The 72,089-nt window shown below is 36.4% G+C and overlaps 1 protein-coding gene and 3 long non-coding RNA genes across 7 annotated transcripts; 1 reads left to right on the top strand and 3 right to left on the bottom strand.

Moving 5' to 3' along the window:
* Window positions 1-8,413: 8,413 nt before the first annotated feature.
* LOC145168882 (uncharacterized) lies at window positions 8,414-11,745 on the top strand. 2 transcript variants are annotated; one of them, XR_013742145.1, is made up of 4 exons: window positions 8,414-8,532; window positions 11,001-11,102; window positions 11,173-11,276; window positions 11,468-11,745. It is a non-coding gene; the product is annotated as an uncharacterized LOC145168882 (long non-coding RNA). The 2 variants fall into 2 exon arrangements; XR_013742144.1 differs by having other exon boundaries at window positions 11,473-11,745.
* Window positions 11,746-15,406: 3,661 nt separating this feature from the next.
* LOC145168885 (uncharacterized) lies at window positions 15,407-48,240 on the bottom strand. The gene is made up of 3 exons (XM_079087547.1): window positions 47,911-48,240; window positions 46,547-46,634; window positions 15,407-15,576 (listed from the first exon to the last, which is right to left on the bottom strand). The coding sequence occupies exons 1-3, from the start codon at window positions 48,129-48,131 to the stop codon at window positions 15,547-15,549; spliced, it is 339 nt and encodes a 112-aa protein (XP_078943673.1). The 5' UTR covers window positions 48,132-48,240; the 3' UTR covers window positions 15,407-15,546.
* LOC145168883 (uncharacterized) lies at window positions 16,309-17,335 on the bottom strand. Its single transcript, XR_013742146.1, has 3 exons — window positions 17,186-17,335; window positions 16,797-17,037; window positions 16,309-16,661 (listed from the first exon to the last, which is right to left on the bottom strand). It is a non-coding gene; the product is annotated as an uncharacterized LOC145168883 (long non-coding RNA).
* A 16,243-nt stretch (window positions 48,241-64,483) lies between the features above and the next one.
* Window positions 64,484-67,106, bottom strand: LOC145108441 (uncharacterized). 3 transcript variants are annotated; one of them, XR_013708272.1, is made up of 3 exons: window positions 66,299-67,106; window positions 65,160-66,087; window positions 64,484-64,809 (listed from the first exon to the last, which is right to left on the bottom strand). It is a non-coding gene; the product is annotated as an uncharacterized LOC145108441 (long non-coding RNA). The 3 variants fall into 3 exon arrangements; XR_013708273.1 differs by lacking the exon at window positions 64,484-64,809 and having other exon boundaries at window positions 65,090-65,706; window positions 65,841-66,087; XR_013708271.1 differs by lacking the exon at window positions 64,484-64,809 and having other exon boundaries at window positions 65,090-66,087.
* Between the last annotated feature and the right edge of the window lie 4,983 nt (window positions 67,107-72,089).

The raw sequence follows: 72,089 nt of genomic DNA on the forward strand, positions 1-72,089 counted from the left end.
TAAAATTAATGAGACGTTAATACATTGAATACATTACATATATAAATCTTTTCTAATAAATACTTAACATATATATTACCTTACATATTGAATGTGAAATTTTAATTTAATAAAATGGAAAATACAATAAAATGACAAGTGGAAAATAGAAAATTCAAAAATTCTAGAAAATGTCATGTGTCCAAATGAAGGATAAGAGGACATGTGACAAAAAAAATTTTTATTTATTAGGGATGATTTAGAAAACGAGTAACCGTCCACATCATTAGTTTATAAATTTACTTTTTATAAAATAACTTTCCTTATGCCGATTTAGTTTTTTATTGTAGTTTTTCCTATTGCAGCTAAGAAATGTCTATGTCCTAAAATTACAGCTAAAGAATGATCCATACAAATGACTTTGATACATCCTGTCCATTTTAATCCTCTTTTATAACATTGCATTGCATGCATTATTTTTTATTTTATAAAAATCAAATTAGGTATAACCATTAATATATAAACTCATTAATCTTTTAACCACGCTTGACATAAAGCATGAACCGGAAAACCAAAGACATTACCATTTAGGTAAATCTATTAAAAATAATTAAAAAGTACAGTTTAATGACATTAAAATACATATTTTGAAGAGTTTTATGTTATAACTATCTATAAATATTTTGTAGAAATGTTATAATTTTTCTTAAAGGTTTTGTGATCTTTTTAACTTATTATTATTATTATTATTATATGATCATGTTTCATTAAATATTATTTTTTATCGTTATTACTGTTATGTAAATTGTGACATATTTTTAAAACATATACAATATTGTATTTATTTATTTTAATTTTCATGTTGATGATTAAAAATTCAAGTTATTTTAATATTTTGAATCAATAAAATCATCCAATGAATCCTTGATGACTTTTAATGTGTTCAATCAATAAAAAATCATTTGATGCTTAATAATGAAAGCTAAATCATGATAAAAAAAATATAATTATTTTTTGTGTTTTGTCGAGAGTAACGGCTAAATTAGAAAATAATAGCAACTTTTGTACTTTTTTTGTATGTCAGCGCTTTAACTTTTGTAATTGTAGGAAATTAACACATGATAATTTAGTGTTTGATGTTTTTAATCGCACCCAACTTTTTCATTAATCATTAATAATTTTGAAATTTTAATAACTTATCGAGTCATAGAAGCCATTATGTTTCTCAAAACGTAACTTAATATAGAATTTTAGATTAACATCAAACTCATTAGAACGTGTAACACAAAACTTAATCATATTTATATTCTTTTTTACCGAAAAACCTTAACATAATTTGATTTACCCCAAAACAACAATGTATTTTTTTTTAATAAAAAACAATGTAACTTTAATTTTTAACCTCAAACAACATCCCTTTCATATTAACCCATAATTGGTCGATGGATTTCACGTTATTTAAAATATGACATGTTTATAACAAATCATCGTAAGAAAAACAATTTACCACCATGAAATTAAAGTGATAGTCAAAATGCAACAAATCGGCAACCTCCGCAATATGTTATTTGTTGAAATATGACAAGATTTGTCAGATTCAGGACGTGTTATTTGAATATAACATATATTTTGTTAAGCGAAAACATAATTTTATTTTACCAAATATACAAAAACATATTTTGCTTTTAACCTAAAAACATAACGAATTAATCATCGCTGGAAACCTACTCTACGATTCAAACAAGTATATATATATATATATATATATATATATATATATATATATATATATATATATATATATATAAGAGGCATTTTTTGTTGTACCACATTCATTTGAAACCCTATTGACTAGTCATTTTCACTTAATAAAAAATAATCATTCAAAAGTCTTTTAACTTATGATACTTAAATATACTTATAACACCAATTAATTATTATTATTATATATATATATATATATATATATATATATATATATATATATATATATATATATATATATATATATATATATAGTTTGTTTGCATAGATCCATGAATTTCATCATATGTTCTCACCTTGATGTTATAGATGGAGGAAACAAAAAGATGCAGGAAAGAAAATCATCCCATGATTATTTGTTTTCAGGTTTCCATAACATTTACATATAATTTTAGAAATACTCTCAAAGCTAGGCCATATAAAATTAAGTTATTTAAAAATACTTTATAATTTTGATTATGGACAACTCATTTTTGTATTTTTTTTATTATTATTATTTTTGCAGGTAACATGTGGTTTAAGGAGGCTCAAAGTTATGCTTGGTTGTGGTAGGTAAGCCACAACTTTTTCTCGATTGGAGTTTCTATTTTTGAGAGAATGTTAATATGAGATGTTCATATATATCTTGCATGCATGGGTGAATAAGCTTTGATTTCTGATGTAGATACTTCAATTTTTTTAAGATTTTTGTTTTTTATTTTGTAGTTCTTGCAACAAAATTGCTAAAAGCTACAATAAGAAGAAACATAACTTATGTAAGGTCATGTGTCCGTCCTTATAAATTATTCTAAATAAAAGTATCTTTAAAAGTTTACTCCTAGGTTGCTATCAAAATTCCGAGGTTTTTTTATTTTATTTTAATTTCCTATTACCTCGTTTTACTTAAGAAACACGAAATAAAGAAATTGAGTATTATAAGATCCAAAAGGAGTAAAGAAATTAAAGAGGCTGCAATCTAGTGCTCAAGAACCAAGCTATGGACATGTATAGGTTTATTTATAAGTATCTTTTGACAAATTCATGAAATATTTCTGATTGTATCATTGTTGTTATAGTGGAAGAAAAGAGTTAAAATTAATTGAAGTATCTGATGAGTATGCAAATAGAACCAATTTTTTATACTCAAATGTCTTAACTTTCCAATGCATTTGTCGGATGCAAATTGTTACAAATTAAAGAACAATTTACAATTTATTTGTTTCAATGCATTTAATTTGGCATTTCTTAGTTCATATGTTATCTATTTCATTGATTTTTTTTCTATATTTTAGTTGTTGTTAGTTAGGCTTCGTAATTGTAAAGTGGCGTATGTCATATTATCTTAATATATATATTTTTTTAATCTCATTGTATGCCTAGAAGGAAATTATATAAGGAAATTATATGTAATACGATTTGGATTTCTATGAGTAATTTGATTGGGATTTGTTGTTTATGCAAAATTTAGTGAACTTTGTCATTTTAACAAATATCTAAAACTATTTTTTATAATAATTGAATTTTTTCCAAATAAATAATTTTTAACTTAATTAACAACAATAATAATTATAAATTATATAAAGTATAAATTACATTACATTACCCAAGGTTCTAAAAAGCTCGTCATGGCTTCGCCATGGCACGCCATGGCTCCAAGGCTTGTATGTGCCGCCAAGCTTTACCAAAACGCCGACATGACTCATATATGTATATAAAAATAAATAATAGTAGAAAATACATATAAAAATATGAATTATATACAAAATTGCCGCCTTAAGTCACGCCTTACAAACGACGTGGCTCGCCAAGCCTCGGAAAAGCTTGAGGCTTGGCATTGCCGCCAAGTCACACCTTACGTTATTTAGAACCTTGACATTACCTTACATAAAACTATATAAGGTCAAATAAATAATTTCTAAATTAATTATACATAATTTTAAAAATAACACTAAATTGAGAATCGTATTAACTTTTAAGGAAAACAACATAAAAAACCCAATATATTTTTCTTTAATTCTTAAAAATACAACTATATTATTTTTAGTGCACTGAAACTCTTATATTTTCTGAAAGTTTTATTTAAGTTTTTTTGACCTTAGAAAAACTCAATTTATTTTTATATAAGCATTAAAAAAACCACTATATTATTTTTTTAGTGCATCAAAGCCCTTTTATTTATTGAAAATTTTTAATCTAATAGATTATAACCATTAAACTGTTGAGAATCGATTAACTACCATTTTTTGCTATCTACGGTTTACCAAACTTAAAGCCTTAAATTAGATATTTTAAAAAAATATAAAGGTTTTAACGTACAATATATATATATATATATATATATATATATATATATATATATATATATATAGGTTTATTTAAGGATTTTATGAAAATATCTTGAGTTTTTCTAAAGTTTTCCCTTACTTTGATTTACAATAGTCGTGGGTAGCGTCCATTAAATTATATGATTTTAATAGATATTATCATATGGTTCAAAATCATTAGAGTTTTATATTAAAAAAAAATTAGTGTAAAAAGTTATTATTTCATAGTCAATATTGTTAACTATTTTCAATCGTATACTTTGTCTAATTTTAACTATAAAGTTTTATTCTGCGCATTAGGGTATGAATTCGATGAAGAATCTAATTTCACAGAGGACCGCAAGGAAAATTTTTATTAAAGGCGAATTTGTCAAACTAATTAAACACAATTGGGTCATATGTTTCACCGGCAAAACTGGCCAGTTTTCCATTTCGGGCCAAATAATGTGCGCCACCAAAGCTGGGCTACTTCCACATTTTTTGGATTGAATTCTGTTGCGTCCATTATATATCCTTGTACAAATACATAATTAAATTGTGAGCGCCTTTATGCACTTGCAAACGTAAAATCAAATTGAACAAGTTAGTTTGTGTTTTTTTTTTTTTTTTTTAATGGACTCTAACATTTGACGCAATCCACCTTTTTTTTATAATATTATCATAATTAGGTTATAACCCGTGGAAACCACGATTGTTATTTTTATAAGTAATTATATAGACAAAAAATAAAATAAATTATCAACAAAAAAAGTAACATAACTTTGATTGTAAGAAACATTAAATAATATGAAAGTCAAATATACATAATAGTTTAACATAAATTATGAAATACTTCTTTGTAAACTATATTGGAAGTTTTCTAAATCAACAACTTCAATTCTTCTTTGTTTTTTATTCTGGATAAAGCAACGTATAATTGGTCGTATGTGAATACTTGTTTTTGCAAAAACAAACCAACCTTTGAACACTAGAATATGGTAGAAACTTTTTTGGATTTTTTATTACCCAAATATATTTTTCTAATCTTTCTTCTCTATCTATGTTAGTATAGTTATAAGTAACCGTAATTATATAAAACGATAATAATATAGAGAGTTAAATGTTATAAGTAACCGTAATTATAAATTAAAATAACCAATATAATTTTTTTTAATTTATTTAAGTCATAAAAAAAACAAATTAAAAGTATCACCGTTAACATTCATGTTTGAAACATGTGTATTATGTGAAATTCGAGATATCGATGTAGAAATATTTTTGAATTATCTTTTATCGAGATATAATTTTCTAATTTTTCCCATCTTTTTACTATCCATGACGTTTTATAAATTTGCAAAACAATAGTATTTAACTAAAAAGATTAAAATATGAATATGTTGTGTTATGAAGATTTATATCATAATGAATCATTTTTATTATCATTGTAATATAAATATAATATCATTGTAATTAAATTTTGTTAATTTATATAAATTTGGTCATTGTTTGCATAATCATGTTTAAAAGTATTTATATATCTTTTTTAGACGTTATGCGTAATGTTTTTGTAATTGGTTCGCATTTTAATTTCTTTAAGCTCTGTCATTAAAAAGATACTTGTAATTGGTTCGCATTTTAATTTCTTTAAGCTCTGTCATTAAAAAGATACTTGTATGACCGATTTTATAGACCATGTAAATTCTTATATTTATTTGTTTAAGAAATTAATTATATAATATGACATTTAAAAATAAATATAAACAGACCATATAAGTTACCCCACCAATGCACCGATAACTATCAATTAATTTACTATTAATTATAAGTAGTTACCTATTTAAAAATTTCTTTGTTTTTGCCTATATAACATGTGAGTGATAAATCATACTAATTTTTTAAATAAATATTTAGAATGTTTTTTTTGTTAAATAAATATTAAAAGCTTATATTTGGTTCAAACTAAATGAATATCATCTTACATAATCACGTAAAGTAAATATAATAGTATATTTATAAAAATCGACCTAATTAAAGTTGTTAAATAAAAATTAAAAACATAATTATGGTTGAAATTAGAATAATTTAGTAATTAGCGTATAAATGAAAAAAGAATTGTTAAGGTGACTTTGTTTAAAAAGCAACTACAGGCATAACTTAAATATTCAATAAAATAGAGGGACTAAGAAAAAATAATACTAAAACTACAGGGAGTAAATTGTATGTTAGATGTAGGAGTGATTGAAAGCGTGTTATTGAAAAACATAAGCATTCGGGTTTCATTTTTATATAGAAGAATCATACCGGCGAGGAGATCGAACTCCTCAAAGGGTTACGAATAAAAATGGCGTGTCGGTGTCGTTTGTAGAGGGTGTTTGGGAATACTTTTTAAATAACTTTTGCATTTTAATTTTTTTTAAAAGTTAAAAAGATGTTTGGAAGATGCAAAAGTTCTTTTCAAAATAACTTTTTGTAAAGAAGAAAAGAATGAGTTTTCAAAAGTTAAGAAAGTGTAGCTTTTTGTAACTTTTGAACCTTTAAAGCTAAATCACACTCAAAAGTCAAAAATTACTACCCAAACACTTTTTAAAAACAACTTTTGTCTTGTTGTTTCCTCAAGAGCTAAACACAAAAAGAACTTTTACAAAAAGATCTTTTAGGCTTAAAAAGTAGACAAAATTGCAAAAATGGTCCCTGTAGTATGCATTTTTTTGGGGTTTTAGTCCAAACCACGACTTTTTTGGATTGGTGGTCCTTTTGAGGTAGTTTCGTTGCGTTTTTGGTCCCTCGGTAAACTAAAATGATTTTAATACCCTTCTGATTTTTTTTATGTTTTTTCTATTTAATTTAAATAGAAAAGAAAATAAATAATTAAAGTGGACCCACATCTCTCTCTCTCTCTCTTTCTCTCTCTCTCTCTCTCTCTCTCTCTCTCTCTCTGAAACTAAAAAAACACACAAAGACACAATTAAACATCTCTTTCTCTACCCGTATTCATCATCATCATCATCGTTTACACACTGTGAATCAAATGGTGAGTTTACCATTTCTCCCTCGTCTATTGCAACCTGAAAATCGATGATTCACCCATGTGTCATTCATGCTTCATCAATCTCAGTGAACAAATCGAGGTAAAATAAAACCCTAAACCCTTAAATCCGATTTAAGAATTAATGATTCTAATCAAATTTACAATTGATGCTTAACTAATTATGGGGCATTGTTTATCGAAAGTTAGGTGATTTGTTAAAATCGTACCCATAGTTTGTGTTGTGGCGATTTGTTAAAATTTCCGACAATATGGATGGGGTTTTGTGGCTGACGCTTTTCAGGTAAGAGAGGAGAGATAGCGACTGGTACTCTCTGCTCCAATATTGTTCCCTTTCACAAATAGAGATCGAGCTACAGACTATCTCAACCCATATACGAAGATGATGATGCTGTTGTTGTTCCAAATCTAAAACGAGGGTTGGCAAGCTCAAACAAGAAGAACAACCGAAGAAAGAGGATGATAGATCTCGTGGTTGTTCGAGCTGGAGAAGGTCGATCACTGCTTTTTTGTCTTCGCTTTTCAGATCGACCATAGACGTCGTTGTCTTCAGTGGTTTTCAGATCTGGAGGTCACAACCTTTCTTTCCTGCATCTTCTTATTCTCTTTACAAACATAATGCATCTAATTTCTCTAAAGATCTCTCGTGCTCATCACATTTGTATGTGATCGACACCACATTGAATGTGTGTGTGTGTGTTGTTGCTTCTCAATCGAACAAACCCACATACATAAGGGTTTTTGTGCATCATTGATTAAAGCACACACACCTGTTGTTGTTCAAAGTCCATCTACAGGTGAAAGGAAATGGAGTGGAGTTGAATAAAGAGGCGGGCGATAACTCATTGGATTACTGCCTCCGAGATCGGTTGAATACAAAGAGCTGCAACCTTGAACTTTCACCAAGTTTCAAGTGAATCTACGAAAACTATGTTTGGGAGAAGACAATTAATTGAAACTTCAGATTTTAGTTATGGATTTGAAAGGAATGGAACGTTAACTGGTCGAGAGATCGAGAGATCGAGAGAGAGAGAGATCGAGAGAGAAAGAGAGAGAGGTGGGCCCTCTCTTTATTTATTAATTATTAAAATAGATAAATGTATATTAAATTAAAAAAAATGAAAGAAAAATGAAAAATAAATACATGAGGGCATTACAGTCATTTCAGTTTACCGAGGGACCAAAAACGCAACAAAACTACCTCAAAAGGACCACCAATCCAAAAAAGTCGTGGTTTGGACTAAAACCCCAAAAAATACATACCACATGACCATTTTTGCAATTTTGTCTAAAAAGTAATCCGAAACACCGCCGTAATCTAATTTTGCTATATTAATTGGCGGCCCTATCAAATATTGAAACGATGAAGTGGCGACGACGATTAAGAACCGGTAAAGAATTAGGGCTTTTTTTTGAGAAGATGAACAGCTTATGGAGTACAAAAGTTTCGACATGTAGAATGTAAGTATTTATTCCTTGATTTTTCGGCGAAATTGAATCCTGAATTATCTATGGTATCTCTCAAAAAAATCAATTTCCCGTTCCTGTATTTCATTTTTTGGTGAAATTACCGTTTTTTTTTTTTTTTTTAGTATAGGATAGAAATCAGTTCACATCAATTAAGTTATAATTAGGATATTGTGATTAATTTGGAAAATAAGAGGCTTCTATTATGTATTTAAGGGATTTGATATATGATTTTGGGTAAAAACCCGGTTATACATTTGGTAAATGGGTGTTTGTTTAATTTTGGCAATCATGTTCTGATAAACACAATTATTGATGATAAATAAAAAAAAAAAAAGATTGTAACAGTTAAGTATATAATTTTTTTTTTGTGGTGTGTTTAAAAGTCCAAATAGTTGATATAATGCCTTAATTTTCTTGTAGTAAAATGAGGTACTTACGCATAACCCCTTTGTTAAGGGTCATGTTTTTTAGGGCAAACGTATTTGGATGTGCCTAAATTTGTGTTTATCATATTGGAATTAGTTGGAGATTGAATTGAATTTTATAAAATTTAGTATGTTACTTGGAGATAAGCAACTTAGGTTTGGATTAAAAGATGATATTTCAGTTCGGCTATTAAGAGTGAAGTTGCTATTTCAAATGGTGAAACTCAACATAAAGGATGCATATTTTAACCTTGATGGTGAAATTAGGATTGACAGGATCAATATCTTTTATGAAAGTAATATTTGTAGCTGCCATGTGTGGAATATGTTACAAATTTGTATTAGACATAAAATACATTGATATAAGAAATAAAATTGAATGAAAGGGGAAAATTTTCTTTTACTTAAAAAGAAAACATTTTTTTTAGAATTTATAGCAATGTACTTTGAAAGTACATTGCTATAAGTTATAAAACTGTTTTTTTTAATAAATGACAGCAAAATTCAGAAATGGTTGTTGTTTTGTTAAAAGTAACAGAAATTACTTTTACTTTTAGGGTAAATAGTATAAAAAATCACAGAAATTTTATTTTATAAAAAATGGTCCCTGTTTTTTCAAAATTAAAAATTCGTCAAATGCCACTTAATGGTGAGTAAGTATTATGGTTTACAATTACGTAAAGGGTAAAATTATCCAAGTGGTAAATAAACATGTTCTTTACCTGAAATGACAGGTACTTTCAAAATGTGTTAGTCATTTTATATATATTATATGGTCTTTTTCTGAACCGACGCTTAAAGTTGCCCACTTATGGCATACAATGGCATAAAGGGTAAAATTGTCCAACATTAGAAATATGCATATATATATATATATATATATATATATATATATATATATATACAATTTATAGCAATGTAATTTCAAAGTACATTGCTATAAGTTGTAAAGATGTTTTTCTTTTGTAAAGTTGTAAAGCTTTTTCTAAGTAACAAAAATTACAACAATGTACTTTCAAAGTACATTGCTATATTTGTAAAAACACATTTCATTTAAGACCAATATATGAAACATTTCATAAGTCATGTCAATTGCATAAATTGGTAAATAGGTGAAAATATATTTTACAGAAACGGTCCCTGTTTTTTAAAATTTACTGAAATTGTCCATATTAAAAGTAAATAGCTATGTACTTTAATACATATTACAAACACACACACATTGTTACTTTTCTTTTTCACAAATGGTCCTTATTTTTTGCTTAAGTAATAGAAATTACATAAATAGACCATGATAGGAAAGTACATTGACAAAAATCAAAATAATACACCACTCACCCCTGATGTGAAAATATGCAATATTTTGTTTGTTATTAAAGTACACTATCATCAGAATGTAATATACATAAAATGGCATGGTACTTTCAAAGTATGTTTCCATTTAATGTATATTACATGATCTTTTCTACATCCAAACGTAAAAGTAACAACTTATCAGAAATTGTACTTATTAAAGTACATTGTATTCTGTATTTATATATTTAAATTAACAATGATTATATAAACTTAAAAAACCAAGAATATACTACAAAAAGTTAAAAAGATAAACAACAATGTACATTATATTATGTATTTTTGTATTTATATTTTTAAGTTAACCATGATTATAAAAGCTTAAAAACCAACAGTATACAAAAAAATTAAGTAGATGACAGCAATGTACATATAAAGTTTTTATGTACCCAAACACATGTCATGAATATTAAAAAAAATAGTGAGACAATTTAACCTCTATGATTATTGATTCAGAAAAAAAGGAGGATGGAACTCAAAATTTTAATGAGAAATAGCAACGTAATTTAAAGTTTTTATGATTTCAACCTTGTTGTTATGTATATATATAAAACCAATCAACATATGGAACCAAATAAGAGTACCATATATGTTTATAATGCAAGGATAAAAGTAATCAACATAAAAAAACCAAATAGCAAGTACTAACCTGGTGTTTTTTTTTTTTGCTGTTTTTCTTAGTGATTTCGTGGTGATGGAAGGTGAATAAGCAAAGCAGAATCGCAAGATTACAATTAGGAGGAAGATTGTATAAAATTTTGACAGTGAATAGGCGTTTTAGAGGTATAAACAGAAAGCAGTGAAAATTTATTTATTATATATTAACCCGATCGATTGAAATGTGTGAATGCAGATGGCAGTTTGCAGAGATGCAGAAGAATTATCGATTGAAAGCTTTGAAAACGCCGATGAAGAAAATAATTTTAGGGGATCGATATTTATATGTATAATGACAAGGTAAACAAAAATAATCCAAATCAAAATTAAAATTTTCATAATCTGCGTGATTTAACTATCATTCCTATTATGTTGGAGGATTATTTGGTATAAGATAAAGTAATTGGAATATCAATAGCTGATTTTTAGGGATATCATATCTCTATTATTTTTGTATGTATAAAAATAACACGTAAATTCAATGATTTAAGTGCAGGTAAATTTGGAGTATTGAAATTGGTTTGCTGATTAGTAGGAACTGATAATTTCGAGATTTGAGGCAAGGAGTGGGCGGGAAAAGAAGGCATGTCATAGCTGTGGTAGTGACACGTGGAATGAAGGAGGTTTAAGAGGGGGACATGTGGGAGAGGTTTTTATTAAGATGAAGATCTAATCTTTTTATTTTAAAATTATTATAACAATCTTATATATTATCATTCATACAAAACAAGATATACTTATTTTTTATGATTATTTCCTTTACTTATTATTTTTGTTTTCTTCAATAGTCTTTTATATAAGATTTTTATTTTTTAAATTAGTTTTGGATCTTAAGAATTAAAGATAATAACAATTTTTTGCAAAATATATTACATCAAAATATTTTATATCATATTATTTTGCTTAATATTTTTGAATCATATAATTTTCGATCAATAACATATTTAATTAAATAAACATTTTGTTCGTAAAATCTTTTACATCATTATATATTTTGAATCATTTAATTTTGATCCATAAAAGATATAATTAAATATCATAAAATATACGAATCAAAATATTTTTAGATTATAATAAAATGATCATATTGAGATTGAATCATAACTTTTTTGAATCAAAAATATTTTGAATAATTTCATTTTGGATCATATTGTGTTCAACATTTAAAAAAAACAATATAATTTTTTGAAATAAAGTTTAACATGTAAACAACCTTATTTTTAAAAATTTAATTTCAAAAAGTTCATAATATATGATATATAATAAACCTTTAAAATGATTTTTAATTTAGAGAACGAAAATTTTTACTTTTTATTTTTTTTATAGAGTTATAATCATTTAAATAAAACGTTCATATCATAAACAATACTCCCTCCATCCCAAAATTATTGTCTACAGACAAAAAAACACACAGATTAAGGAAACATTAATTATCATTAACTTTATATGATAAAATGACAGTTTTGTCATTACTTTGTATTTAATGTTCTATTAAATTTTTAGTTGGTTAAGTAATAATGAAAGGTATTTTGGTAAAAATGTTATTTATTTTTAGAAGTGGACTATTATTTTGGGACAAACCAAAAAGGAAAAATATGGACTATAATTTTGGGACGGAGGGAATATTATTTTTGAATTTTTTTTACAAACTCACTAAAGTAGTATTACAAAGAACTTTATCATTTTTTTTTAATTTGCAAAAAAGAAATTCATTATATTTTATAAAAACAAATATTTCTTAAAAATAAAATATATACACTTTAAAAACTTATTTAAAAAAAAATCTTTTTACAAAGTCATTAGTCTAGTAAGTAGAAGTATTCTTCAATTTTTTATAATTTTTGAAAAATATTTTTATTTTTTGGATTTTTATAAAAATAAATTTTTTTTCAAATTGTTATAATTGTATTCATTTTGTAGAGAATAATATTTTAAGAACTTTAATTTTTTTAGATTTTTTATTCTAAAAAAAAAAAGTTAAAAACAAAAAACCATTTTTGAAAAAAAAAAAAAAACCCAGCTCTTTGAGGCCGACACGTGCCACACGGGAGAAATATGAGACGACTTGTGCGGACGAGGTTAACGATTATACCCTTTTCCATCTACATTTCTACCCTTACAACATACAAAAATGGTCCTTTGGCTTTTCTGATAGTTACAACAATAGCCCCTCGTTTCTTAAGACTTATTCAATTTTTGTAGATTAAATCTATACCATCCAATTAACTATTAGCGGTTAAGATTTGTACTCGCAATCCTTATTATTTTTTAAATCCTCACTCGATACTATATATATATATATATATATATATATATATATATATATATATATATATAATAGAAATATTTGAGGCCCGTGCTAAGCACGGTCCACGAAAGGTAATTTGGGTTTTTTTTACAGTTGTGTAAAGTATATTGTGCTAATAACCAAAAAGGTAAAACTACAATGCAATAAATTGGTGAATTTTCATGAACTATGCATGAATAAGAAAAAGGAAATGAAAGTACATTGTTATAATCAACAAATACTGAAAGTTGATTGTTATTTCCTTATATGAGTTTTTCGCCTTATGGAAAGCCTATAAATGGCTATTGCGATTAATCATGAAATATCATCTTGATTTCTTTATTTGAGGCTTGAACCACTTATTCATTGGTTGCCCCTTGATCTTTATTGCTAATTTGCTATGTCCATTGTTTCTTGGTTCGACATAACCTAATAAATTAGATGAATTTGTGAGTTTAAAATCTTTTTCGGAAAGCGGTGATATTATGTAAAATGTATGAAGATATACTCAACATTATTTCCATGGCTACAAAAAATTACTATTTAGAGAAGTTGATTTCAAGCAATCTTGATGTCTTGTTTTTCATTCTAAATAAGGTTATTTATTCATAGTTAGAAATCCTACCAAAAGTTTGAAAATATATTTTAAAATGAAAATTCAGAACCCTCATTCTTTGTTTCATGGATCTTGCTTGAATGTAATCTACTAAAAAATGTAATGTAATCTAATTGGGGACCAAAAATGTAATCTACTCAAAAACTTAGTTGTCTGCAAAACCAATAATCATCTATTCCTATTATTATTATGACAAATGGGGTATATCAGTATATGCAAGAGGTCTTCTTTATAAAATTAATGTGATAAAGTTCTCCCATGTCTGCGCTAACTATCTGATTTGCAACAATAGATATAACCTGCTGAAACAATGAAATATACATATGTTTTTTTATTGTATTCCTATGTTATACTTGTTTGTAATAATAGAAATATGATTTTTTTTATGAATACCTTTTTCAAGATAAAGGGGGGAAATAACATGAAGAAATAGAATTTTTTATGAACATATAATTCTTATACGTAACAAAAATGTACTTGAAACTTCATGCTTGCGATTTTAAAATTTGTTTGTGAGAAAGAATTGAGTTGAATGAGCAAGTTATTACATTGCCTGATCATGTTCGGTTGAATATTGATAAAAAATTATAAAATAAAAAAATTGTCATTAATATGAATTAAAACCAGTTATATTGGAATTTATGGAAATGAATTAATAAAAAAATACCTCTTAGCTAAGTAATGAAAATTAACAAAAAAAAAAAATCACACTCTTTCAAAAATTGTCCATTCCATTTTAATTGAATAAAACAATCTCATTCCGTAGGAGGGAACCATTCCATTCATTCCTTGTCTATCATACAAACACCTTGGTTTTCGGAAATATTTCCCAAAAGAAGATAAACATATAGAGAAGAAATAATTCATTTATCTTAGTCACAACTTGTCTTTTCATTTTCGACCTAACATAGTGAATTGTGGCATTTAACGACATCAAGATGTTACATTGAAGAAGAAATTTGACATTATTGTGTTTGTTAGGTTCTTTATACACATGAATAGAAACTTAAGTCTATCCTCTTGAAATTTTAGGCAATTGCATTGCAAAGATCTTTGAAATCTGATGGATTAATCTGAGTTTAAAATATGAGAACGGAATAAGACAACCAACAGCCAACAGCCAACAAGAGGTTATAAACCGAAACCACCTTAAAATCGTAAGTGTAATTCAATGAATCAAATAGCAACTCAAAGTTTTCTCTTGATATTTTTGGCAATTCCATGAATAAACGGCTTTTTAGTGGTTGAAATAAAAATTGCAAACCACAAGTTTTAACTACACTAAAAAGCCGTTTATTCATGGAATTGCCAAAAATGTTCAGAAGGCCTGTGAATCATTCCAATATGTGGACCCATGACAAATCCATGAGAGTTTTCTCTAAAGTTTAAGAGTTGGGCTTTGCCAAATAGCAACTCAAAGTTATATTTATCATGAGTCCACATATTTTTAGCAATTCCATGAATAAACGGCTTTGCCAAATAGCAACTCAAAGTTTTCTCTTGATATTTTTGGTAAAGCCGTGGAAAGAAGTGATAAATAGAAGAATGCTCAAAAGGCCTGTGAATCATTCCAATAATTAAAATAAAAAAAGTTGTTGCCTCTATCTATTAAGTTCTTCAAACAATTTCATGCACTAGTCCTAATCGAGGAAGCCGGTGTACGGGGCTCAAAAACTTTTCCGATAAAATATTTGCACCTGTAAACAATTAAAATTTATCATGGTTAAAGAAGCAATAATGGCTTTAATTGCACATCAAAACATCCCTAAAAGATAAAAGAATGGGCATTTTCTACTTAGAAAATAAAATGAATTGAGAAATAAGAGATACCCACTTAAATCTTGAATTAAATATAACAAATGACTAAGATGATACACTTTGCTTGCTTGGCATTTACATCTGTAATTTTCCATTTAGTATCTAAACAAATTTTAATCTTTTTTTTTTTTACTTTATTCAATAGTTTTGACGGCAATCTCAGTAGCTATGAACAACAATCTTTAACATTTTCAGATTCTTATTAAAGCCCAACTCTTAAACTTTAAAGTTTGAGTTGGAATTTGGTCCATCAACATATTTACACCACTATGTGGACCCATGATAAATATAATAGATTCGGATTTGCGGTTTCTTGAGGCATATCTTCAATCCGAGTGTCCTAACTTTAAGCAAACAGACAATATGATTCTCCATGAACCAACTAATATGAGCATATCCATCAATCAGCGCATTCAACACTAAAAAATTTCTTTCAAACATTTCATCAAACAGGTTATAGGAATCCAACAAAAGCTCCTATATATGTCCAAATCAGAAAGTGACTAACTTCCACATTTGCAATCTTTAATGCTTCCCTTTTGCATATCATTTAATCAATTATCCATGAATTTTTCTTAACAACGATGCATTCATATTATTAATTGCCACATTTAAATGAATATAATGATAAAATGTAAATATTATTACACAAACTTCAAATCAAAGGTTTACCACTTTACCTTCTGCAACAAGATAGTTGTTCTTGAAATTAAGAAGCCCTAACGTTAGAAAAGATAAAAAAAGGAGATGATGATGCAGGTTCAATTAAGAACCTTGAAAAATTCTAATCAACCATGATGCTTGAAATAAAAAGCAATCCCACCTAATTTTCAATTTGAAGAACAATAGACCAGATGCTATGAAACCCCATTGTCGCAACACCTGAAAACCCTCGATGTAATCCAATAAAGATTCTTCATCTTCGGGCCTGAACTGCTCCGCTTTCGAGTATCTCCATTATGCCCTGGAAAAACAAAGCACATTGTCGATGATGATAGACGATGAGGTAGAGAGAAGGCGTATGGAAAACTGAAGAAACAAAGCACGTTGTCGATGATGATAGACTGATGTTTGAATGGAAAGAATATGACATATATACCGTATTTCTGTCTTCAAGAAGCGTATGAGAGGTCGTGACGATTCCGATGCGTCGTTTTCCGGAAGCGGTGGCTAAAACCGTGTCGATTCACCATGATCCCTTAAACTTTAACACGGCGACATTTTCCTTTCTCTAAACCCGTCTCAAACAAGAGTTCATGACAAAATATTGTGGTTTCGGAGGCTGCCAATTTTCTGATGCGGGAGGAGGGAGGCGCATAAATCACCAACCGCTAAAAACTCTGAACAATTAAAGTACTTCGGTTAAATAAAGGGAATCGATAGATGAATGCAAAGGGTATTTGTGTTTCTAGGCATATATGTGAGTCCAAAATAAAGCTGTGTGCATCACTTTGAAGGAAGACGATGTCCCTTAAAAAGCGACGATACCTATAGATTCACATCAAACCCCACCAAATGCACACCATGATGCTGTCGGTGTTCCTGTTAGGGAGGAAGATGAACTTGTGATTGGAAGAGAAGCAGAATCGATGAGTCATTGGATCAGAGAAGGTGGAATGTTGTAGGAGAACAGAAGAAGACACGTTGTGTCTTGTGGAAGGTACGTTGCGTCGATTAGAAGATAGGGTACGTGGCGTAGCCGGAAGGGGGTGAATTTGATGTATAAGGCACGAGAAAAAAAGGGTTTCTTTATATAATAATGATATATATATATATATATATATATATATATATATATATATATATATATATATATATATATATATATATATAAACAGCCCACCTAAGCTTAGGTACTAAACCTCTTGAAAATACATTGTTTTACTATATAAAGATTACGGTTAATGGTATCACGATTAATACTTCAAGATGTAAATTTAAGATCGACAGAATATGGTTTAGGGTTTAGGTTTAGGTTTAGGGTTTAGGGTTTAGGGTTTAGGTTTAGGGTTTAGGGTTTAGCGTTTAGGGTTTAGGGGTTTTGGGTTTAGGGTTTAGGTTTAGGGTTTAGTAATTTTCACTTGGGTGAAGTAATAAACGATAATGGAGGAAAGAAAACAGAGATGGTAAAACGATAATGAAAGAAAGAAATGTTATGGAGGATGGTATATGTACCAAGTGAAACCAAACCGGGTATATTTAGCAAGTTAAAACGACATATTTTAGAGGTTTAGTACCTAAGTTTAAGTGGGGCTGTAATGTATATTCCCTATCCCCATATATATATATATATATATATATATATATATATATATATATATATTATATCTTCTCTTCTTTTTCTAATAAAACACTCTTTAGACTGCCACGTGTCAATTTTTCTACATCCTTATATGCCACGTGTCCTCCTTATAATAAGTCGCTATTATCTTTTCCCAGAGCATACCCCACACAATCCACATAACCACATAATCCATATCAGCTATAACAGCTACATAAACCGTAACAATCGCATTAGCATGCACATACACATATAAAGATGCCCTGGAAACCCTCCAAGGTCTTATTCACATACTCACGTAAATCATATCAACTACACAAGACATGCATATAAACATGTAGGGAAGCCCTAGAAACCCTCCAGGGTCTTACACCAGGTGCCATGGGAACCCCTACATGGTCTTAGCCCAATGCCTCGGGAACCCCCCGAGGTCTTTGACCTAGGATGCCAAGGAAACCCTCCAAGGTCTTACACCTAAGTGCCTCGGGAACCCCCCGAGGTCTTGACCTAGGATGCCAAGGAAACCCTCCAAGGTCTTACACCTAAGTGCCCCGGGAACCCCCCGAGGTCTTCCATGCAAGTATCACAAAGACCACTAGCATATCACATTCCACATAATCAATTAGCATACAACATAGCACGCAATCAACTAGCCTATCACATAATGCATAATGGGCTGGCGTTGGTGCCTTAGACCCATAGGTATGGTGAGGAGACTCACCTAGCACTGCTGAAGTCCCGAAGACACAATCCCACACTGCTGAAGTCCCGTAGACTCAACCCCAGCTGCTGGCTGACAGATTCCCAAACTGTCAACACCAAAATAACACCCAAATTAATAATTGGGTTCCACTACATAACCATGAGTACATACTTGGATAATTACTACATTACCCCAAGCTTGGCTTTATGCAAGCCCAAGGCCCAATCCAAGGCCTAAAAGTCAATTAGGAATCAAAGCCCAACACATGGCCCAATTTTCCAAATTGGGCCCAGGCCTATACATGGTCTTATTCTAAGGCCAACATCATATAATCATTAAGGCCCAAACTATGACCCATCTATGGCTCAATTTTCCAAATTGGGCCCAAACCCCTTACATGGGCCTTATCCTAGGCACATTAAATTATTTTAGCCCATTTGTTTGTTCTTGGATGGTCCATTATTATCCCAATCATCAAAGCCTAATAGAAAGGCCCAACGATAAACCCAAGTGAAATTAGGGTTTCTCATAAAATGGTGATTAGGGTTAAGTTTCCTACTTAACCCATTAAGGACTTAATCCTCTAAGGACTTAATCCATTAAGTCCAATATTGCTTAGATTAATCTTTGCCAATGATTATTATTTAATATCTCAAGTTATTAAATAATTCCCGCGTGTCCCGGTTAATTCCCCAAATTAGGGTTTTATTGGTATTAGGTTTTTTTTTTCCAAACCCTAATTAGGGTTTCTAATCCAAATATTAGCCCATTTATCAATTTGTTGGGCTTTTAGGTCAATTAGGGCTTTATTGGGCCTATTAGGCCCACTAGAATATCATTAAGCCCATTAGGGTTTTATTTGGGTCAATTAGGGTCCATTTGACCCATTAGGGTTTCAAGCACCCCAAATGGATCAAACTCAACGAGGCAAGCACACCGCCACCCGACACGGCGGCCGGTGGCGGCAGCCACCACCCTACGGTGGTGGTTTCGAGTTTCTTTCCATTATTCTATTTTTTTGATACAAATTACAATGCTAAAAACTCAAATAAACACACACCCACTCACTAAGATAAACACACACATATGGCGGCACATGGTGGTAGCCACCACCCTACGGTGGTGGTGGTGGACTCTCCGGCCACACAAACATACATACAACCCCAACGAAACCGGTAGCAGCAATTTCACACGAGCATACACCCATAAACACACCCACAGCCGCCTTTCACCGTGGTTAAGGGTGGCAGAAAAGGAACTAGCGGTGGCAGCCACCATGGTTGGTAGCCATGGTGGTTTCCTCGGGTTTTCCGGCCAACCAGCACACACCAAAAATATTGAAACGCGCACAAACCCACGGACAGAACACCCACCACACATATATACTTCGAACATGGAGGAGGATGACGGCGGCGACGGTGGTGTACCGATTCCCGACTTCTTCTTCTCATCGGAAAGACAACAACGACAGCGGCAAGGCGGCACGGGATGCGGTGGCGGACGAACAATGGAATAAGAGGGTGGTGCGGCGCCGGACACTGAAGAGACGAGAGTGGCGGTCGCAACATCCCGACGAATGGCAGCGACGATCCACAGCAGCAACCTCCGACGGCCTTGCTTACTTTCCGTCATAGAGGGATTGGCTCCGGCGGCTGGAAGTTGAAGAGGTGAGGGTGGCTGCTGGAGGTCTTGCGATGATGGCGGCTGCCTTCAAGCTAGGGTTAGGGTTAACGGGTGAGGGGTTTTATATACCCCGAGTCCATAAGCAAGTATTCCATAATGACATATTCGATCCCTCCTCCCCCCCCCCCTTTTCCTTCAAAATTAATCCAAAATTTACACTCCAGCCCACTGACTCTAATATTCTTTTCAACACAAGTCCAAAGAAATTGCCAAACAGCCCCTAGCATCAGAATTCTATTCATAATTGGTCCGAAAATTACATTTTAACCCCAATTTCTAGATTTTAATACATTCGAGTCCCGATAACAACCACTCATCTCAACTTACTATCACTTAAAAGCTAAATTAAAATAACATAAAATACATCTCAGGGTTTTACGACCATTATTATTTATATTATTCGTTTATTTATTTTATTAAATAAACAGGGTGTTACAACTCTCCCCCACTTAAATTAGATTTCGTCCTCGAAATCATTCCTTATCCTTCCTTACACACACAACCACTCTAGTAACATGGTCACCATCCTGGGCACACCCTAGCCTTCCCAGGGTAGCCGTGACCAATTTTCGTAAAGCCCCAAAAATTCACAGGCGAACAAAGTCCTCGTCACCAAATCACATGTACTTGGTCCGAAATCTGCTGTCTCGAGATGGTCTAAATCCCTGACAGACCACTCATACTGAATCAATATCGTTGAACCCAGTCCGTTTATCCCTCGACTGACTACTCAACTTCTAATAGCCCTAGGTTCTCACAATAAAATAGGATCACAGGCCTATTTATTCCTGCAGATAACTTATACTGGGCCAAGGCCAAGCTGATCCCGCTGTGGGTGACTTGTCACTCCCCAATAAACCCGTTATTCCCTGCGCATAGTGATGAGTTGAAAAACTATTAGATCGATTAGATCTTCAACAGGTTAAACAATAAAAGCAAACAAACACAATGAACACAATATAGAATCAAATAATGCTTAATGATTCAAATGTAGTCACGCCTCAGCAGTGCTCGATGAAGAACTTCCACTGTAGAGGCGAGCTAGGGTTTGTAGTACAATGCTATGAATAATAATCAAAGCGCTTACAATAAAGGATGCATGCATGCACCTTAAATACAAAACCCTAATTAAACAAAACACGGTTGGACAGGCCCAAACCGTATAACAAAACTGGGCTAAGGACCGAGCCCGAGACGCAACCTTTTTAGACCCAACAATCTCCCCATTTGCGTCAAATGAGGTGAGAGACTATTTCGGTTGAGTAACCTTAACCTTCTTCACAACCTTGAATAGCCGAGGGATGATCGCAAGAAGAGTCTGCCGAAACTAAATGTACCAGCGAATCATATCGGTGAACAACTTCTTGTCGGCTTCACTATTCTAATTACACCTTTGTATGATCTCCAAAATGTGCTCCAAGCAAGCAGTTGAGAACAGGTGCTTGTCAATAAGAGCAAACAGCCACTTTTGACCTTCTCCCCTAATGAACATTACGGTGTGAAACTTAGGATCGATTTTGCCCTTGATCATCGTATTCACATTGCCAGTCCTTCCGATTGGTTTGATCGTAGTTCGCTTGTGAATGGCAGATGTGATTTCTTGATCCATCTTTGCTACTTCGTGAATGTAACAAACAAGCATTCGCTTGACGTGATCAATGATCGGCTGATACTCCTGAGGATTGGACAGCAGAATATTGTTGAGGAGTATCCAGTCGTGTGGGTTAAAGTTCGGTAGATCAGCCAGGGAAAAAGTATGGACCGAGCTATCCGAGCCTCGGGTCACTTTGAATTTGACATTAACGAATTTCCCAGCCGAATAGGGCTTCAATACCTTGACCGTTGTAATCTTCTGTGTGCTCCAGGTCAAGTATCGTGGTTGAGCAAACTCCAGATAATACTCCAATAAATCCCGATCTACCTTCGGGTCTGGAGAGGGGAACGGCAGCGGTTGAGTTAAAGCAATGGAAAATAAATGCCTTTCGAGTGATTGGCATATCGAATTGAGCATCCTTCGAGTTCTCAAGACCGAACGACATAACAGGTTCGAGCCAATGAGTGCTCGGTTCATCTATGACTTCCCTCTGGAGCGATTCAATGGTCCATTCTGGAAACATGGACTTCTTTTTCTCTAAGAGTTCTTTTTCTTTCAACTCCTTCTCAATAAGTTCTCTTTCCTTCTGAAGCTTCTCGTCAAGTTCTTTATCAGTGGGCTTAATTTTATGACTGAGTTTAGGAGGATTGCCTACCATGATGTCATCAATATCATCATCATCATCTTCATCGTCTTCTCTAATCTTCTTCTTTTTCTTATCCCTCTTACTGACCGAAGCTACATTATCATTCGATTCAGCAACGGTTTTTGGTTCTGAAGGAGGTTGAGATGGAGCCATGCCAGGTTTGCCTTGTGAGTCCTTCTCTCCCCCTTGTTTCGGACGAACACTAGTCTCCGGAACACCTTCAATCCTACTTAGGATATCCAAAGCAGGTCTTAACTTTTCAGCTAAGTGGCGGTGTATGGAGATAGTCAAAATAGAGTCATGGGCGTCCAGAAGATGTAACAAGATGGAATGGACATCACCCACTGAGCTGCAAATCACCTCTCGTTCAGACTTCAAATCGTCAAGTTCTTTTGTGGCAGTTCGGAGCTTTAAACTCTGAATCTTGAGCTGGGAGGTTCGCTTGTCTAGCTTATCCATTATTCTGTTTTCCACTGCAAGCTCAACCTCAAGCTGAGTTAAGCGATCATCAACTTTAGTATGAAGCTCTTCGTTAGCAGCTTCAATAGCTTTTTGAGTGTCTTCGAGATTTTTCTCCTCCGCTTCCAGTGAACGCGTGAGATGGTCAACAGAAGCATTCACTGTCTGGGTGTTTTTCTGAGCAGCAGCTTGCAAAGAATCCAGGAAGAGTTGAGCCTCTAAAATTAGTTTTTCGACTTTTGCGGTCGCTTCCTTGCAGTCTTTTGTTGAGGCTTCAACAACAAGCGAAGCCTTCTGACATTGAGAGGTAGAAGCATCAATAGCCTTTGCAGCATCGGAGATAGAGGAAGCATGTTCTTGAACCACTGAAGAGAACAAGGCTTTGAGGGCTGCTTCTGAGTAAGCACCAGCAGTGGATGAAAAAAGTAACTGATCAATCTTATCAGTCACAACCTTAAGATGTCGCTTGGTGAGGGGAGCATCAGCATCATCATCGCTTTGGACACGATATGGACTGAAGTAAGTAGAATCAAACTCCAAGTCCTCACCGCCAAGGACGGTGTTGGTTTCTGTCGAATGGGTAGGAGATGAAGGTTTGGTGGTAACAGGGGTTTCGGGTGCTGAAGAACGAGCCCCCGTATCAGATACGTTGGTCCGGACTCCAGTAGTGGTGGTAGTGGTAGTATCAGTGAAAATAGGGGTAGATATGGGAATGGTAGAGGATGGTTGTGATGTGATGATAGGGAAAGTGGGAGGTAAGGAGATAGGAATGGAAACAGGTAGAGGGGAAGGTGCTTTGGAGCGAACAAGTACCTCTGGTGTAGGCGAACGAGGTGGTGTATCACCACGAGCTGAACCTTCATCCTCTGAGCTTTCGCTCTCAGATTTGCTCGGAATAATTGATTGATGACCAGGAGGCACGTACTCAGAGTTAGAGTCGCTTGATGATTGAAGAATTAGCTTCCGAGCATGTTTCTTTGCCTTCTTCGACTTGGGCTGGGAAGGTGCTGCCTTCTTAGACTTTCGCTTCTTTGGAGTCTGAGCCTTTGAGACTTGACCGCCTTTATCCCCCTTTTTCGCTTCTTGCTTTTTACCCCGTTTAGCAGGTTTGTCTGCTTCCTCAATTGATTTGATTATTTCAGGAGTGAGTTCCCTTGGACCAGAAGAGGGAAGCTTCTTGTACTCCTGAATAAGCTTGCTCGAAGGAGACACACAAGCATACATTGTCTCAGGAATGGAGCCAATGAAGAGAAACTTCGACGGATAAGTGACAATGATGTTGGTGGTATGAAAAGTAGCAATAGAGGAAAGCAGTGAGTCCGCCATGATTGGAAGATGATAACGCTCCATAACCCATTGAGCTATAATTGTCCAGAAGCGGGCACATGAAATCTCAGTGTGGCGAGAAGAAGATGATAAACTTTGGACAAGTTGAAGCCACAAGACTAGGCCATAATCAAGATTGAGACCATGGTACAACCCATAAAGCAGAGTCATAAAAGACTTGCTAGCACCGTCAGATCCGACACTGCGTTCAGAAAGCCCTTTGAAGAGAAGAGTGGAGAGGCCATTCCATTGAGGAGGAAGGCATGACTTTTTGAACTTGGTCACAGTAGTTAGGGTTTCAGTGTACCCCATGTTATAGAACATCGAGAAAAGCTGACCTGTAGAGATGGAATTAGGATTCACCATGGATTCTTGATAAGGAAGCCCTAGCAACGAGCAAAAACGATTCTTTGAGATTGAAGCTTTCTGGTTGAGGATGTCGAAGTAAATCTTGTCTTCCCCTTTGCCGTACGTGGTAGTAGAATAGATTTGAGAGAGACAAGCCATTGGAACGACTTCCACCGTCGATAGAGCTTTGATGAGTGGGGAATATTTGAGGCATTCCACCACTTGATACATGTAAGTATCGTAGAGAAACGGCGTAAGATCGATCAATAAGTTCTGATTGGTCTTGATTGCAAGAAGAGTGGAGCGTGCTGTGGTTTCTTGAACAGAGGAAGATTCTGCCATTGTTGAAGCTTGTCGAAGAAGAAGATGAACAGTGAAAATTAGGGCGCTTTCTTTTGCTTGAGAGTTGAAGAGTTGTAAAGAGGAATTCCACAGAGATCAAACCCTTATATACGATTTTTTAGAGAGAGAAAAATCACAAGCAATGATTCCTTGAATTTGGGAAACGACGCCGAAAAAGACGTGATTTGACAACTGGCAACCCCGATAAAGCAGTGATGACGCATGATAAAGTAACGATTCAAATTCTCGCGCCTTCCAAACTTATCCACTATTCAAATTCCCAAGCGATTAAACTTCCTGCTAAGTCACCACTTGAATCGTCAATCACATCTCTTTGTTTTAAAACAACTGCATTACATCGTTAATAACCAAAGGTATATATTGAGGAACAACTTAAAAATTACCAAACAAGACTTTTGGAAAATGCAAGATTTTCGTGCAAGATAGTGTCAAAGATAAAGAAATAAAGCAAACTATTTGTGGGAATTAGTGATGTCATTTAAGACACAAAGCAGTGGATCCTGGGCACGAATCTCTTCCTTCAAAGTCAAAAGAGACTTCAAAGTTCTTGGTTGGATTCCCGTTGAATTACGATCAAGTGCTTGTTGAGAAGCATTGAAAGGCATCTTTTATATATATAAGGCTATTAAGGATGGCTTTCGCTTCAATTCTTGAGATCGATACTTGATATAAGACCGAAATAGAACGAAGTACTTGTGAGACCAATGTGGCCTGTTAAACAAGTAGGTTTGGAACATATTCAGTGATTTGTTGAAAAACTGTTAATTAGAAATCTCAAAAACAAAATAAAATCTGGATCCTTTGGGAAGAAAAGTCTTGGTGAAAACCTTTTCATAAGGATCTCGCAAAAAGAAAAGGAGATTTCTGGGAGCATGCACAAAAAGTATTTTCGTTAATTCAAAGGGTGAAATCTAGAACATTTAATTGTTCACTGTCAATGCGTTAAAGGTTTTGAATTTTGGGTTTCACTTGGCACGTAGTGGCACAAAACCAAGATCATCAACACATAAGTTGTGTAACCGTAAACCTCAGTGGTAAAGCTGAGAGTCTCAAGGGTTACGTGTATGAGATGAAGTATGATGGAGAATAGATAGGAGGTGGATAAAGAAGCGAATGTACCTCTGCTACAAAAGATGGACTAAGCAGAAAAACTCGTAACTCAATTTGAGTAGAGTAAGGTAGCTCATGATTAGAGTGAAAGTGACAGCCTGATTGGGAAGACATGATTTGTATATATCAAGTCATTAAGGCTTCACTCAAAATCTTTTGAGGCTTGGGACAACATGCAGCAGCATGCTTCTAGGGACACTTAGCTAGTACATAGAAAGAGAATTATACCCGCCCCAGCTCCATCAGTGAGAATAATCCTTATATACAAATTATATTAAGTAAATAAAAAAAATATTTTTGGATTTTATAAAATTTTCAAAAAAAAAATTAGAACAGAAAAAAAAATATTTTTGAATTTTATAAGATTTTCTGAAAAAGAATTAAAACAGAAAGAAAAATATTTTTGAATTTTATAAGATTTTCTGAAAAAGAATTAAAACAGAAAAAAAATATTTTTGAATTTTATAAGATTTTCTGAAAAAGAATTAAAACAGAAAGAAAAATATTTTTGAATTTTAGGAAAACCAAATGAAAAAAATAAGATAAATTGCGAGAAAAGAGTATACATAGTATACAACTGAAACCATCAGTTAGAGTTGAGAGGCGAACCGAGCCCGGTGAAACCGAACCCGAAATAGACCGAGCGTTCGGTGCATTTCGGTTCCCAGAAGAACCGAACCCGAAATGGACCGAGCGTTCGCTCTATTTCGCTTCCAACTTTTATTGAGACGAAAGTAATTTCGGTACAGATTCAGCTTCCATCATTCCTAAGCCTTGAAGGATTTTATTAAAACTTGCTTCAGGCAAGGCCCTAGTGAAGATGTCAGCCAATTGATCAGTGGTTCTTACGAAATGAACTTCTACGTGACCATCTTCCACATGATCTTTAATAAAGTGATACCTCAGTGCTATGTGTTTCGTCTTTGAGTGCTGCACTGGGTTATGACAAATCCTAATTGCACTCTCTGAGTCACAATATAATGGAATTTTCTTCATGTTCAGGCCGTAGTCTCTAAGTTGACTTTGTATCCAGATGACCTGAGATGTGCATGATGCTGCTGCTATATATTCTGCTTCGGCAGTGGAGAGAGATACACACGTTTGTTTCTTGGATTGCCAGCTAACGAGTTTTCCGTCTAGAAATTGGCATCCTCCAGTGGTACTTTTTCGGTCCAGTCCACATCCCCCAAGATCAGCATCTGAGAAGGCTTGGACAAAGAACCCTGATTTGGCTGGGTACCACAAACCGCGAGACGAGGTTCGCTTCAGGTATCGAAAGATGTTCTTCACAGCCAGCAGGTGAGGTTCGCGTGGATTAGCTTGAAACCTGGCACAATAACACACAGAGAACATTATGTCTGGTCGACTTGCTGTTAGATACATGAGAGACCCTATCATCTGACGATAAAGGGTCATGTCAGCAGCCGGTTTGTCCAAAGAAGGTGTCAGCTTTGTGCCAAACGCCATAGGAACCTTTACTTTCGAATCTCCCATCATTCCAAACTTGGCGAGCAAGGTCTTCGTGTAAGCGTCTTGATTAACGAAAATGCCTTCGGGTCCCTGTCTTATATTCAAGCCAAGGAAAAAGTTAATAGGACCCATTGAACTCATTTCAAATTTAGTCTCCATCAACTTCCTAAATTCAGCTGTTAAGCTAGGATTTGTGGAACCGAAGATGATATCATCAACGTAAATCTGAACGATCATAAGGTGGTTACCCTCTTTCTTACGAAAGAAGGTTGGGTCAACCGAACCTTGTTTAAACTTAGACATTTTCAGAAATCTAGTTAGAGTTTCATACCATGCCCTCGGTGCTTGCTTGAGACCATAGACTGCCTTGTCCAGAATGTAGCAGTGATCTGGATACTTTTCGTTCACAAAACTCGGTGGTTGCTCAACATATACTGTCTCTTCCAGTTCTCCATTTAGGAAGGCACACTTCACATCCATTTGGAATACTTCAAAATTCTTCTGTGTAGCGTAGGCGAGAAAAATACGAACTGATTCCAGCCTTGCTACTGGAGCGAAGGTTTCTTCGTAGTCTATGCCTTCTTCTTGACAGTAACCTTTCACAACTAGTCTTGCCTTGTTGCGTATCACATTCCCTTCCTTATCCATCTTGTTTTGAAAAACCCACTTCAATCCAACCACAGAAGCATCCTTTGGAGTTGGAATCAGTATCCACCCTTTATTTCGCTCGAACTCATTGAGTTCGTCCTGCATTTCCTGTACCTAATCGGAATGATCGAGTGCAGTATTGATTGTCTTGGTTTCGACTTTGGAGACGAACGAATTAAACATGCAAAATTCAACTTTAGAGAAAAGTGCAGTTTGTTTCTCTTTCAGTTGTGAACGTGTAAGAACCTTTTCAGTCGAATCACCAATGATTTGTGCTTGTGGATGATCTTTGGTCCATTTGGTGAGTGGAGGGTAATTAGGATCATATGAAGGATCCAGTTCAGCATTTACTTCTTCTTGAAATTCAGATTGAGTATCATCATCATTTGAGTTCGCATTCTCCCCCTCGAATGATGATACTTCTTCAGTTTCAGGCTCAGAATTCTCCCCCTGGACTTGTCTTTCGGTTGGAATGAATGATGATGAGCTCTCCCCCTGGAATGGTGAATCTTGGCTATGTTGAAAAGACGAACCCTCCCCCTGAGTATGAGAACAGTCTTTTGGAGGTTCGCTTGTTTGTGGCTGTTCGGGTGATACTGGTTGTTCTTCTGCCATTTTCTTCGCAGCATCATCGATTATCTTCTTCAAGGTATCTACCTTATTATCTGCAGCTTCAGATTCAGAATGAATAGCCTTTTCTGGTTCATCAAACAGCATCAGGTACTATTCAAAAAGGTTTGAAATGGGTACCGTCACTTTACCAGAGATTGGAAATATTTCCTCCACAGAACCTTCGGTTGTCTTCAGTTTCTTGACGTAATTATCATCGAAGGTTACATAATAGGTCTCCTCTATTTTGTTTGAACGTTTGTTGAGAACCCTATATGCTTTGGAGGTTAAGGAATAACCCAGAAAGATTCCTTCGTCTGCTTTCACATCAAGCTTGTTTCGGTGCTCCTTTGAATTGAAGATGAAGCATCTTGAACCGAACACGTGAAAAAACTTTACATTAGGCTTTTGGTTGGTCAAGATCTCATAAGGAGTGATAGAGAAACGTTTGTTGAGATATGATCTATTCTGTGTAAAGCACGCAGCAGCAATGGCATCAGCCCAGAAATATAGAGGTAGTGAGGTGAAGCTCAGCATCGTTTGGGCTGCTTCACACAAAGATCGGTTTCGTCGTTCGACAATCCCGTTCTGTTGTGGAGTATATGGAGCCGAGAAGTTGTGAGTTGTTCCTTTCTCTGCAAGAAAATCTTCAAAGTCTTTGTTCTTGAACTCCAACCCGTTGTCACTTCTTATGTTGCGAACTACCTTTCTCAGTTGAACTTCGATCTGCTTGATAAAAAGTTTAAGTTTAGGAGTAGTTTCTTCTTCAAAAAGAACACCCAAGTAAACCTAGAGAAGTCATCTACAATGACAAGAATATACTTGTTGCCGCCAATACTTTCGATTGAAGATGGACCACATAAATCAATGTGAAGTAATTCATGTGGTTCAATAATTTTTGTGTTGACTCGAGAAGGATGACTCTGTCGACTTTTCTTTCCCATTTCACATGCATCACACAAGTGTTCTTTATCGAACTTCAGAATAGGAAGACCTCGAACATGATCCCCAAGCACCAGTTTGTTGATGTCTTTAAAATTCAGATGCGAGAGTCTTCGGTGCCAAAGCCAACTTTCGTTTGATTGTGCCTTTGTTAGTAAGCAGATTGCTGGTTTCCCTCGTATGGGATTGAGATTCAGAGGGTACATCTCTCCTTTTCTCTTTGATTTCAGCATAATGTTGTTCGTCTTCTTTTCTATAATCTCTGAGCCATCGTCATCGAATGAAACTTTTAACCCGGTACCAACCACCAGTTGAGAAACACTGATAAGGTTGTGTTGTAAACCTTCAACGTATGCCACTTTTCGTATCGAGAACTCGCCATTGGTGATCATACCATAACATTTAATTGTGCCAAAAGAGTTGTTACCATACTTAACACTTCCACCATTTGTAAGGGACCGAAACTCCCTCAGCTCTTCCCTTCTTCCAGTCATGTGACGTGAGCAGCCACTGTCTATGTACCATTCATCGTCAAACTGCTCGTCACGTATAACCTGCAAAAATTAAGCAGATTTAGGAACCCAAAGTTTCTTGGGTCCTTGTGAGCCTTTTACAGAACAGGGAATTGCAAGAGAAACATCAACTAAAAAGGTTCTTTTTGTTAAAGTTGTTTCATATTTTCTTTTTAAGGTGAAAACTTTGATTTTATCTGAATTGAGTACTATAGGTGGAGTTTTTGAATTTGAGAATTTGACGTTAGCAGACTTTCGATTCTCAACATCAGGTTTAAAATACGTCTTCTTTGCATTTTCTGGAGAGAGCTTTCCTTTTCCCTTTTGATCATTTTGTGAGTGAAAGTTAGAACGAGAGAGATGAGATTTGGGATCGGAGTTGAACTTTTAGTTAGTGCGCGTTCGTGGTTGAGAGCCGAAACTACTTTCCATTCGGTTCCTCTCACTGGTTGGTCTTGAACCGAAACCACCCTTTTGGTTTCTCTCATGTTGAGGACCGAAACCTCTTGTTCGGTTGCAATGCCTTTGTGGACCGAAACCCTGTTTTCGGTTGTTTTGGTTCTGAGGACCGAAACTCTTCTTTCGGTTGTTTTCGCCATGTTGAGCACAAGAGCTGGAGTTTGCTTTTCCTTCTTCCTTTGACTTAGAAGGCTTTTCATAGCGAACATAATTCGGGTTTTGAGATCGCCAGAACTGTTTCCTTTCAACGAGATTCTTCTTATACCTCAAATTCCGTTGGTGTTTTCAATCTAACACCTGTTTTGGATGCTGTGTATGTTGGCCTTTTCTTTGGTTTTTGAGTATGATGCTCTCTCTTTGGTGAAAAGGATTCACTTGACACCTTTTTCGGTTCGCTTGAAGGAGTTTTGGTACCGCTTGTACTGGGCACATCAAAGCGTGCTGGATCATTGAGCGGTTCTGGTACATACCTTCCCTTTACTCTCCATGATGTTTTCTGAGACAGACCTTCCGTTTCATCGGCGTTATCAATTGGTGCTGACCAGAAAAGCTCATCACAGCCATCAGCATTATCTTCTGCTACTAATGCTGTCAGTTCGGTTGTCTGTTGTTGAGTAACTCCATGAACTTTGTAAACTTGATTTGGAGTCGTTTGAACTTTTTGATACACAACTGCTTTTTCCTTGAGGACTTTGGTTTTGTCTTTGGATAAATGAGCGAATTCAACAAAGTTTTCATAAATAAGATTTTTACTGGTTTCGGGTTCGCTCTTGACAAATTCAGAACAGTCAACCTCATCTTCAACAGATATAACACTCATATCATCATCCTCATTGAATTCAGAAGTGTTTTCAATATCAATTTTATTTTCTGAACTCAACTTGGCATTCAAAGAGTCAAATTTCTGTACTGTTTCGGTTTTGATTTTCGATTTGTCATTTTCATCCAACAAATTTTTGAGCATGTCCTTATGGTCTTTTGACTTTATGAAGGACTCTATTTTGTCAAGACCAATTTTGTAGGCGGGAGAAATATCATCAGAAGAAACAACGTTTTCGCAGTTATAAGCATCGGCATCGATTTCATCCTCCTTTAACTCAAGGAAAGGTAAAATCATACGATGTATCTTCTTCCCTATTTCACAATCAAGATGCAATTGAGTAATATTGGTATATAACCGCTTAGCAATCAAACAAAAAACAGTTCGTTGTTTTAAAATCTTTAAATTATCTCTTTGCAAATAAATTGTTTCATCCCTAGACCTAATCAATTCCTTCTCCTTCTGCTCAATCCACATACGTCTCTCCTCACTCTTCGACGATACCCTGCTGATTTGATCAGTTAGGTTAGAGTTTGTGACGCGAGTTTGAGATAAACTGCTGCTTATACTAGAAAATTTTGATTTTAATCCATTTAGTTCTTTTTCATAGTTTGTGATTGGGATTTGTAATGAAACAAGAATAGATTGTACCTTCTTTATTAACTCATCGCATTCGTTGATCTGCTCACTGACAGGTTTCGCTGCAAAACATCTGTCTTCTCGCTCCTTTGCCTCATCCAATCCCCCGTCAGCGGTACAAATTCTCACTTGTGACATTCCAGAAGTCACCATTAGACACTTTCCTACAACGTTCTCTTCTTTCACCAGCAAAGCCCTGCCATGAGTAGGCTTCCTTACTTCTTCATCTTCTGAATCAGTGGACCAAACTTCAACACCTCCGAACTCATCGTCAACAATATTTCCCTGCACAATAAGAGCATTTATAGTGTTATTAGATCCAGCTTTCTTCTTCCTCATTTCCTCTAAACGCCGTGTGAGGTTCGCTTCCTCGTCCTCATCTTCATTCTTCTCTGACACCTTTCTCAGCATGCAGTCTTTGGCGAAGTGATTTTTGCCTCCGGAGTAGTGACAGTTAAAGCCTGAGTCACCTCCATGTTTCACTTCCTTCTTCGGTTCTTCAATCTGAGAAACATTCTTCGGTTCCTCCTTTGCTTTCTCGGCACTGTAGCTGCCTTGCCAGTTTCGGTTCTTGTTTGTTGGGAACCTTCTTTTGATGAACTTCTTGGGATTTGACACCATCAAGGCATAATCTTCACTCGTTAGATCATATTCAGAGAGATCTAAATCTTCTTCTTCCTCAGCAACATTCTTTCCTTTGGAGATTAGGGCCAAGGATCCCATACCAGATACCACATTCGTTTCTTTAGTCAAGGCACTCTCATGCGACTTTAATATTCCCACCAGTTTTGCTAGAGAATAACTTTTGAATTGTTCATGTGCCTTTACTGTAGACACCACAACCATCCATTCTGATCTAAGGCCATTCATGAATGTTACCTTCTGTTCAATGACCTTCCTTTCAATCCCATGCTTTATCATTTTACTTAGGAGATGATTGAAGCGATCGAATGTTTGAATAAGCTTCTCTTCAGGCTTCTGCTTGAAGTCGCCAAATTCTGAGAGCAGTAATGTTTGGATTGAGTGCTCAAGATCTTCATCTGTAGAGTAAAATTCCTTCAATCTGTCCCATATTTCTTTTGCCATTGTGCATGAGCTTACTAATTGAAACGTGTCTGATTGTAAAGCAAACCTAATCATCCTTAAAGCTTTGATGTTGCACTGAAAGTTTTCCTTCTCATCTTGGGGTATATCTTTCATGTCACTGATGAGTTGATTGTACTCTTTTTGAGTTTTAACAATTCTTGAAGTGTTTGAGTGAGTGAATGGACCTACAGTGATCGCCTCCCAGATCAAGTATCCATTGTCTTCTGAGCTAATCACGTAGTCTTCAAAGTGATGCGCCCAGACCTCATAATCCTAAGTGTATAATATAGGAATCCTTGTCGTCGATCCTATGCTGTTGGAGATATTGATTGGGTTTGACTGAGAATCATCCATAGACATATCGATGTTTGTTTAAAAACATGCTTAAGATCAGACTTGTAAATAACGTTAGGGTAAGATCGACAATTTAAAGAACTACGTCAATAGCAAATGACGGCTCTAACAATATCAATCAAAGTGAAAAACCCTAAGATCTTCTTCAACAGAAGAGATGTGTATGAATTACACAGTCTCCTGCTCTGATACCAATTGATGAGTTGAAAAACTCTTAGATCGATTAGATCTTCAACAGGTTAAACAATAAAAGCAAACAAACACAATGAACACAATATAGAATCAAATAATGCTTAATGATTCAAATGTAGTCACGCCTCAGCAGAGCTCGATGAAGAACTTCCACTGTAGAGGCGAGCTAGGGTTTGTAGTACAATGCTGTGAATAATAATCAAAGCGCTCACAATAAAGGATGCATGCATGCACCTTAAATACAAAACCCTAATTAAACAAAACACGGTTGGACAGGCCCAAACCGTATAACAAAACTGGGCTAAGGACCGAGCCCAAGACGCAACCTTTCTAGACCCAACACATAGGCAACATAAAACACACATACCAACACCGCCCAAATGCTGAAACGACTTGAACACTGATCTGTCTGAAGCGGTATGCTGCTACATGACTGCTTTCCAAAATCTACCGAGACCTTCCTGGTCTCAATTCATCCGTCAGTCATCTGAATTTACTGGTTTCTAGCCCGGCTGCGGAGCCAAAGGGCTCCCACTTAGTCGTCTCACACGACTTTCGAAAGATATCCTTCTCTGGAACTAGTTGCCCCTAGTTATCATGCCACTGCATCTCTACTACTTTCTGATCTAACCGATCGAGTCCATGCGTCGAATCCTGACATCATCAAATCCAAAACTAAAAGTGATTGCCACCTGACCAATGGTAGACTTATATCACAAACGACCTTATTCGGTCCATTGCATCCCTGATCTCATAACTGTAGTGACATTCCTACAATCTTATCATTGGCTCAAACAGATCTAATCTGTCTGGGTAATTCCGAAATCCAATCCGTGGATTTCCATATCCTCACTGCTACACCTGAACTGGTGGGTACTACTGTTCCTTCCGCGTCCTAACAACGCACTCATGCTATCTACCAACCTAGTGAATATTACGGCTACACCTGCAGTCTCACGACACTCTATCACTATCTGGCTGCTAGTGAATGCTACGACTACACCCGCAGACTTACAACACTCTAACACTATCTGGCTGCTAGTGAATGCTACGGCTACACCCGCAGACTTACAACACTCCCCATGCTAACTGACCACCTGTGAATGCTACGGCTACCCCCGTAGTCTTACAACACTCTCCATACTAACTGATCACTAGTGAATGCTACGGCTACCCCCGTAGTCTTACAACACTTTCCATACTAACTGACCACTAGTGAATGCTACGGCTACCCCCGTAGTCTTACAACACTTTCCCTACTAACTGACCACTAGTGAATGCTACGGCTACCCCCGTAGTCTTACAACACCTTCCAAACCGGGTCGAACACGCACCCGACCTAACACACCACTGAACTTGAGTCCTAACCGGAACTCTAACCTGGTTCCCGAAACCTGCTATCACGTGTCCCCACTGTATCAGTACCGTACCCATGCCCGTGATCAAAGCGTCATAGTAACCCACGAAATCATCTACACCCTCTGGCAGGGTGAGAATCGGTGCCTCGCACAACCGCTGTCTGAGAGTCTCGAAGGCTGCCTGCTGCTCAGGCCCCTAGCGAAAGGCCACCGATTTCTTGGTCAGTCGGGTCAAAGGAACCACAATCTCGGAGAAGTCCCATATAAATCTCCGGTAATAACCTGCTAGACCCAGGAAACTCCGAATCTCAGATGGAGACCTCGGAATCTTCCACTGCATCACAACCTCTATCTTGGCCGGATCGACTAGAATACCCTTCTGGTTGACAGGGTGCCCAAGAGATTGCACCCCGCGCAACCAAAACTCACATTTGGAGGACTTTATAAAAAGTCTCTCCCCCACTTAGATTCAACTAGGTCTTCACGACACGTGAGAATTGAAGGATTCCCAATCCTTCTCGCTCTCTAGTATCCCACTGATGACAACCTGTTCTCACCAATGCTAGTGATCAATCACTGGTTAAACCTTAAGATCGCCCATACTCGGAAATCTTGATGAGTACTCTTGAAATCTGGTCCAGTCTGACACCTCAATCCATCTCACATGCTGACAATTGAAGACCTTAATCTTCACTCTAGCTGACGAATCCTCGTTCCAACTTCCAATCTTGCAGTACCACTGAACCCTAACCGAACACAGTCCATGCAAAAATACAATTCTCTTGAACATCCGATGACCAACCACTTATGTACCTAACACCCGCAACTGACACTACCCTCTTCATGTTACCAGTCCTCTCCTAGCAACGGTAGTTCCTTGAACTCCAAAGTTCATCCATAGATAATTGTCGACCACACCCGAATAATGATAGAACCCATGAACGCTGACTTCACTGGAGAACCATCACTCTAACCCTGACCGAGTATCCTCTAAATAATACTCCTGCACAGATCTCGACAAAGATCTGAAATGTTAACGGTACGCGCAGAACCCACTCGGCAAGATGTGTCCCCCTGTGGGTTCATCAAGGACCTTTTGGCATGCAGGATGGCATATATGATCCTTGATAACCCAAACACTAGCAGGAAACCGACCCGAGATCTAACTTACCCAAACTCACTCATAACTCCAACGCGATACGTATCCCCAACATCCATCTAGTAGCAATAGAAGATGACATACCCGCAACATCTGGAGGAATACTAATCACCTTCTGCTGACATGACCAACCCCGCTACCCTGTAGTAGCCTAAACCCTCGGAGCGACAAACTCCCTTGTGCACTGTCCTGCACGTGCTGCACTGACCTTTCACCTGATGATCGGAAGTCATGGGTCTCTTCCCGGGACCCTCTGTTGGATATCGTGTCTAAGTCCATAACTATATTTAGTATGTACTTGACCCGACCCGGCATGGTCCATTTGGGTTGCACTTCACCCGAACAATTTATGGATAATCGTTTGAGAATAGTATAAGTTATGATTTATTAATATATTATAAGTCCTAATATATTAATATAAAATCATCTTATTTAATTAGTATTGATCTATAATTAATTTAGAATTAATTTAGAGATCAAAAGTATGACTAATTAAATATGGGCTCTTGTATTTATATAGTGTGGGCTAATGCTTATTTGGAATGGGCTAGACTTGCATGGAAAGTCCATGAATACTCCATGGAGCTTTAACCCATGGATCTCATGGAAATGAAAAGACATGGGTATTAGGGTTTACATGGATGTAACCCTAATCCACCACACTATATAAAGGAGGCTTTGGTTCTTGAAATTGCACTAGTTGATGTGTGTAAACCAAGAGGGCCGATTTCAAGAAGTTTGTGACTATTCTCTCAAGTTTCCAAGTTTGTGGTGATTTGTGACTTCCATTTGAGGCATCCACATTATTGGTGCTAGGCTCTCAAACTCCAAGCAATCAATTACTACTACAAGGTAAGTAATTCTACTAGTTTTATTTGATTCAAGTATCCCATGCCATGCTAGTTAGGATAAGAACCTTGGAAAAATAATTATTTGCATGTATCTTAGTCAAACATAGATCCAAGGTTTCTAGGGTTGCATGTACACCATAGGAGTGTTAGAATGCTCAAAACCCATCAGTGGTATCAGAGCCTGGTTTGTTTATTTGATACTTGATGCAAAAAAAAAAAAAAAAAACTTGAAAATCGAAGTTTTGTTCAAAAGCTCGTATCAAAATTTCAAGTTTTGTATATGTACTTACGATTCTTGAAATTTTTTGATATGAACATTCATAAACATATGAGTTTAAGAAGATCATAGAAATTATGTGCTAATAATTGATTAGATTAATTCTTGATCTTTATGTGTTTTAATGGAGTCCATAACTAGTTCTTAAGTTATGGATAACCAAAAGTCACATTTATAAATAACCATTAAAAGAACACATAGGTTACAAAAAATGAAGAGTCTTCATTTTTAATAACCATTAACTCATAAGTTATGAGAAATGAAAAGTTTTGAAAGTTTACAAAACTTGCCCTCAAGTTTTGGAACATGTAAAGTCATATTAAAAACTTTAGTTCCAACCCCTAGAATTTTAAAAGTTAAAATTCAACCCTTATACTTTATAATATTATAAGTTAATAATATATATATATATATATATATATATATATATATATATATATATATATATATATATATATATATATATATGTATAAGATCAAGTCGTCTTACCGCTAGTACGCCTCATTCACGAAGCCGGTCTACAAGGGGGTATAAGGTTGTTGCCTATAAAATGGCAACTTAATGGGTGTCCACTCTCACCCATCGCTTCCTTGATCGGTGGAGGGTCGTTAGCCGAACGGGTAGGACAAGGACTTATAAATTCTCATTAAAAGTATAATGATAATACTAAAGTAACTAAACTTTATTGAATTCCCAATCTTAGTTATTTTAGGAAAATGTGAATAAGGTGCTAATCCATGAAATTACACTTTACACTTTGTTTAAGTCGTTAGTGGAGCGTGTGTGGTTAACCGGCACACTAACTTGAACTTAACAAGGTAGGTAAAGGGTGACTTAATGTTTATCATAGTATCGATGGAGCGTGTGTGGTTAACCGACACATCGATTGAGGGGTAATACATTAAGGGTACCAAGTAATTTGCATGGTTACTTCACACCTTGTTTTGTGATCCTCGGCATCCCAGTCACAAAACTTGAAGGGCACACTCGAGATTGAAACATGCCATTGAAGAAAGTTCAATGAATCTCAAAGAATCTAGGAGTTTCTAAACCAATTAAAACCTGATTAAATATTTCGTTTTTCATGGTGGAAATTGGTGACTCGTCATTCACCTACCTTCAAATATCTTATAGCTTAGATTACGGCATCCCTCTTCTAAGTTATAAAATATTGTGTTGGGTCCTAGCCTTAATATTACATTTGGGTGTTTTGTTAAGGACTATCTCTATATCTAATCTAATCTATTCCCTCTTCTTTTCAGATGTCTTCCAATAACAATGCTTCTGGCTCAAACCCTACTAGCTCCTTCTCTCTCATGAATCTTTGTGGGAGAGTCATCTTTGATGGGTCCAACTGTACAGATTGGATCAGAAACATCAGGACGGTCACTTGGTATGAGAACAAAGAATATGTTCTCGACAAGGAGCTGAAGGTACCCGAGCCAACTGCTACTCCTGAAGAGCTTGCTGAATATGAGGTACATGAAAGAGATGCTACAAAAGTGACATGCATCATGATGGCCACCATGACAGCCGAGCTCCAAAAGTCCTATGAGGACTATTATCCTTTTGAGATGCACCAGGACTTGATGGACCGCTACCATCAAAGTGCTCGTCAAGAGCGATATGAAATAATCTCCTCCATGATAACAACCCGAATGAAGGATGGTGAACCCATCACGGGCCACATGCAGAAAATGCAAAGGTATGTGGACCATTTACTGAAGCTGAATGTGAACTTCCCTGAGGAGTTAGCGATAGACATCATTTTGCACTCCTTGCCATCGTGTTATGATCAATTCCGCATGACATATCACATGAACAAGGAAGAAGTCACCCTCAGCAAACTTCAAGGACTCTTGAAGACCGCCGAAAGTGGTCTAAAGGGTAAGTCGGTTGTTACTACTCCTACTCCTACTCCAACTGCGGCCAATGTCTTGGCAATCGAGCATGGCAAAGGGAAGAAGAGAAAGAACCCTTCTAAGGGTACCAAGGGTAAGACCCTTGAAGGCTCCTCTTCAAGCAAAACCAAGAAAGGTTTTGTCACTCCTTCTGCTAACCCTAATGAGGCTGAATGCTTCTATTGCCATGAAAAGTCGCACTAGAAGCGAAACTGCCCAAAGTACCAGCAAGATTTGAAGGATGGGAAAGTAAAACCCAACCATGCAGGTATATACACTATATTGTCTAATAACTCACCTCATTCTAAGTCTTGGGTCCTTGATACAGGTTGTGCTATTCACATATGTTGTGATTTGCAGGGACTAAAAAGAAGTGAGAATGTGGAGCAGGGAAAGATAAACTTGATCATGGGAAACAGGAAAGCTTCACCTGTCACCAAGATAGGAGTTTATTCCTTAGTGCTAAATAGTGGGTTTACATTAGATTTGAATAAATGTTATTATTCGCCAGAAATGGCAAGAAATGTTATTTCCTTTCATGCATTGTATAAACAAGGTTTTACCTTTTATTTTGATAATAATAATGGTAGTATTGATGCTTTCTTTAATAATGTTCTTTATTTTAAAGCATTACCTTGTGATGGCGTGTATGAAACTGTATCTGTTGTAGATAATCTAGGAAATAATGTGTATTGTATATTAACTCTTCCACTAGCTTAGATAAAGCATCCTTATGGCATTGTCGTCTTGGACATGTAAGCAAGAAACGCATAGGCCAACTCCAAAAGGATGGAGTCTTGGAGTCATTTGACCTAAAGTCAGATGATAGTTGTGAATCTTGTTTGCTTGGTAAAATGACAAAGTCACCTTTTACTGGCACTTGTGCTAGGGGTGAAGGTTTGTTGGACCTCATACACACGGATGTGTGTGGACCCTTCAGAACCGCCACAAGAGATGCTAATCGGTTCTATGTGACTTTTACTGATGATTTTAGTAGATATGGATATGTCTACCTAATCAAGCATAAGTCAGAAACCTTTGAGAAATTCAAAGAGTTTAAGCAAGAAGTGGAGAATCAGTTGGGCAGGAACATTAAGATGCTTCGATCCGATCGTGGTGGTGAGTATCTTAGTACTGAGTTCCTTGACTACCTTAAGGAATGTGGGATTGTCTCACAATTGACACCTCCTAGGACACCACAGTTGAATGGTGTAGCTGAGAGGCGCAATCGGACCTTGTTGGACATGGTTCGTTCGATGATGAGTCGAGCTTCGCTACCAATCTCATTTTGGGGTATGCCTTAGAGACTGCCGCCCATATCCTTAATCTAGTCCCTACAAAGAAGGTTGCCAAAACACCTCACGAGGTGTGGACTGGAAAAGTTCCCAATCTAGACCACATCAAGATTTGGGGTTGCAAGGCTTTCATGAGATGCGAGACTCACGATCAGCTCGAACCCCGAAGCGAAAGGTGTATTTTCATCGGCTACCCACAAAAATCCTTTGGTTACATCTTCTACAGACCCAGTGATAATGTGGTCTTTGTAGCAAGAAGAGGATTCTTTCGAGAGAGAGAATTCATGAGCCAAGGAGACAGTGGGAGGCAAATTGACCTTGAGGAAATTCAAGAGTCAAGTGGTGAAGGAACCTCAAACCCTAGCCCTCAACCTGAGGAGGAAACTCCTGTTGAGCCGACTGAAGAATCTATACCTATGAGGCGTTCCACCAGAGTTAGGAATGCACCTGAGTATTATTATGGTTTTCATATTACTGCAGAAGGTGAGACACTTATCAGTGATAACACACTAGTAAATATGGATGAGCCTAACAGCTACACGGAAGCCATGGCAGGCCCTGAGGCTGCTAAATGGAAAGAGGCTATGGATAGCGAGATACAGTCCATGTATGACAATCAAGTTTGGAACTTGGTTGACAATGTACCTGATCGTAAGATAGTTGGGTGCAAATGGATCTTCAAGAAGAAGACTGACATGGATGGTAATGTACACACTTATAAGGCACGACTGGTTGCAAAGGGTTATTCTCAAACTCCGGGAGTTGATTATGATGAGACCTTTTCACCAGTGGCCAAGATTAAGTCTATTAGGGTTCTGTTAGCCATTGCTGCATTTCATGATTATGAAATATGGCAAATGGATGTCAAAACTGCTTTCCTTAATGGAAACTTGGCTGAAGATGTTTACATAGTTCAGCCAGAGGGTTTTGTCAGTACAGAGTACCCCAGTAGAGTGTGTAAGCTCGAGAAATCCATTTATGGATTAAAACAGCCACCTCGCAGATGGAATCTTTGCTTTGATGAGAAAGTCAAAGAATTTGGCTTTTCAAGGAGTGAAGATGAATCTTGTGTCTATATCAAGGCTAGAGGGAGTATAGTCAGCTTTTTGGTACTGTATGTGGATGACATACTACTCATAGGAAATGACATCCCAACCCTGCAGGAAGTAAAGTCCTGGCTTGGGAAGTTTTTCGCTATGAAGGACCTTGGAGAAGCTGCCTATATCCTAGGGATAAGGATTTTGAGAAACAGGAGTAAAAGACTAATTGGACTTAGTCAAAGCACCTATGTGGACAAAGTGTTGAAAAGGTTCAACATGCATAACTCCAAGAAAGGAGAGTTACCCATCCAGAGTAACGCCAGATTGAGTAAGACACAAAGCCCTAGTACTGAGGCTGAGATAGCAGAAATGAGTCGAATACCTTATGCTTCAGCTGTAGGATCGATCATGTATGCTATGACGTGTACTAGACCTGATGTAGCCTTTGCTTTGAGCATGGTTAGCAGGTATCAGGGGAACCCTGGCAAGGCACACTAGACTGCGGTAAAGAATATCCTCAAGTACCTACGGAGGACTAAGGACTAGGTCCTTACCCTCGGTGGCAGTGAGGACTTGAGAGTTGTAGGGTACAGTGATGCTAGCTTTCAGACTGACAGGGATAATTTCCGCTCTCAGTCGGGCTGGGTCTTTACTCTAAACGGAGGGGAAATTACTTGGAAAAGTTCCAAGCAGGAGACAGTGGCTGATTCCACTTGTGAATCAGAGTATATAGCAGCAAGCGAGGCAGCAAAGGAGGCTATATGGCTAAAGAACTTCATCGGAGACCTTGGAGTTGTACCAGCTATAAAGGAGCCAATGGAGATTTTCTGTGACAGCAATAGTGCGGTTGCCTTAGCCAAGGAACCAAGAGATCATGGGAGATCCAGACACATTGACAGAAAATATCACTTCATCAGACATCGAATAGAAGAAGGAATCCTCGTGGCAAAGAGGGTATCATCGGATGAGAACCCAACAGATCCCCTCATGAAGGGACTGACTCGGGCTAAGCATCTCCAGCATGCTCGGAGCATAGGGCTGAAGGATGATATTAGTTTTAGTAGTTAGATAATCTTGAAATTTGTAAAATGTAATTGACATTTGATGATAAATAAAAGCTGTTATTTATGAGTAAAGTGTTGCTATCTCTTGTCAATCATTTACTATTATTTCTTTTTGCATGTTTTGACTTCCAGAATAATTATGTTATGGTTTATATCATATTATTCAAACTCTCCACAGTCGGTCATATGTTGGAAGTAGATATGAATCAAGACTGTCATGGGTTGGCTTGTAGAGGTCTAAGATGTTAGACAAAGCGGGGCTACAGCACTCATGAGTGCTCATAAGTTCTGAGTATTGGATTCAACCCACGCTCACTTGTATCACTTCATGGAATTTATCTCGAGTGATCGAGAGACGGTAATATCATATAAGTCTTCAAACCTAGAGATATGATTTGTTGCCTATGAGTTGGTTATGCATTGATTGCACGAAAATGCATTGGTAACTCGATGTTATAAACCGTGCCTTTGTGTGTAGTTCAACAAGTAGTAGAGCAAACATATGAGTCAAAGTTTATCTGTTCCTTCTAGGATTAGAAGCGATATCTGCGCCCCTCGATGATTTTGTTTTGACCTATGTACCGGGCCCGGTCAGAACTAAATTGATGTGTTCCGTTAAGTTCTATGTCAAACAAATCGGAAATTGGGAAACAAATGCTGGACAATAAGCAAGACCATGTTCCATGTATTTGTCCGGCTGATATCTAGAACAGAGGATTATATGATCACTTATCTAAAATGGCGCTTCATAGTTCAACAGAGTTTAAAGAGCTACGATTGCTGATCGGTTCCTGAAGTCATACTTGCAACTATAGTTATTAGACTTATCCAAGTGGGAGACTGTTGGATATAGTGTCTAAGTCCATAACTATATTTGGTATGTACTTGACCCGACCCGGCATGGTCCATTTGGGTTGCACTTCACCCGAACAATTTATGGATAATCGTTTGAGAATAGTATAAGTTACGATTTATTAATATATTATAAGTCCTAATATATTAATATAAAATCATATTATTTAATTAGTATTGATCTATAATTAATTTAGAATTAATTTAGAGATCAAAAGTATGACTAATTAAATATGGGCTCTTGTATTTATATAGTGTGGGCTAATGCTTATTTGGAATGGGCTAGACTTGCATGGAAAGTCCATGGATACTCCATGGAGCTTTAACCCATGGATCTCATGGAAATGAAAAGACATGGGTATTAGGGTTTACATGGATGTAACCCTAATCCACCACACTATATAAAGGAGGCTTTGGTTCTTGAAATTGCACTAGTTGATGTGTGTAAACCAAGAGGGCCGATTTCAAGAAGTTTGTGACTATTCTCTCAAGTTTCCAAGTTTGTGGTGATTTGTGACTTCCATTTGAGGCATCCACATTATTGGTGCTAGGCTCCCAAACTCCAAGCAATCAACTACTACTACAAGGTAAGTAATTCTACTAGTTTTATTTGATTCAAGTATCCCATGCCATGCTAGTTAGGATAAGAACCTTGGAAAAATAATTATTTGCATGTATCTTAGTCAAACATAGATCCAAGGTTTCTAGGGTTGCATGTACACCATAGGAGTGTTAGAATGCTCAAAACCCATCACCCTCTACTATACACACCTGGCACAACCCTCTCTTTCCAGGGTGATCCAAATCGATCTCGCATCTGTAACCTCTTGGAAATCATGTCCTTCAGGGTCTGATACACTGCCACGCTCACTTGCTCTATTGCCAATGGCTAAGCTGCAACAACTGGAACATCCTCTGTCCCCAAACTGGGTCACAAACTCTTCCATGAAGCTTCTCAGATTCTCCAAGACTCTCACCGATTCGAGTATGGATCATGTGCTTTCAGTAGTACGGGCCCAATACTACCTTCCACACCTATCCATACTTTCACTGACAATCCTCCCGAATCCTCCAAGTCACTTCCTCAAACTGATGCACCCAAGTCTCACTAATCCTTCTGAATCATATTCTAGGCTTTCCTAGGTTCCCGACCTCGCCATGCCATCAGCTGCCGAAGAACTCTCCATGATGCCAGCCATCCACCTCCTGGATATCATCACATCCACTTAGTAGCTGACTCCCATCACTTAAGAGTTCCACAAAGCACAAAGCAAGTAGCATTCGTGCAGTAGCACTCCGTTCCAAAGAACTATCATAGAACATTCCGCCCACATGTCGCGACTCACGCTGTCCACATCCATCTATCCTCACTGTCGGCTGCCTTATGCATGCAAATTATACACAGAACAGGATCCAATAGACTGTCGAATAATAGACTCTACCCTAGGACCACAACCAAACAAGGAACAGGAAATAAGGCTAAATCAATTATTCTAAGGCTATAAGATCCTAACCGTATACAATTTTAAAAGCATACACATAGCAGTTACAAATATCAATTATCATTCTCATTCCAGCATGGCATCCAATATTCTCGCGGCTAAGAGCATCACATATCAGGCCAACCTATTGCTGACTACTCAACACTAGCATGCAAGTCTAACAGCTCATACAACATACACAGGCATCTCCCTTAGCCCTAACTAGCATGCGATTCACAGATTCATAATCAAATCATAACAGACAACATATGCGGGTATTCTAGGAAAGTTACTTGAGCTCGGTTGATTGCATGCATCAAACATTTTGTTCTTTTCAAGATTCATTTATCTTTCAAATTCTTTTCAAACTCCTTTTTATAAAATGATTTTATTTTTAAAAATGTTTCATACCAAGTCCTTAGTTTGAGTTCAGAACACCCGGGAGTGTGCCCGAATCCCTCAAACCAAAGCTCTGATACCAACTTGTAACATCCCAAAATTCAAGACCAAATATTTCATTTTTATTAAGCTATTATAAAACAAACAGTATAAGAAAACATCCATAATAACATCTCATGTCAAAACCAAAGTATTAGTAATCAAAACATGTTATCATAAAACCGCATCAGGGTGTAATCCCAAATATCTCATATACGGAAAACATAGTGTGATGCACTGCGATCAATCCGACTCCTTTCCTTTGAACGTAATACCTGAAACCAAAACTATAAACCCTAAGCACGAAGCTTAGTGAGTTCCCCAAAGCATACCCCACACAATCCACATAACCACATAATCCATATCAGCTATAACAGCTACATAAACCGTAACAATCGCATTAGCATGCACATACACATATAAAGATGCCCTGGAAACCCTCCAAGGTCTTATTCACATACTCACGTAAATCATATCAACTACACAAGACATGCATATAAACATGTAGGGAAGCCCTAGAAACCCTCCAGGGTCTTACACCGGGTGCCATGGGAACCCCCACATGGTCTTAGCCCAATGCCTCGGGAACCCCCCGAGGTCTTTGACCTAGGATGCCAAGGAAACCCTCCAAGGTCTTACACCTAAGTGCCTCGGGAACCCCCCGAGGTCTTGACCTAGGATGCCAAGGAAAACCTCCAAGGTCTTACACCTAAGTGCCCCGGGAACCCCCCGAGGTCTTCCATGCAAGTATCACAAAGACCACTAGCATATCACATTCCACATAATCAATTAGCATACAACATAGCACGCAATCAACTAGCATATCACATAATGCATAATGGGCTGGCGTTGGTGCCTTAGACCCATAGGTATGGTGAGGAGACTCACCTGGCACTGCTGAAGTCCCGAAGACACAATCCCACACTGCTGAAGTCCCGTAGACTCAACCCCAGCTGCTGGCTGACAGATTCCCGAACTGTCAACACCAAAATAACACCCAAATTAATAATTGGGTTCCACTACATAACCATGAGTACATACTTGGATAATTACTACATTACCCCAAGCTTGGCTTTATGCAAGCCCAAGGCCCAATCCAAGGCCCAAAAGTCAATTAGGAATCAAAGCCCAACACATGGCCCAATTTTCCAAATTGGGCCCAGGCCTATACATGGTCTTATTCTAAGGCCAACATCATATAATCATTAAGGCCCAAACTATGACCCATCTATGGCCCAATTTTCCAAATTGGGCCCAAACCCCTTACATGGGCCTTACCCTAGACCCATTAAATTATTTTAGCCCATTTGTTTGTTCTTGGATGGTCCATTATTATCCCAATCATCAAAGCCCAATAGAAAGGCCCAACGATAAACCCAAGTGAAATTAGGGTTTCTCATAAAATGGTGATTAGGGTTAAGTTTCCTACTTAACCCATTAAGGACTTAATCCTCTAAGGACTTAATCCATTAAGTCCAATATCGCTTAGATTAATCTTTGCCAATGATTATTATTTAATATCTCAAGTTATTAAATAATTCCCGCGTGTCCCGGTTAATTCCCCAAATTAGGGTTTTATTGGTATTAGGGTTTTTTTTTCCAAACCCTAATTAGGGTTTCTAATCCAAATATTAGCCCATTTATCAATTTGTTGGGCTTTTAGGTCAATTAGGGCTTTATTGGGCCTATTAGGCCCACTAGAATATCATTAAGCCCATTAGGGTTTTATTTGGGTCAATTAGGGTCCATTTGACCCATTATGGTTTCAAGCACCCCAAATGGATCAAACTCAACGAGGCAAGCACACCGCCACCCGACACGGCGGCCGGTGGCGGCAGGAGGCGGAAGCCACCACCCTATGGTGTTGGTTTCGAGTTTCTTTCCATTATTCTATTTTTTTATACAAATTACAATGCTAAAAACTCAAATAAACATACACCCACTCACTAAGATAAACACACACATATGGCGGCACATGGTGGCAGCCACCACCCTACGGTGGTGGTGGTGGACTCTCCGGCCACACAAACACACATACAACCCCAACGAAACTGGTAGCAGCAATTTCACACGAGCATACACCCATAAACACACCCACAGCCTCCTTTCACCGTGGTTAAGGATGGCAGAAAAGGAACTAGCGGCGGCAGCCACCATGGTTGGCAGCCATGGTGGTTTCCTCGGGTTTTCCGACCAACCAGCACACACCAAAAGTATTGAAACGCGTACAAACCCATGGACAGAACACCCACCACACATATATACTTCGAACATGGAGGAGGATGACGGCGGCGACGGTGGTGCTCCGATTCCCGGCTTCTTCTTCTCGTCGGAAAGACAACAGTGACAGTGGCAAGGCGGCACGGGATGCGGTGGCGGACGAACAATGGAATAAGAGGGTGGTGCGGCGCCGGAAACTGAAGAGACGAGAGTGGCGGTCGCAACATCCCGGCGAATGGCAGCGACGATCCATAGCAGCAACCTCCGACGGCCTTGCTTACTTTCCGGCGTAGAGGGATTGGCTCCGGCGGCTGGAAGTTAAAGAGGTGAGGGTGGCTGCTGGAGGTCTTCCGATGATGGTGGCTGCCTTCAAGCTAGGGTTAGGGTTAACGGGTGAGGGGTTTTATATACCCCGAGTCCATAAGCAAGTATTCCATAATGACAGATTCGATCCCTCCTCCCCCTCTTTTCCTTCAAAATTAATCCAAAATTTACACTCCAACCCCCTGACTCTAATATTCTTTTCAACACAAGTCCAAAGAAATTGCCAAACAGCCCCTAGCATCAGAATTATATTCATAATTGGTCCAGAAATTACATTTTAACCCCCATTTCTAGATTTTAATACATTCGAGTCCCGATAACAACCACTCATCTCAACTTACTATCACTTAAAAGCTAAATTAAAATAACATAAAATACATCTCAGGGTTTTACGACCATTATTATTTATATTATTCGTTTATTTATTTTATTAAATAAACAGGGTGTTACAGACTAGGGCTTTATTCGACTTCATATCTCGTCAGAATTAATCCTCGCTTCTTCTCTTCGTTTCTTACCCACCAAGCTCCTCGAATTCCTACCCCTTGAAATAGTTCTCGAATTACATGGATGAAGATACGAAGATTATACTATGTGAGATCACACTATTCTGTTTTGGTTCGGTTTTAATTTGAAGGTAAAAACAGCTCTAATACATGTACTTCATTGTAATTTCAATTTCATGACTAATTCTGTTTTACCCCTTTCACGGTCTTGGTAATTTAAACTCTGTCAATTGTTTGTTGATCTATTTTATTTGGTTTTGACATTTTAACAAACAGTTGATGTGCAAAAACATTTACTATTAATGTAAACGAAGATGACGAGTTTAATGAATCACAAGCCAATATCCATGTGAAGGATTTGAAGATATATTTAGAGAAAGGAGTCTTAATTCTTTAAAATGTCAGTCAAGATGTATGTAATGGCAAAATCATGGGAATGATAGGCCTGAGTAACCGTAAGTCCTTGCTGCTAGGAGCACTTTATGGTCTATGAGAATCCACCGGCCTTGATGTTGTTGAGCTTCAACTAAAAGTTGGTATGCTGTTTGAGTTTCCAATTCTTTTTGAAGGTAACATTAACCAAATTTTAATCTTCTACTTGCAATAATCCTTGATTTTTTTTGAACAGCTAAAGTTACACATACATTATAATACGGGCAACAGTTAAGCAATCAACAAGTATATAAGTTGGTCAAGCTCAAGGAGTTGATGACTTATGCTTCAGTCCCTATCAATTCCATTGGTAGTGTCGTTTTGACTTACGAGGTCAAACCAATTGCAATTTGACTTTTCTTGGTAAATTGCAGTAAAACATATCTCTTTTTTTTCCATTGAAGAGAAAACGTTCTTAAAGTTGTTGATAAAACATTGAATACATGCAATAGGCAGATATATCGTGGATTATATTTAGCCATTGTCAATCATATATATAATTTATTGATCCAGCCTGTCACTTCATTCGTCATAAGGTATTGAAATCTTTATTTAAGGATTTAAAGTATGTACATTGATTTCACGTTTTTCCAGTTTTTCCTCTTATATCTAACTTTTCTTCCAAGTAGTCATTTGTAGTTTGCAGTTGATATGAAGTGCTTTTGAATGAAATGCTATTTGAGTTATATTAGATGTCATGTTATTAAGACTATTTCCCACTTTGTGAAAGTTCAAGAATAGATGAAAATGTCCAACTTACATTAAAATGTAAACTGATTTATTTTTGTTTTGCAAATAATTTTTTTCTTTTCCAGATATCTAAATCATGCCTGACAGAAAAACGACATGACAGGTATGCTCCATTTCAAAAACAACCCAACGAAAAGAAAACCGTCCGAGATAGAGGAAAAAAGGCTACATTTTGTAATAATTTTAGTTATATTCTAAAATTTATTTCTGAATTATTTGTTGTAATTTTTTTTACCTCATTAACTTTAACCGCATATTAGTCCTTAAAATTGATGACTATGCAATATAGATGGTAAGGGTGCAAAGAAAATTTACCTGGTGAAACATTTAATCCATATTGTTTCTCAAATGGAAAGAAGGTAAATATGATCTTGAATTTTATCTTTAATTTATAATTAATAAACAATCAGCACTAAAATTACAGTTTTGCTCCTTGGGCTCTATCAAAGGATGATTGAAATATAAGTTTCGTCCCTCATATAAAAGGATGGTTGGAGTGGCACTATAGAGGTCTGATGCAACAATGGGAAAAATATTATCTAAAAGGGTATATTATAGTTTGGTCCCTGACTTCAGCATTAAAATTACAGTTTCAGCCTATTGACTTTATATACAGTTTCAGTACATTATAGTTATATAATGAGGGCGTTTTGGTCTTTATTTAAGAAGAATGAAATTGAGAAGGACTACATTGTTATGCAGGTGCTAATGATATTTTTATAGTCCTCTTATCAATCGTTGTGTTTTTTTAAGTGATTTTCGTTTTTTGTGGTAACGATGGATGTGAAAATGGTTTCATCTTCTTTTTTATTTGTTTAAATGAACATGTGTTGTGCAATTATAATAGTATGTTTTTTTTATAATTTTTCGGAAATATATGTTTTTAATGATTCTTTATAATTTATTTTCAGGTTTGTCTATTATTTATTATTTTTTATTTATGAAGATGAGCTTTTCTTTTTACTTTGCAAGCTTGCAGATGATGAGTAACATTGGAGGTTTGTCTATTATTTATTATTATTTTTTTATGAAGATGAGCTTTTCTTTTCACTTTGCAAGCTTGCAGATGATGAGTAACATTGGTGATTATACTAGAATGTTTTGTAGGAAATTTGTTTATCTTTTACCAAAGATTTCATTATTTGTCACATTTCCATTACGATGCATACTTATAATAATGTTTAAATATATGAAATATCAACATACTTTTTGTGACATCCCCAAATTCACGGACAGAAAAGACCGGTTTAATTTATGCTTTTGAAATAATTTCAGAATAATCATTTGATTAAAAGTGTTGCGGAATTTATTCCCAGAAAAACATAATAAATATGTTATCAAATCATTTCCGAAGAAATGTATTTTATTCACTTAAACCATTGGGATGTCATTGTCAATACAAAAACATAAGCATAAACAAAACTTACATTCATTTACACTAGTGATCTACTTCTCTTTTAATCTCTTAGAGTAAAGCAACTTCGTATCGATACCTGTGATACAAATAAACTAAGTGGGTCAGACTTGGGAGCCTGGTGAGCATATAGGGTTTTCAACCCACAATAAATAATAATCTTATTGAGTTCTCAATCAACAATTAATTTATTAATTTCATCAACCAAAATAACCCTAATTACCCATTCCCATTATCCTCACTTTACGTCCCTAAAACAACTATCACAAGGGACCTAGCCTAAGGATTTTCACAAGGGGTGAAACCATTGCTTTGGGGGTTCCTCAGCAAGTTATGTCAAATAAAACAAACATCGGGGTGACAACATTGCTTTCCCTCAGCAAGTTATGTCAAACAATACATCCTAACATAAAACAACCAACAAGGTGACAACATTGCTTTCCTTCAGCAATTTATGTCAAATAGGCACGAAGTCACATCGTCACCATGTGCTAGTCCATAGCTCTTATTCATCGACGGTATTTCCCACGGGAGTTTCCCCCCGCAATACATGTCAATGGGTTTTCCATATGCTAAGTCCATAGCTCTTATTCATCGACGGTATTTCCCACGGGTTTTCCCCCCGCAATACATGTCAATGGGTTTTCCATATAGCTGATGAACATACTAAGGGGTTTCCCCAGCCATACATGTACTAAAGGCAATCATGAGGGGAATAGAGTACAGCGAATGAACACTCTAGTCCATTAACACCTACAGGTTGCGGGCCTGCTAATGTTTCCCACTGGACTGTCTAGAACAGTCCATGGTTGTCATCCCTACTCTGCTGAATGACGGGGGTCAACGTTTGGGTAAGGGCTTTTCTCATATTGCACCACTCACGCCAATGTTTGGGTAAAAGCTTTTCCCATATTTCTCCACTCACTTTCAACTCATGATCTATATCACTGATCATCTCATCTATCCAACTCACTTTTCATCACACACCCACTATTTAACTCATGATCTATATCACTAACTCATGAAGCTCGTCCGATCACTTCAAAAAAGAACAAAGACTCCAAAGCTCTTCCAAATAAAAGTATAGGGAAAATACTAATAAAGTACTCCCGTACGCTCCCGTACCCCGACACGTAATAGTGTCAAAAGGAAGAACTAATGGATGAACACATAGTTCAAAAATACCTAATGAACATATAGTTCAAGAACACTTTATGAACATATAGTTCAAACGTACGTACTGATTACAAGTCTACTAACGTTCCACTAGACTATCTAAAATAGTCTGTGGCCGTTGTCTATACTCTACTAGATGACTAGATCATCTTAAACATCTATACCTCTCATCACTCATCATCTAATTCATTTACCCATGTTTTACCCAACATATTTGTAGATAAAAATATATATACAGTTTAAAACTTGTATAAAACATCTATTCAACAGTCACCTTAATTAAACAATCAATATAATTGCACATAGCACGTATTTTAAAGAAAATACTTCATATATATGTGTAAGGTGAAAGTAACTACACACTCACATGTTTTAACGATAACCGGGCAGCACTTCGTTGCCTAAAACGATCGTTTCTAATAAAACCCGGGAGTTTTATTGAGAAACCGGGCTCTGCGAGGGTCGGGCTTCGAAACCGAAAAAAATAAATTTCCCGGGCTTCTCGGGCACTCCGCGACGTGTTCCGGGCATTGGAAATGACCTCGGGGCATCGGGGGTGGTCAAAATAACCAAAATATTGAAAAAGGGGTAAAAATGGGCAATTTCCCAAAATTACCCGGGAAGGCTCGCATGCCTTCTATTTATAGGCTGCGAGGTCCGAAGTCGGTTGATCAGAAGGGCGAGTGAGCGAGGCAGGTGGCAGCAGCAGCGAAGGCCACGTGCTCGGATCCGGAGGAAGACACGCATCGGACACGGGGTGCCCTCGGATTGGACCTGCGAAGCTCGGACACGAAGCGTCACCGTACACGCGTCGGATGTGCGAGGGCCGAGACTTCAGTCGAATCAGGAAGCGACACGCCTCGCCAGCTGGCCTCGGGTGACTCAGCAATTCGGACATGTGGCGCGCTACGGGCGAAGGTGACGTGGCATTTCCGGGTGAAGCTCATCCATGCGAAATTTCTCGAATTTTGTGCCAAAATCTTCTAAAATTCATAACTTTGGCATACGAGCTCCGTTTTTGACGTTCTTAATATGCACGCGTAGGTAAAATTATGCTCTACAACTTTCGTTTAGACTTCATCGGCTAATTTTGATTTTGATTTTTATATTATTATTTTTAACAAACCGGGATAGGAAATCCGTTAAAAATTCATAACTTCTTCATCCGACGTCCGTTTTCATCAGACTTTTTACCGTTGTGCTACTAATGACGAGACCTTCGATTCTCGTTTAGGTTGTGTTGGCTAAAAATCACTCGATCTAAATTCGAGTTTTTAGTTGTCTACTACTAAGCTGAAACTTCGGAAAATCATAACTTCCTCATACGAAGTCAGATTTTGGCGTTCTTTTTATCGAACTTCTCGGTTTAACGAACACTACGAGTTTCGTTTAGATCACTAAGGCTAAAAAGTAGTTTATGAAAAACTCACTTTTTACGACATTCGGCCCCGTGCCGGTTTTGTCGCGAAACTTCGACAGGTCATAACTTCTTTGTTATAACTCGGATTTCGGTATTCTTTATATATTCGTAATCCTTGTCACGCCCACTTCAAGTTTCTTAATAAATATCGGCTTTATCTAATATTTAATTTTGACGCTCATTTTTATTCTTAATTAATTAAACCCTAATAATTAAGCATAAAACACATAAAACACATAATATTCACATAATTCCTTTTCATTTCTCCAAAATGAGTCACAAAGGTTAACCTAGACTATCATGTCAATATTAATGCCTAGCCTAGAAACACGGGCATTACAATTCTCTCCCCCTTAAAATGATTCCGTCCCCGGAATCACACATCAGCAAACAATACGTGTAGCGACTCATCATGTCACTCTCCGTTTCCTAGGTGAGATTTGGCCCATTCGTATGTTTCTAACATATAAGCACTAATTCGACCATTTTACGTCACAACTTCCTAGTCTTACGGTCAACGATTGCCTCAGGTTCTTTAATCAACCTCTTGTTTTCATCCAACCTTAATTTAGAAATGGGAATTATGTCGGACACATCTCCCGTAAATTTTCTTAAATAACACACACGAAAGGTGTTATGAATACCCTCTAGTTCTTCCGGTAATTCTAGCTTGTAAACTTGATTCCCGATTCTCAGAAGAACTTTAAATGGTCCAATAAGCCTTGGACTCAATTTTCCCCTTCTACCAAATCCTATAAGTCCCTTCCACGGCGAGACTTTAAGCAAAACCGAATCTCCAACTTTGAATGATATCGGTTATCTTTTCTTGTCAGCATAGCTCTCTTGAGCAGCTAACATCCTTTCCCTAATCACTTTCAACTTTTCAGCAGTCTGATGGACTATTTCAAGTCCCATAAACTGCTTTTCCCAGCTTCCAATCAACATGACAGCATTCGACACTTTTCCCCATACAAAGCGTGATAAGGTGCCATCTTGATGCTTGAGTGGAAACTATTACTATAGGAAAATTCTACTAGAGGTAAGTGTTTACCCTAGTTACCTTGGAAATTCTAGGGTACATGCCCTCAACATATCCTCCAACGTTTAAATTGTTTGTTCGCTCTGACCATCGGTTTGTGGATGGTAAGCTGTATTCAAACACAACTTGGTACCCAATTCCTCTTATAGACTCCTCCAAAACCTTGAGGTAAAACGGCTGTCACGATCGGATACAATCGTTAACGAAACACCGTGAAGCCTCACACTTTCCTTCACATAAGAATTTGCAAGTTTATCCATAGACCATTTCTCGTTGGCTGCTATGAAATGCGCACTCTTAGTGAAGCGATCAACGACCACCCAAATCATGTCGTGACCGTTCCTTGTTCTGGGCAGTTTAGTCACAAAATCCATATTGATACCTTCCCATTTACCTATGGGTACAGGTAAAGGATCTAAACTCCCATATGGTTTCTGATGTTGTGCCTTAACCCTAGCACAAGTTACACACTCAGCCACATACTTAGCAACATCGAGCTTCACCATCGGCCACCAGTAATAGGGTTTTAGATCCCTATACATTTTTGCACTGCCGGGATGAATCGTGTACATGGTTTTGTGAGCTTCTTCCATCAGAAGACCTCTTACTCCTCCCATGTTAGGTACCCAAAACCTACCTTTGAATACCTTCAGTCTTTGACCGTTCGTATCAAACACCAACGTTTTATCCCAAACGTTCCTCCTTTCAGTCATTTTTCTCTAAAGCTTCCTCCTGAGCTTTCTTTTATACTTCCCACAATTGTAGAGACAACTTCAATTCTCAACGCTCTTGGCCTTTTATTTTCAAGATTCACCTTCCGACTGAGAGCATTAGTAACAACATTTGCTTTACCATGGTGGTAAAGTATCTCACAGTCGTAGTCCTTGAGTAACTCTAGCCAGCGCTGTTGCCTCATGTTCAATTCCTTCTGATTAAAGAGATATTGAAGACTCTTATAATCAGTGAAAAGTTTGCATTTAGTACCATAAAGATAGTGCCTCCCTATCTTTAAGGCGAATACTACCACTGCCAACTCCAGATCATGAGTGGGGTAGTTCTTTTCATGCTCCTTCAATTGCCTCAATGCATACGCTATCACTTTATCCCTTTGGGTCAGAACACAACCTAACCCAACTTCTTCAACAACGAACGCGATACTTCTATTGATCGCTTTGATCAGCCTTTACTTCAATTCGGCTTAAGTCAACTGCTACATCGAACTTGGTTCTCTGAACCACATAACCAACTCATCGTAGTCGGACTCAATTCGATATGACCACTAGGGTCGGAATAACAATAATCTTCTTAGTCATTACTGAAACGATGGTAACGACAGACTAGAATAAGACGGAATCAATTACGAGTTCCTTGGTAACCTTGTGACTTTCCCTGATCCAAGTGTGAGTCCTGTGCTTCCAGTAGTATAGATCTCTACTACTATTCACACCTACTCATACTCGTCCCAAGTACTGTCTCGCAGTCCCCAAGTCCTAAAATCACAAAACAATTTAACACATACGAATGTGTCCAATTAATCATAGAATTTTCCTAGACTCTACTACGACTTCTTCCATGCGTATCTTCAGTCATCAATTCTACTTCAACTTGGTTGGTGATGGAAATTCCAAATGATGGGACAACTTCAGGAATTACACCAATCGTTCCATCATCCTGCCAATCGAAGGTGTACTTCAGACGTACCATACTCCTCTAAACGTTTCATTATTTTATCAAACATATTCTAAGACAAGATACCACTCTTATGATATCTTCTGATAGGTATCATTCACTATCATAAGTTTTTCATTTCCTCCATCTACTTAATTCTCTACGAGTCTTCACCATAACGTTTTGTACACCCAAGCAGGCGTTCGGTGTACCAGGCGAGAATTTAAGATAGGAAAGCTTTATTTACGATAAACGTATAAATCTCCTTATCACTTCGAAACATTTACATGTTAGTTCTAATCTCGTAATCATACGCTTAGAATCCTACACACATAAGGTTTCCAGATCCGATCGGCAACAGACCACAGATCCGAACAAATAATAGCATATAAGGCATCCTTATAGCTATAACATAAAATATTTAACACATAAAACATTTTAGGCATCTTTCCTAAAATAAACTTGTGCTCGTGTCTAAAATATAGCAGACACTCATCTCACAATCATCACTTAGCATTCTAAGTTTAAGTCTAGAAATCCTACAATTTCTTAGTTCGCTTAAACTAATGCTCTGACACCAACTATGACATCCCAAAATTCACGGCCAGAAAAGACCAGTTTAATTTATGCTTTTGAAATAATTTCAGAGTAATCATTTGATTAAAAGTGTTGCGGAATTTATTCCCAAAAAACATAATAAATATGTTATCAAATCATTTCCGAAGAAATGTATTTTATTTACTTAAACCATTGGGATGTCATTGTCAATACAAAAACATAAGCATAAACAAAACTTACATTCATTTACACTAGTGATCTACTTCTCTTTTAATCTCTCAGTGTAAAGCAACTTCGTATCGATACCTGTGATACAAATAAACTGAGTGGGTCAGACTTGGGAGCCTGGTGAGCATATAGGGTTTTCAACCCACAATAAATAATAAACTTATTGAGTTCTCAATCAACAATAAATTTATTAATTTCATCAACCAAAATAACCCTAATTACCCATTCCCATTATCCTCACTTTACGTCCCTAAAACAACTATCACAAGGGACCTAGCCTAAGGATTTTCACAAGGGGTGACACCATTGCTTTGGGGGTTCCTCAGCAAGTTATGTCAAATAAAACAAACATCGGGGTGACAACATTGCTTTCCCTCAGCAAGTTATGTCAAACAATACATCCTAACATAAAACAACCAACAAGGTGACAACATTGCTTTCCTTCAGCAATTTATGTCAAATAGGCACGAAGTGACATCGTCACCATGTGCTAGTCCATAGCTCTTATTCATCGACGGTATTTCCCACGGGAGTTTCCCCCCGCAATACATGTCAATGGGTTTTCCATATGCTAAGTCCATAGCTCTTATTCATCGACGGTATTTCCCACGGGTCCCCCCCCCCCCCCCCCCGCAATACATGTCAATGGGTTTTCCATACAACTGATGAACATACTAAGGGGTTTCCCCAGCCATACATGCACTAAAGGCAATCATGAGGGGAATAGAGTACAGCGAATGAACACTCTAGTCCATTAACACCTACAGGTTGCGGGCCTGCTAATGTTTCCCACTGGACTGTCTAGAACAGTCCATGGTTGTCATCCCTACTCTGCTGAATGACGGGGGTCAACGTTTGGGTAAGGGCTTTTCTCATATTGCACCACTCACGCCAATGTTTGGGTAAAAGCTTTTCCCATATTTCTCCACTCACTTTCAACTCATGATCTATATCACTGATCATCTCATCTATCCAACTCACTTTTCATCACACACCCACTATTTAACTCATGATCTATATCACTAACTCATGAAGCTCGTCCGATCACTTCATAAAAGAACAAAGACTCCAAAGCTCTTCCAAATAAAAGTATAGGGAAAATACTGATAAAGTACTCCCGTACGCTCCCGTACCCCGACACGTAATAGTGTCAAAAGGAAGAACTAATGGATGAACACATAGTTCAAAAATACCTAATGAACATATAGTTCAAGAACACTTTATGAACATATAGTTCAAACGTACGTACTGATTACAAGTCTACTAACGTTCCACTAGACTATCTAAAATAGTCTGTGACCGTTGTCTATACTCTACTAGATGACTAGATCATCTTAAACATCTATACCTCTCATCACTCATCATCTAATTCATCTACCCATATTTTACCCAACATATTTGTAGATAAAAATATGTATACAGTTTAAAACTTGTATAAAACATCTATTCAACAGTCACCTTAATTAAACAATCAATATAATTACACATAGCACGTATTTTAAAGAAAATACTTCATATATATGTGTAAGGTGAAAGTAACTACACACTCACATGTTTTAACGATAACCGGGCAGCACTTCGTTGCCTAAAACGATCGTTTCTAATAAAACCGGGAGTTTTATTGAGAAACCGGGCTCTGCGAGGGTCGGGCTTCGAAACCGAAAAAAATAAATTTCCCGGGCTTCTCGGGCACTCCGCGACGTGTTCCGGGCATTGGAAATGATCTCGGGGCATCGGGGGTGGTCAAAATAACCAAAATATTGAAAAAGGGGTAAAAATGGGCAATTTCCCAAAATTACCCGGGAAGGCTTGCATGCCTTCTATTTGTAGGCTGCGAGGTCCGAAGTCGGTTGATCAGAAGGGCGAGTCAGCGAGGCAGGTGGCAGCAGCAGCGAAGGCCACGTGCTCGGATCCGGAGGAAGACACGCTTCGGACACGGGGCGCCCTCGGATTGACCTGCGAAGCTCGGATACGAAGCGTCACCGTACACGCGTGGGAGGTGTGAGGGCCGAGACTTCGGTCGAATCAGGAAGCGACACGCCTCGCCAGTTGGCCTCGGGAGACTCAGCAATTCGGACACGTGGCGCGCTACGAGCGAAGGTGACGTGGCATTTCCGGGTGAAGCTCATCCATGCGAAATTTCTCGAATTTTGTGCCAAAATCTTCTAAAATTCATAACTTTGGCATACGAGCTCCGTTTTTGACGTTCTTTATATGCGCACGTAGGTAAAATTACGCTTTACAACTTTCTTTTAGACTTCGTTGGCTAATTTTGACTTTGATTTTTATATTATTATTTTTAACAGACCGGGACAGGAAATCCGTTAAAAATTCATAACTTCTTCATCCGACGTCCGTTTTCGTCAGACTTTTTACCGTTGTGCTACTAATGACGAGACCTTCGATTCTCGTTTAGGTCATGTCGGCTAAAAATCACTCGATCTAAAATTCGAGTTTTTAGCTGTCTAGTGCTAAGCTGAAACTTCGAAAAATCATAACTTCCTCATACGACGTCAGATTTTGGCGTTCTTTTTATCGAACTTCTCGGTTTAACGAACACTACGAGTTTCGTTTAGATCACTAAGGCTAAAAAGTAGTTTATCAAAAACTCACTTTTTACTCATTCGGCCCCGTGCCGGTTTTGTCGCGAAACTTCGACAGGTCATAACTTCTTCGTTATAACTCGGATTTCGGTATTCTTTATATATCTGTAATCCTTGTCACGCCCACTTCAAGTTTCTTAATAAATATCGGCTTTATCTAATATTTAATTTTGACGCTCATTTTTATTCTTAATTAATTAAACCCTAATAATTAAGCATAAAACACATAAAACACATAATATTCACATAATTCCTTTTCATTTCTCCAAAATGAGTCATAAAGGTTAACCTAGACTATCATGTCAATATTAATGCGTAGCCTAGAAACACGGGCATTACACTTTTTATTTAGTAAATGAGTCGATCTACTTGATAGTTCATCTGATAATATTAGTTGAATTGCTTAATCATTTTGATCATTGGCATGTTTATTGGTTTTTTAGATATTTGTCAAGCAACTAACTTCCTTAGACATGCTTATACTAATAAACAAAGATAAATGAGACTTTTCCATTAAGTTTCATCTTTTTATAAATTGCCTCTAATTTATTAATTTCTTCTATTTTTTTTTCAAATTTTTGGTCGTTTTAAAAAGAGATAAACATCCTCTATGTGTAAAAAAATAAACATGGACTAATTGTGCTTATCAAAATCTGTGGTCCTGTTTTTTCAATTTCTTCATATGTATGGTCACTATCTAAATTATAGTTTTGAATGCAATACTGGCATTTGATTATTCTTTGTGATGAAAGTAATACACATCATAATCCAAACCTCATCCCACCTTAGCTAATCTCAAAGTTTTTTCCTGTTAATTGCTCATTAACTGTTTTTCATTTAATTGAATTTTTAGGTTTGATAGTTGATATTTGGCTAATAAATTAAAAATTATAGAAATTGATGTTTAATAAATTTAGTTAAACTATGTGAATAAACATTGATCGCTCTAATTATACAATATTTCTATTTCATTTTTTGTATACTTTGTTATATTCTTATGAAAATTATATGATTTAGACCTATGCAAGAGTGTTCATGTATATTTCCTATATTATTTTACTCTTTAATTTTAAATAATAAACATTATATTCATCATAGATTGTCTATATTATTATTATTTTCATTTTTTAAATGTTATATTTCATTGTACAACTTGATCATTTAATCACTAATCTAGATATAAAAAACATTGCTCATCTGTTTAAACCATTTTACAAAATCATCAGTTACAGACAAAACATATAATTATTTTATAAAATAATTGTTTGCATATATATGATTAATATTAAGTTTTTTTTTAAGTTTTAATATTGTTTTACTTTGTCAACCGTGTAGTACACGGGTTATAACCTAGTATGTATATATATATATATATATATATATATATATATATAGGCTTAGGTTATTTTGTTTAAAGTAATTATTATGCTATTGTATGCATAAATGTGGGCCAATCAAATTTACTTATTTTAAGAAAGTGATTAATATATATTATTGAATTAAATATAATTGAAAAATTCATCTTAATTAATTACAAGGGTAATTTAGTTAATTAATATAGATTTAATAAAGAAAAATTGCATTTTTTAAGGGATCATAGATTCTATTAATTTTAAAAATCCGATTTTACGAATCATAATTCTTTTAATTCGGACATTCTGACAGAATATGTTTATGAGTATATTCAAAAATAATAATATTCTTGAACCATAAATAATAAAAATATTCTTGAACCTATTTCTTGATGATGACTTTAAAAACTTCTTGAAGAGTAACAACTTCTTGTAGAATAACAAAATCTTGAACAATCAATTAAAGAATAAAAACACAAAATACATTATTTCTTATAGAATACGGGTAACAATTGTTATGAATTACATTTATTGTTAAAGAATAAAACTAAAAAAACAATCAAAACGGGGAAGAAACATCAAAATCTAACAACGACTAATACATTCTAAAAGAATAATGTGGTCCGTTCTTTAAGCATCAACTTCTGTGATTCCAACAGAATTGGAATTCGTCATTCCATTCCAACGTTCACGCCCTTGATCAGCATGTCTCCTTCACGCATTCTATAAGAATAACTGCTATGAAATTGTACATTTTAATACAATTACACATATTCTAACAGAATGTCATAAAAAATAAATAAAATCTTAAAAAGCATGGAATTCTTAAATATAGAATTCTTGTCAAAATTCAATGTCAAAGAAGTCAATATTTGACCGATTCAAGTCAAACATGATATTACTACAAAATGAAGAATGTTGATAGCACAAGGATAACAAATTCATAACTTGATGTATATTACTACACTCATTTTAAAAAGATGGAGATATTATTCTATTGTAAACATGATGTGCGTTATCCTCTATTGAATATTTGACTTTTGAATGTCAAATTAAAATGATGGTTAACTTGTTTTGGTTCATACAGAAAAAACATATGGTCTATTCAAATCACACTAGTTTGAAGCTACAAAGTTAAATATACATGGATCAGTTTTTGATTTTTTAATTTTTAGAATCTAAAGGGTAGAATTTCAATAAACAAGAACATACCTGTTCTTGAGCAATTTCAATCAGGCCCTTCTCAAGCTTTTGGCCCCTTAATTCCAGAACCTAGAGTAGACACACACATGATAAAATCCAAATCAAAAACCTAAGAACCCATTGAGATTGTGCGAATTAGTTATACAAATTGAAATTATGTATTAAATGAAGATTGAAAAAGACCATTAATGGAAAATGGGAATGTGAGGAAGAAACCTTGAGGGGGCGAACTGAGAATCCTTTGCTTATGGCAAGACCGGTACGAGACAACCCAAGATCAATTCCTAGACTGAATCTACCCAACCACCTGGAATCAAGCTTCCTTCGCATGGCGTTTGGGGGAAAAGGAAAAGGGTGTTCTTCGACTTCGAGTGAGACATCTGCCCTAATTTTTGAAGTACGCACTCGTACAGAATTTGAGTGAGAATTGAGGCGTATATTGGAAGGATTAGTGGGTGAAAGTGTAAATAATGTTGGCAATCCATGCGTCTGCGCCATTTTTATTCTCTCGTTCCTGATGCCCTTCATCACCTTCATCGATGTACAAGGTCAATAACGGCTGCCCTTCTTTTTGTTTCAGGTCATTATCGACGGCTGTATATAAGAAAATAAATTAGGTTAAGAGTGAAGGCTAGCAAAATTATAGGGATTATTTTTGGAAGTTATTAAACAAATGACTAAATTACCCTTATTTATTTATTTAATTATTTAATTTTTTATTTAATTTTGATTGGCCCACATTTATGCATACGATAACACAATACTTAGTTTAAACAAATGAACCTAGCTCTCTCTCTCTCTCTCTCTCTCTCTCTATATATATATATATATATATATATATATATATATATATATATATATATATATATATATATATATATATATATATATATATATATATATATATATATATATATACTAGTAGGATACCCGCGCAATGCGGCGGCGCATGATAGTTTATTTTGGCGATTAGTTTTTTTGGTAGGCTGTTTCGGGGTAATAATAAAAGTATGGGATAAAAATATTGCATCCGGTGATTAATTTCTTTTCAAGCTGGTGAATACTTTATTTTAGCGGGCAACGGATAATTTATTTTCGACGATTATTTTTCTTTGTAAACATGTCAGTCAGTTAAAAAACCCTATAATTATGGTCATTTTTGTTATTAACATGAATGGTTAAATACAAGTCCAAGTTTTTTTCAATTAAAGTTTTAACAATTAGTATCATAATGTATATACCGTGTGGGATTGTTTTACTTATAATATTTTGGTCAATGTTCCATATAAACATGTTATATTTCAAAAAAAAAAAAAAACACACACATTGTTATTGTTTAGTTTCGCATTTGTTGAATTTATGTAAAAAATAGATGTCATTTTTTTTCTAAATATAATTCATTTATTTATTTTTTACAAAGTATAGTTTATTGCTATTAAACGCATTTTCCCCTTTTGGTATCTAGTTTCCATTTTAGTTTGTTCAATTACTTGTTGAAATAAGACGTTCTCCATGTTTTAAATAGTTGAAGTTTTTTATTATAACAAAAAATAGTACCAATCTCTTATCAACATATTTGATAAATGATGCACAAATATTTAAGGTTATTAACATATGAAGTTAAAAGAATAGTGAAATTTATTTCAAAGTATAAAACAAAAACTACGGTGACTCAAGGTTATATACAGAAAAATGAATAGTTGACAAAGATTAAACAGATCATTGTTTGGTATTTTTTTTATAGCTTTCTTCCGATTATGGGCTTTTGATTCTTTCATTTGCCATACACTGAAACATACAAATTGCTTTTGTTCCTTATTATATAATGTTTGGAGGCTTACTACTATAAAAAGCAAATTAAGACTATATTAAAAAAAAATTAAAAGTACAATGCTATATTTCGACAGAAATAACCAAGTACGAAAGATATGGTTCAAAATATTTATCTACATCAACCTGATCAGGTTGTGTCTCTGTACTCTGTATCTAAAACATGGTCTTCAAGTTTATCCGATACAACAATTTTTCCAAAAAACTTTAATCGTGTATGATCAGGTTGTGACTCTAATTACATCTGACAACATTTGACCATATAAAAAAACGACAGTTTCACCATTTTAATTCCAAAAAAGTCAGATGAAAACTGAATTAATAAGTTTATCCGATACAACAATTTTTCCCAAAAAAAACATTGAAGCAACTCAAATGATGAACTTGCAGTGAGTGAGTGATGACTCAATACTTCTCTTAAGGGCAACCTGGTCAGACAATGAAATAATCAAATGTCAGGTTAGAGGAAATAGTTGCAGCAAGGATTTTACAATTTAGATGATTTCACTCTATAATCATCAAATCCCATAGCTCATTGTTGGTTTGCTTTTAAGCTATTTTAGACAAAATGTTGACTAACTTTGTTATTTTTTTTATCAGTATAATGTTATTACACAACTGTATATTGTCAAGGATAACAAAAAGGCAATATGGACGAATTATTTCAAATGTTCAAAACTTGGACTAAACGTGAACATTCATGTAACATGGACCAAATGTGTGATTTACTCTAATACGCTGTTTATAATTATACAATTACTCCAAACACATATCCAACCTGAGATATAATGAGCTTGAGATATGTCTTAGGAAACAGAAACATGAAGCAAATTCAGTTTGAAGAAGACAACAATAGAATGTAGATAATTAAGTCACTAATTGAGGAAATTCCATGCAGGGTTGAGCAACATTGGGGACCTGAGTAAACTCAAGAGGCGATGTAAATGAGAGAATTATGAAGTAACAACGCCAAGCCAAGCCAAGCCAAGCCAATCAGACTATCCATTGAATGAACCAACTTAAGTGCAAGTAGAAAGCCATATGAGCAGCATAAAAAAAAAGAGACATCACCAACTAATCAAATGAGCATTGTGTTCTTTGTAGACCAAGAAAAAAAACATTAATCCACTTTGGCTTACGATTATAGATCATTTGTAACCAGACATATATATCCCCTCATGACATCTATATTTCATTTGCTTTTCTATAATCCAAGTACTTTTGCAGCCACATTCACACTTCACTGTATTTATATGCTTCAATGGGCTTTACAAATACATATGGAAGCATATTTAAAGCTCAAGTCCATCTCCCAATAGATTAGCCTACACAAATATTACATAATACACATATGAGAGGTTTACCAGAATAAAGACACAATCATAAATATGAAAGAAACCAAAATAAGCATTCCAACACGCATCTAATAAATTTTAACTTGTATCCAGATAAATACAACCTGAAAAACTGATAAAAGACATATGTAAGAATTGCAAAGCTTTGCTCCTTCCTGAATTGGGGTCGGATTTTCTACTCTCGTGCAACAGAGAGAAGTAATTCAAGGGCATATATCATCTAAATCTTCAATAGTTTTCTTAAATAAGTTGACCTTAGTAGCCTGAACCTTTTTAGTATCTTGCCTTTTATCTTATTTGTGATAATTTATAATTTGCAATGATTTGGTGGGCTTGAAAATTGAATGTGACCTGCAAGTTCATATAAAATATTTAGAAAAACCAACAAACATTTAAAAATAAGAGATAGGTAATTTCATCACAAAAGAGCCGTTTGCCAAGCCTGTTCTGCAAATATATACACTAAGATGTCCAAGCCATAGTCAATCAATAGTTTGTATCAAGTAAAATCAAATTACAATGGTTATATATATGTCATAATCTAAAGATAGAGGATTCTTACTGGTCTGATGATTGAGGAGGTGTCGAGAGTGAGTAGATGATGTGCGTTTCTTTTGGCGGCGTCGATTACTCAGCTTCAAAAAAGAATAAATAAAAATTTAACAAAATCAGATGATATTGGTGGAGGTGTCGATTAATCGGCTTCAATGACAGATTGCACAAAGATGGATTGCAAAAATTAGGGTGGGTGTGAGATGAGCGAGGGCATCTCGTTTGAGGCTTGACAAGGTAGATACTTATACGGAAGGAGGCAGAGCATCTCGTTTATCTGGAACGACTGAGAAAGAGAAAGATAGGGATTTAGGGCTTTTTTTAGAGAGAGACAGATAGGGAGAGAGCAGTGTTGGTTGTTCAGTGGTGGCGTGGAAAGGGAAAACGATGGTGGTGTGTAGTCTTAAGGTTTTTCGATTGAGGGAGTAAAACGGAAAATAATTTCAGCGAAAGAGACAAACACCAACATATATAAGGGAAAATGAAACAAAATTGAACGATTTTTTCCTAGATCTAAGGCTTCAAAGATGACTCACAGGGATCAAAAATGAAACAAAATTGAACGATTTTTTCCTGGATCTAAGGCTTCAAAGATGACTCACAGGGATCAAAGTACTAGGTCAAAAGAACTGCCAGAAATAAGGAAGCATATTGTCACGGGATGACTCTTACTACTGGTCTATCTCCTGTGCCAATTAGTTTTTCTACAACTAAGTCAGGCTACTTTAACTATCTTAAATGTATTAACGAAATTAGAAAACAAGAGACTAACACTTCAAGAATACAAAGAGTGCTTGTATTATAAGAACTCAAGAGATTACAACGACTTCTTGATGGTCTCTACAAATGAGACCTCCTCCCCTATTTATAGGGACATTACACCTCCTCATGGGAAGTTTCTAGGTCCCGTATATTCTCGACTATTCTAGAGTGTTCTATTTAACGCCGTGTTTCAGGACTAAGCATTAATAGATGATGTGATAGTCTAGGTAAACTATTGTAACTCTTTTTGAAGTAATAAAGATGAATTATTTGAGTATTATGTGAACTATGTGAATTTATGTGCTTATTACTTATTTATAAATGTATAATAAATAAATGATAAAAATAAGCGTCAAAATTAATCTGTGAGATAAGTACGATATCTTTACATAAAGTCTTAGTGGTCGAAACAAGGATTATGGGGATTTAAAGAACGCCGAAATCCGAGTTATAACGAAGAAGTTATGACCCGTCGAATTTTCGCGACGGAACCGGCACGACACCGGGAAGTGTAAATAGTGAATTTACGATAGAAGACTTTTTGGCCTTAGTAATCTAAACGAAAGTCATAGAAAATGTTAAACCGAGAACATCCATAAAAAGAACGCCCAAATCTGACTTCGTATGAGGAAGTTATGAATTTTCTAAGATTCGACATAGTAGTGCATGACCCGAAACTCGAATTTTAGTTCGAGCTGTTTTTGGCCTACGCGACCTAAATGAGAGTTGAAGATCTCATTAATAGGAACTTAACGGTAAAAAGACAGACGAAAACGGAGTCCGTATGAAGGAGTTACGAATTCTTCGCGGTCATTTAACAGTCTAATCTCCTCCTACTGTTAAATTTAAGATCAATCGAGAATTAGCCAGCAGAGTCAAAATGAAAGTTGTAGATCTTATTTTTACCTACGCGTGGATATAAAGAACATCGAAAACGGAGCTCGTATGCGAATGTTATGAATTTTTGAAAATCAGCTGATTTCCACCCTATGTGCGATGCCACGTGTCAGCACCAGGCTGTGACTTGGTGCCCAAGTCAGTTCACGACGTGAATTTAAGGTTCACGACGTGAATTGACCCCAATTCAGCCTATAAATAGAGATGAAGGGCTGCCGAGTTATTCACACCTTTGAAGCCATCTCTCTCTCTAGCCTCTAACCCCCCCCCCCCCTAAAGCCTAGGTAAACCCCCTAGCACCCGAAGGAAGCCTCGAGGCTCCCGGAGTCCCGAGAAAAAGAGTCTTTCGGTTCAGAAACCCTGCTCCAAGCGAAGTCCGGTTTTCTATAAAACCCGCTGTAAGTGAGCTACGCCTACGCTATTTTTAATATAGCTTTTATTTAATTATAGTAACGTTATTAGGAACTTATAATAAGTACTTGGGATATTATTATGAGTTATATAAGTGTCTTTATAATATCTTTTTAACCACTCGTGGTACGGGGAATCTGGTTTAAAGGGGGCCGCATAGGGTTGTTGGATTTCAGAAGTGCTATATGCCAAAATGGTCCTGCCCTCCGGTGTTTTATGTCTGGCCCCTGTCTGTACATAGTGGGTGAAGAGTATTGTTTAACGCTTATATAATAGTAATAATAGCTAGACTATTAATTAGTCTCAGTGAATATTAGACTAAACCCTAGCGGTAATGATACTAGGTTTTGTCGAAGGAAATTGTTCTAAGAGTAACGAAGCGCTGTCTGAGTTCGGAATCACCACCTTAACAGGTGAGTGCATAATCACTTTCATCTTACACATAGATATGAAGTATTTAATATAAATTACGTGCTATGTGTGCATATTGTCTGAATACTTGCTGTCTATCCTGATGAAATATTTTTATACATGTTTCAAATGATTTAAACTGTATATGTATTTTATATCTACAAAAATGTTGGGGTAAAACATAGGTAGATGTAATAGACGATGTGTGATAAAATGATGAGAGGCCTCGATGTTGTTGTTGTTGATTCTGTCATCTAGCGGAGTATGGATGACGACCACAAACTCTTCTAGACAGTCCAGTGGAACGCTAGCAGGCTCGCAACCTGTAGGTGTTTGTGAACGATGTGTTCACCGGTGTACTCCATCCCCCTCATGGTTGCCTTTAGGACATTTATTGCTGAGGAACCCCCTTAGCAGTAGTGTCCATCCCGATCACGATCCTTAGGATAGGTCCCTTATGATAGGTGTTTAGGGACGTAAAGTGGGGATAACAGGAACGGGTAATCGGGTTATTTCTAGTTGATAAATTAAATAACTTATTTATTGTGGGTTGAAAACCCTAAGTGCTCACCAGGCTCCCAAGCCTGACCCACTCAGTTTCATGTATTACAGGTAGTGGCGCTCGAGCATAGATGTGATGTTTTGGATGAGGGATTACGGATATAGCCCTGTAGATATGAAATAATGTAGTAAGGCTTATATTGTACTGTTTATGCTTTTGATCTGTATCGAACATGACATCCCGTGGTTTTTAATGAAATACATTTCTTCGGAAATGCTTTGATAAATCTTTATCATGTTTTATTTTGGGAACAAATTCCGCAACACTTTTCTTAAAAATGTTACTCTGATTTTCAAACAAAGCATAAACAAAATCGGTCTTTTCTGGCCGTGAAATTTGGGATGTCACAGTTGGTATCAGTGCATTAGTTTAAGCGAACTAGGAATTTGTAGGATTTCTAGACTTAAACTTAGAATGCTAAGCGATGATTGTGAGGTGTGAGCACTAGCTTATTTTAGGAATTATGCCTAAAATGATTTTATGTGCTAAATGCTTTATGCCTTATGTGCTGTTAATTGTTCGGATCTATGGTCTGTTGCCGACCGGATCTGGAAACCTTATGTGTTTAGGATTCTAAACGTACGACTACGATATTAGAACTAGCATGTAAACGTTTCGGAGAGATAAGGATGATTTAAACGTCTATCCTAAATAAAGATCTAAATTCAGCTTATTCGGTGTATAGATCAAAATGGCAAGAACCCGCAGTAGAGATGGGAATGTGAATGGGAATAGGAATCAACCCCCAGTGATTCAACAAATACCTGTTGTAGTAGAAGTTGCACCCGAGCCAATCACCATGGCTGGAGTACAAGCCATGATTTGGGCTATGTTAGCAGAACAAACGGAGGAAATGAGGAAGATGTTGCACGAAAGTAGGGACGAACCTACCATGCCCATTGAGCATCCCGAGCTGATTCCCGAGCAATCAGAGGAAGGGAACTATAGCCACCATGTGACTCAATTTGGGACTCAAGGTGAACGAAGGAATGACCCGGAGAGGGGAAACGACAAGGATGGGTGGATGTATAAGAATTTCTTGGGTGCCAAGCCACCAAGTCTTTCAGGAAGCCCAAAGCCTGTTGAGATTATGGACTGGATTTCCGAAATAGAGATGGTGTTCGAGAGCTGCAACTGTAGCGAGAAATAGAAGACTGTCTTTGCAGTTAGGCAACTGAAGACCAGAGTCTTGAACTGGTGGAAGTTATTTGCAGATACGATGCCACGAGGAGAAGCCCTGAAGATGTCATGGGAAGAGTTCTTGGAACAACTGAAGATGCAGTATTGTTCAGAGATAGATCTGATTGATTTGAACAATGAGTTCCAAAACTTGAAGAATGGGAGAATGAGCATTGACGACTATGCTACTGCATTCACTGAGAAGATGAAGTTATTTCCATACCTGGTGCCAACCGAACTCTCCAAAATTGAGAGGTTCGCAAATGGACTACCAGCCGACTTTGGCCCGACGGTCGAGATGACAACCACTCTGAAATCAGCTGTTCGAGCATCTAAGAATGTGGAGACCCAGCAGAAGGAAAGGGGTCTGGAGAGGGCCGAGGTTGGTGAGAAAAGGAAATTCGATGGATCCTCGAGGTCCAACAAGAAGAGTAAATTCTCGAAGTCTGGTTCGAGAGGAGGAGGAGCCGAAGCAAAATGGTGCGAAAAATGCAAGAAGAAGCACTAGGGAAAATGTGACGGAGGGGTCACCTGTTTCAAGTGTGGAAAGCATGGGCACTATGCCAATGAGTGCACGTTCACTAAGAAGGTCTGTTATGAGTGCAACGAGGAATGGCACATTTCGAGGGACTGCCCGAGGAAGAAGGAGGCAGGAAGACCCAACATTCCACCAAAGCCGAAGGCAAGAGCCTTCCAGATGACGCTCGAGGCTGCAAAGGAGGCAGCAGATGTCGCTTCAGGTACCTTTCTTGTAAATGGTTTGCCTGCCAATATACTGTTTGATTCTGGAGAAAATTACTCCTTTGTATCACATAAGTTTGGTAAGAAACTAGCATTGCCCGTAGAAAAACTTGATAATGCCCTGATTGTAGACGTTGCAAGTGGAAAGTTCCTACCTGTTAGTGATCATATTAAGAACATCGTCATCGACTTAAACGGAAACAAATTCCACGAAGAGCTGTTGCCCATAGAGTTGAACGGATTCGACATCGTTCTGGGAATGGATTGGCTTAGCGCCAACGATGCCGAGATATTATGCCAAAAGAAGATAGTAAGGGTAAATCCCCCTGGAAAGGAGTCATTTATGGTGTACGGGGACAAACGCAAAGTGAATTCTGGAATCATCTCCCTGATGAAATCCAGGAAATGTTTCTCCAAAGGATGCACATCATATTTGCATTCGTAATTGATGCAAAGAAGGAGAAAAAGGAGGTGCAGAGTATACCAGTGGTGTGTGATTATCCGGAAGTCTTTCCCGAAGATCTTCCCGGATTACCGCCTGATAGACGAATAGAGTTCTGAATAGACTTGTTACCAGGAACGACACCAATAGCAAAAGCACCGTACCGATTAGCACCGACGGAGATGAAGGAGCTTATGATGCAACTTCAGGAGTTGTTGGACAACGGTTTCATTCGACCTAGTTCATCGCCCTGGGGAGCTCCGGTGTTATTCGTGAAAAAGAAGGATGGAAGCATGAGAATGTGTATAGACTACCGAGATCTGAACAAGGCAACGGTGAAGAACAAGTATCCATTGCCAAGGATTGATGACCTTTTCGATCAGCTACAAGGTTCGA

The sequence above is a fragment of the Lactuca virosa genome, chromosome 4, assembly GCF_052849685.1.
Source record: "Lactuca virosa cultivar CGN04683 chromosome 4, Lactuca_virosa_CGN04683_v6, whole genome shotgun sequence".
Classification (NCBI taxonomy): domain Eukaryota; kingdom Viridiplantae; phylum Streptophyta; class Magnoliopsida; order Asterales; family Asteraceae; genus Lactuca; species Lactuca virosa.

Coding starts and splice junctions, on each gene's coding strand:
- LOC145168885 (XM_079087547.1), bottom strand. CDS start 48,131: ATGGATCGTCGCTGCCATTCGCCGGGATGTTGCGACCGCCACTCTCGT. Junction 46,635..47,910: donor GTTCGAAGTATATATGTGTG/GTGGGTGTTCTG, acceptor TGGTGTTGACAG/TTCGGGAATCTGTCAGCCAG. Junction 15,577..46,546: donor CGGGACTTCAGCAGTGCCAG/GTGAGTCTCCTC, acceptor AATTGTTTACAG/GTGCAAATATTTTATCGGAA.